This window comes from Hypomesus transpacificus, chromosome 9 (assembly GCF_021917145.1).
Source record: "Hypomesus transpacificus isolate Combined female chromosome 9, fHypTra1, whole genome shotgun sequence".
NCBI classification, from domain to species: domain Eukaryota; kingdom Metazoa; phylum Chordata; class Actinopteri; order Osmeriformes; family Osmeridae; genus Hypomesus; species Hypomesus transpacificus.
In genome coordinates this window covers 14,114,164-14,165,228 of record NC_061068.1, presented here as the reverse complement: position 1 = coordinate 14,165,228, position 51,065 = coordinate 14,114,164, and the positions used below count along the sequence as shown (strand labels likewise).

General features: G+C 44.6%; 4 protein-coding genes across 7 annotated transcripts; 2 read left to right on the top strand and 2 right to left on the bottom strand.

The window, feature by feature from the left end:
• The first annotated feature begins 4,915 nt into the window (after window positions 1-4,915).
• Window positions 4,916-14,055, top strand: cept1b (choline/ethanolamine phosphotransferase 1b). 2 transcript variants are annotated; one of them, XM_047025835.1, is made up of 10 exons: window positions 4,916-5,127; window positions 5,923-6,294; window positions 6,572-6,746; window positions 8,335-8,482; window positions 9,727-9,868; window positions 10,405-10,489; window positions 10,731-10,862; window positions 11,061-11,219; window positions 11,355-11,480; window positions 11,707-14,055. In XM_047025835.1, the coding sequence occupies exons 2-10, from the start codon at window positions 6,101-6,103 to the stop codon at window positions 11,821-11,823; spliced, it is 1,278 nt and encodes a 425-aa protein (XP_046881791.1). In that variant the 5' UTR covers window positions 4,916-5,127; window positions 5,923-6,100; the 3' UTR covers window positions 11,824-14,055. The 2 variants fall into 2 exon arrangements, with proteins under 2 accessions (XP_046881791.1, XP_046881792.1); XM_047025836.1 differs by lacking the exon at window positions 10,405-10,489 and adding an exon at window positions 10,170-10,254.
• A 72-nt stretch (window positions 14,056-14,127) lies between these two features.
• Window positions 14,128-18,245, bottom strand: sycp3 (synaptonemal complex protein 3). Of its 2 annotated transcripts, none has more exons than XM_047025866.1 (10): window positions 18,174-18,245; window positions 17,446-17,591; window positions 17,076-17,192; window positions 16,890-16,947; window positions 16,693-16,727; window positions 16,444-16,561; window positions 16,255-16,354; window positions 15,305-15,403; window positions 14,769-14,873; window positions 14,128-14,556 (listed from the first exon to the last, which is right to left on the bottom strand). In XM_047025866.1, the coding sequence occupies exons 3-10, from the start codon at window positions 17,176-17,178 to the stop codon at window positions 14,503-14,505; spliced, it is 672 nt and encodes a 223-aa protein (XP_046881822.1). In that variant the 5' UTR covers window positions 17,179-17,192; window positions 17,446-17,591; window positions 18,174-18,245; the 3' UTR covers window positions 14,128-14,502. The 2 variants fall into 2 exon arrangements, with proteins under 2 accessions (XP_046881822.1, XP_046881821.1); XM_047025865.1 differs by lacking the exon at window positions 18,174-18,245 and having other exon boundaries at window positions 17,446-17,478; window positions 17,550-17,728.
• A 12,478-nt stretch (window positions 18,246-30,723) lies between these two features.
• Window positions 30,724-39,587, top strand: LOC124471376 (sialoadhesin-like). Of its 2 annotated transcripts, XM_047025867.1 has the most exons (8): window positions 30,724-30,819; window positions 31,059-31,343; window positions 31,426-31,671; window positions 32,041-32,054; window positions 32,554-32,607; window positions 32,705-32,807; window positions 39,100-39,342; window positions 39,548-39,587. In XM_047025867.1, the coding sequence occupies exons 1-5, from the start codon at window positions 30,753-30,755 to the stop codon at window positions 32,593-32,595; spliced, it is 654 nt and encodes a 217-aa protein (XP_046881823.1). In that variant the 5' UTR covers window positions 30,724-30,752; the 3' UTR covers window positions 32,596-32,607; window positions 32,705-32,807; window positions 39,100-39,342; window positions 39,548-39,587. The 2 variants fall into 2 exon arrangements, with proteins under 2 accessions (XP_046881823.1, XP_046881824.1); XM_047025868.1 differs by lacking the exons at window positions 39,100-39,342; window positions 39,548-39,587 and adding an exon at window positions 35,811-35,945.
• A 3,608-nt stretch (window positions 39,588-43,195) lies between these two features.
• On the bottom strand, window positions 43,196-45,882 carry LOC124471369. The gene is made up of 3 exons (XM_047025858.1): window positions 45,797-45,882; window positions 44,471-44,586; window positions 43,196-44,153 (listed from the first exon to the last, which is right to left on the bottom strand). Exons 1-3 carry the CDS (start codon window positions 45,797-45,799, stop codon window positions 43,490-43,492), a joined length of 783 nt encoding a protein of 260 aa, XP_046881814.1. The 5' UTR covers window positions 45,800-45,882; the 3' UTR covers window positions 43,196-43,489.
• Window positions 45,883-51,065: the final 5,183 nt, after the last annotated feature.

The window sequence follows — 51,065 nt, the reverse complement described above, 5'->3', positions numbered from 1 at the left end:
GGCTGTTTTATCAATCCTAAAAACGCTGAGAACGCAAGTACAATCTTTTGAAGAACGTTCTTGCAAGTGTCCTTGCGAGAATGGTCTTGCAAGTCCGCAAGGACTTCTGGGAAATCAGAAGCGTTCTCGCTGGCCAAGTCACCATCTGATGCATCCTCGATAAAAGGGGCGGATCAGGAACATTTCCGGGTATTTTTGGCGTTCTTGGTGACTTGTGTTCTTTGGAATGGAACAGTACTTCGGCAACGAAAGATGACGTCCAACGAGTTTGCAAGAACACAAGAACGGAAAAAAACGTGGATTGATAAACGGCCTCAGTCTGGAGATGGAAAAGAACAACAACACAATTTACTGTAGGACTAGAATGAGAGATGCACTTTGAATAGAAGTGCTGACTTCAGGAAAAGGAAGAGATAACCAGAGCAGGAAATGCCAACTGTTCATAGGTGCGTTCGACATGACCCGACTTCATGCAGCGCTGCAGCCGGCTGCAGGCGGCTGACTTGAAACAGTGAATTCTGGTTAGACTTTGGCTGTTTATCAATCCGAAGAACGCTGAGAACGCAAGTACATTCTTTTGAAGAACCTTTGGCAAGCCTCCTTGCGAGAATGGTCTTGCAAGGACGGAGAATGAATTGAGATGGTTAGAGTTTTCGTGGACTCGCAGCATTATGATAACACTGACTAACTACAAAAACTAGATAACAAAGCTAAAAAATGAAGTAATTTTACGTTTTATGTAGCCCTTGCTAACTTACAGTACATGTTAACTAGTGTCTGCACTGCACTGAGATGCTACTAGCTAGGTTATCGACAAGTTGGAGCAAATGTACAAATTAGCCGTTTCATCAATAAAATAAGAACATTTTCAGCGACTGAACTGCCTATTTCTCGTCACATTTGAATTCCGATGCTGATTTACACGTACCGTTTAGCTGAAATATAAAAAATGTAAAAAATTACAGTTGTGAGGTTTGTCCGCCTTGCTTGACATCTTGCAATGACTTCTGGAAATCAGAAGCGTTCTCGCTGGTCAAGTCACCATCCGATGCATCCTCGATAAAAGGGGCGGATCAGGAACATTTCCGGGTATTTTTGGCATTCTTGAGCTGTGTCTACTATCGCGCACTTGTGCACTTCGAGCACTAACTTTCAGTGCTTAGGGCGCTTCACTCATACCCCCTTTCCACCAAAGTGAACCGGGAGCTAGTTCGGAGCTGGTGCCAGAGCCAGTTCGGAGCTGGTTCAAGAACGGAGCTTACTAAGAACCGGTTTGCTTTTCCACGGGCGAGAGCCACCACAGAGCCACGTCATTAAGTCTCTGTATACGTCTCATATTTCCCAGCAACGCTAGCGCGGTAGCGCCAAACACAACATCAACAATGGCAGACGTTTCGTTGCTGTTGTTGCTCATGGTTTTGCGAACCTACATCGGCATCCAAACACAGATGACCGATTATATAGACCAATTATCACCCTACGTCACACAACTGTCAAGCAGTCTCAACTGCGCATTTCGGTTGTAAAAGACGAACTTCTCCCCGGTCTATTACACTTGGAGTGTCGATCAGGTCATCATATATCTCTGGCCACTGGATTGCATGGCTTGATATTAACTTTGAGGCTCTTGGCCTTTGGACAAATACATTTACGTTTCACTTGTCTATGCACAAAATCCACTTGACCCCGATACCCTTAAATAGCCTGACCATGTGATCAGCCAAAACTAGCCTGGCTAACGGAGGTCGCTTTCTCAGGCAAATGATGAATTAAACAGGCTTGGTTAAAGAAATCCGAGATTCTGGCTATCTTCATCAGGCTCGTATCTACATTAGGCAGTCCTCCCTGACATTTCTGGTGTAAAATTGAGTGAATCACAACATTGTGCACACTGCCAGTGAGCGAGTCTAACTGAGGCTAACGTCAAAACAGTGTAACGGGGACGCAGTCTCACTCATGGCCAGTTTCAACAAATCAGAAAAACAATCGGAGCAGCTGGCTAAAAGCAGAATTCACATATATCTCTTGAAAGCTGTCCTTCTCGACTTTTAAAATGTAAAATTGACTGTTAAACTGTAAAATATGAACTGTTAAATTATGAACTTAGTGACATGACGAAGACATGGTTGCCACTCGACTATGCGGTCTGTACCGGGCAACATTCTCACTCAAATTTCAAGACTTTCGTGACCCAAATCAAAATTCTGATGCGACAGATCAATGGGTAATCACTTTCTCTTTTAAAGGCTGTCCTCCTCGACCTTTTTGGTATTTTAAAATTTAACTATTTGTATTATCCGTGTGGTCCTTTTGCCATTAAAAATTCTATCCTTTCCCGGTTTCCTGCTGCCACATTGCGCGCGCATCCCGAATGTTTACATTACAATCGAGAATAATAAAAGTCGGAGCAAATTTACAAATTAGCAGTTTCATCAATAAAATAAGCACATTTTCAGCAACTACACTACCCACTTCTCTATACATTTTCATTCAGATTCTGATTTACAAGTACCGTTTAGCTGAAATATGAATTGTAAAAATTTTGCAAATGCGGCCAAAGCGTTTTGTTGGTCACGGTAACCCCGCCCCAAGCGGTTCTTTGTTGGTTCGTAAAGTAGACCAGCTCCGAAGTGGTGCTCATTGCGAACCACGTACGAACCACGTACGAACCACTTTTCCGGTTCCCAGTCTGTCGAAAGAGGAAGAACTGGTTCGCGATTAGGCACCGGTTCCGAACCGGCTCCCAAAATGCGTTGGTGGAAAAGGGGTATCACAAAACCTGCAGAATTCAGTGCACTGAAAGTACCCAGATGGCGCACTGCAAACGGTCCAAAAAAACAGTGTACAACGATGGACACTACTCGCCCTAAACGGGCGCCATCTTGGCTACGTAACGGAAAAGGAGGAGCCCTTTCGGCAGCTTTTTCCACTTGAGTGGAGAAGCGCGTTCATTTTGGCAGGTTTTGCGAGTGTCGCGAGCAGATATGCGTCCGTCACTTCCACCAAGTGTTTAACGTAAGTGTTCCATTTGAGACAGCACTTATCAGCGACGGAGTGCACTGACTATGTAGTGCACTGTTTTGCAGTGCACTGTATTGCAGTGCAGGGCTGCCAACTTTTCCAAAAACCTTGGCGTGAGATTTGGTAGCCCCCCCCGGGCGAGCTTTTGCGAGCTTCACTCCCCCCAAAGGCAAGTTTACACGGCTGCATAGCCGCGGGAACATATTTAATCAGGGGGGTGCTGGCGGGGGCTTAATGTTGCGGGGCGGCATGGAGGAACTGGGAGTAAAAATTGGCCCTGGACTTTGATCCAGACTGGCCCACCAGAACTGGCCCTATACGCCACCACAGCTGCCCTGCTAATGCAAGCATAGTCTGTGTTCAATGTGAGTTAGGGAGTTCAATCCTTAAAGCGAGCGCGCAGCAAACCACAAGAAGCTGGAATGTCCGACTTCACAGAGCCGTTTTCAACTCCTCCCCGACTGCAAGCGGCTACTCTCGCCGGTCGTTTCATGCAACCGCAGTCCATGTCGAACGCACCTACTAGGTGCCGTTGAAAACGGCTCTGTGAAGTCGGACATTCCAGCTTCTCGTGGTTTGCTGCGTTGATGTCAGTCATGGCCGATCAAGCGCTGTTTGCTTACTTTACTTTACTTATAATTTAACTCAGTCTTTCCGGTAGTGAAGAGGTTGACTGAAACCCTTTCTTCAACACATTTTTAATTCAATTAAACTTTTTTGAGCGTTGGCGAAACTGAAAGTGTCCGAATATTCCAAAACACGCGTCAAAGTTGTAGTGTGTGAGTCTGGCCAATCATGAAATTGCTGTGTCGTCACTTGAACCCGTGCAGTTGCTCTTGAGAAAAGCGCTCGGCTACACAGCCGGCAGTTCTCGAATCGATCTCACGGTACTTTGATGGCGACGTCACAGTGACGTGTCCTCGGCGCCGTCTCAAGTTGGACAAAAAGTCTAACCAGAATGCACTTTTTCAAGTCAGCCACCTGCAGCTGGCTGCGGCGCCGCATGAAGTCGGGTCATGTCGAACGCACCTAATGTTATCCAAGTCACTGAAGGAGGAAGTGATGTCCAAACCGAAGACCCGCCTTGACGAGTCACTGACAGATCGCATTTCCATTTAACACCAGAAAGAGCGTGGTGACAAGTACATGTTAATGCAATTGATTGGGGGCACTGTTTCGCTGCTCCACATTGAATTGTATTTTAAAAATGTTTTTTGCCATTTAAATAAGGAAACCTTGTCAATATGAAAGGCAATTCAATGAGCGTTCATTCAAAATTGTATTCAAAAATATACAAACTGAATTGTGGATTGTATTGTCATTTGCATATTAAATTGCCCTTTGACAACTGCTTGGCCATTTGAATTGAGGATTGCATTGCCACTTTGCACATTGGAAAATGCATTTATATTTGAATAAAGAGTCTAATACACTTCCATTGGAAAAAGGTGTCAATGGACTTTGAGGTTAATGTCCATTTTACCCACCGAACTGCTGTTGAACTGATATTCAACCATGACAAGGTAAACTTGGTTTTTCAGTCAATGACTCCTTTAAAAAAAGACACTAGAGGTCTATCCTTTTCAGTGTGGTCCAGTGGCAAAATTGTAATTTTTAAAAGTTGGTTATAGTTAGTAACTCATGAAATAATCCTATTCTTTACACATAATTTACATCCGGAGATGGTCGTGCAAGACTTTATACTGAATTTAACATATTCTGGCCAAAATAGTCCAAAATGTTACTTTTTTCAATTGATTTTAGACTTTTCCCAAAACGTTACTCGTTACGATCAAAGCAGTGGTTTCTTTGAGACGCTGGCCAAGAAGTTCTTGAACACAGCTCTATTAAACAACAGGAAACACCAACGGAAGTGACAGGTGTGTTTCATTCTGACAGCAGCTGTATTAGCTTGTTAGCAAGCTAGTGTAGCAGCAGCGGTGGGACTTTTTGTTGATCTCTTCTACTAACCTAGATTCTTCGCAGAGGTATTGTCCAATGAGCTCGAAAGTGGACATTCAAGTGAAGATTCACAACTGAGACATAAAGAGGAGTCATTTCTTTGTGATTGTGCTTCGTCTTCCTTCGTTCTGGTTTATTCCTCAGGTCAGTACAGTAGTAGCCTTGCTCCTTGGCGCGACAGCAGGCGTACCGTTGCGAGCCTACCGATCTGTTTGTCTGCGTACTGTAGTGTACAGTGTCGGAGAGGTTTGAACCTGATTGTGTGAACTTGATGGGGAAATGGACCTCTAATTATTAAAATGAAAAAGTGGATGCAAGGTAAATACTTAGACGGGCATTCATTTGATGCGTATACTCTGACTTATCACTAACCTGTCTGAGATGTTAGGGACAATACCGTCACTGAGATGTTACCGTTTGTTTTGATTATCTTTTAGCCAACTATTAGTTCCATCGGTAACTCCGATGATCACAAATGGATTGGCTGATGTCCCAGCATCTTTACTAGCTACTTGTATTATTCATTATACAAATGAACATAGTACTGCCTAGGGACTGGGCCATATAGACTACTTGTGTAGCAGGTTCGTCGAGATTTCCTCTTAAACGCCATCTCCATCTTGTTGTCCATCTTTCCCTAGTAAGAACAATACTTACAGTAAGTACAGGGACATTCCCCCCGAGGCAAGTAGGGTGAAGTGCCTTGCCCAAGGACACAACGTCATTTGGCACAGCCAGGAATCGAACCAGCGACCTTCTGATTACTAGCCAGATTCCCTAACCACTCACCCATCTGACTCCCACACTTTTGAGTCCTTTAACAAACTTACATTGCCTGCATTCCCTGAAGGGGTTTGGTTGGGATCTATTGCAGCATAGACATGGAACTGGAACTATGGTTAGGGGTTGGTAACCGTAACCCTCTCCTCCCAACTCCAGTGCGCGGCCCCATTGTGGATCCCCAGCTTCCGAGGGCGGCGGGGGAGGGAGAGGCAGCCTGAGGCAGAGGCAGCCTGAGGCAGAGGCAGCCTGAGGCAGAGGCAGCCTGAGGCAGAGGCAGCCTGAGGCAGAGGCAGCCTGAGGCAGAGGCAGCCTGAGGCAGAGCCCAGGGGGCTCCATGAGTAGGACAGGGTACCAGCAGCAGGGGGGGGTGCTGCGGTGGCGGCGAGCCCCAGCCCAGGACAGGGCCACTGGGCAAGGCAGAGGCGTGGAGGCGGCTTGCTGGCTACCACCCGGAGCTCTGCGCCGGCTCATCGAGCTCCCCGCTCCACCGCTGTCCAAACACCAGCTGAAGAGGCTGGAGGAGCACAGGTGAGACACATGGAGCCATAAGAACGACCAGTGTTGTAAAGTACACAAGAATATGCAACCAGATATAGGTATGAAAATGAATTAAGTTGTTGAATTGCGCCATAAGTGGGGCTACAAAGTCAGTGATACTTACATGGTTCAAAGATGAAAATAACCTTAAATTATAGCTGTATGCACTGTCAACGTATTATTTCATAACATAAAAAGAAGGAAACCTTACTGCTTGTGAAGTGTTAGCGTGTGGAGTTACAGTAATAACCAGCGCATGTGTGTGCAGGTACAGCAGTTCTGGCTGCTCTCTCCTGGAGCCCCTGATGCAGCGCTACTGGGAGTGGCTGGTGGGCCGCGTCCCTGCCTGGATCGCCCCCAACCTCATCACCATCGTGGGCCTGGCCACCAACGTCTTCACCACCCTGGTGCTGGTCTACTACTGCCCCACCGCTACTGAGCAGGTTTGTGTGTCCTGTTGGCAACACTGTTGGCAAACACTGAACGTAGGAGGCTGTAGTCGTTAAGTATCTAAACTAAACTGTCAGTTGACAGGCTTGGATGGCATTGTCAGTATGCAGGTCTGCTGTTAACAGTTTTAGCAACTGGTACGTGCCAGCAAAGGTTTTAACGGTACTTTAAACATTTCATTGACCTTATCAGTCAAGTAAATGAATGGTACCTGTCAGTGTCTTGGCTGCTGTGTTTTAGCAGCAAGAGTCGAGTTTTATCGCCACATGTTTGTTTACGCTCTCTCAGCTACACGAGCGCTTGGCATAGTTCAATTCTTCTGTTCTAGAAGGCCACCCCGTGCCCAGGGGGGCTCAGGTTACCGCCAGGCCACATCTGATACCCCCCCACCCAACCCCACCCCCAAGAGCCCTGGGTTGACACTTGTTTTAAAAACATGCCCAGACAGGGTTAACTTGGCTACTGCTGTACACCTTTTACAGAATGTAACCCTGTGAGGTTTAGTCTCTAAGGTCAACATGGGCCTTGGAATAGTTGAGAGGATTAAAGCAGTTAGGAAGTGAAGAAACTCTTGTTTACCGTTCAAACACCAGTCAGTATGACCGAGGCCAGGTTCTGTTAGCCCGTATCAGGCTACACATACCCAGATGCTACTTTATTTCAACTAGTCTACCTCACTTGCTCTTGATGGCACCCCTTTCGTAACATAGCTAAATAAATCACATTAACATCATTCAGTTACTATAAAAATATGTAAATATACTGGTGAGCTAACATTCGATTGGAGGTATGAGGAGAAGGAGAGGTCCTCCTCAGGAGAATCTGTTTTCAGGCGTCAGATGTGCTGCATGGTAGGATAGTAGACTGGCAGCTGAATACTCTGCTGGAGTCAAAGATGGGGGAGACACTGAGAAATGTGGTCAAACTTGTTTTACTCTCTAAAAATGGAACAGCTTCCATCTCTCTCTCTCTGGTCCAGACCTTCCCTCACCCTTAGTTCCCTTTTGTAAGACAAAGGTTGAGAACTACAAAGGCATAATTGCTTACGAGGTGTTTATCTATTTGTTTGCAACCTACTCTGCTCTGGTCACATGGGGTGACTAGTACAACCTGGACTAGAGAAAGGAGTCATCCTTTTAAGACATGTTGCTCTTCCTACGCGTCATACGTCACATGTTTGACCTTCACGTTGTCAGGCTCAGGTCAACATTAAGTTGATAAATGTCACTAAGTGAAGCTGCCCATGTCCCAGAATGCCCTGACCTCTTAAAAGGGGCGTACAGCCCATGTGTCCTGTTACTGACAGCGAGTTGGACCTGAGTGATGGATAACACCAGCAGAGCCAGAGAGAGGCCAGGGTACAGCAGTGCAGTGTTTGGTATGAACAGCATGCTAATTACCTGTAGGGTATGAATTGAATCTGACTAAATCAACCCAGTTTTACTCATGATCTTTATTTGCATTATTTTATCAGTTGTTGGTATGTTTTAGAGAGATTTATGAGGAAGCTTTTACATTTGGATGAACAATGTTGTTGTCTGTCCAGTCTGCTGTGGTAGGTAATGTGTTGTGTTCCTCCAGGCACCTCTGTGGGCATACCTGCTGTGTGCGGTGGGCCTGTTTGTGTACCAATCACTGGACGCCATCGACGGAAAGCAGGCCAGACGAACCAATAGCAGCTCCCCGCTGGGCGAGCTATTCGATCACGGCTGTGACTCTCTTTCCACGGGTAACTACGTCCCTACATGCAGGGGTGCTGTTTCTCCGTATGTGTGTGCTAAGACGTGTCCTCGCCCAACAGTGTGTGTGCTAACGTAACGGGTGTGAACCTGTGAAACTCACTCCTCAGGTATGTAACAGGCCACCCGCGTCGACGAAGAGCTAGCTTTTCTTTGGCGTAGTTGGTAGTGGTCGCGCTTGGCAAGTCAGAGGTTGTGTGTTCGAGCCCAGCGAGTGGCGAACGACACCTTGTTGAGACGGAGCGTGGCTACGTCCGTTACATACCTTCACACTAAGACGTGTCCTCTCTCAACAGTGTGTGTGTGATAAGACGTGTCCTCTCAACAGTGTGTGTGTGCTAAGACGTGTCCCCTGTCAATAGTGTGTGCTTGCTAATGCTGGGGACACACTGAACTATTTTTAACTTGGAACCGGAATCCTATAGGATACGGTGCGCCGCCACACAATGCAGCGTTTCCCTCAGCACTTTACAGTTAAGGCGTCCGCCTAATGCTGGGGACACGCTAAACAATCTTTTTAATCTTATAAGATTTTCAAACTGTGAGAGAACACAAACATGAAGACCAAAAATCCTCGATTTCGCCGTTTTGCTACTACAGTGTGTGGTGTGCCATGATTTGACAAAGATAGCACACCACACACAAACAGATTTCCAACCAGTCTCCCGACTGTTAACACAAGAAATCTTGCGAAATCTCTTGAGATTTAAGAATAAGCATGGCGGACGATATGCAGGAAGAAATTGCGTTGAGTCTTTGCAATGATTTTCACAGAAAATTCACAGAAAAAAAGAAAAGGGTTTGCTGTTGCCACAAATCAATTCCATGTAACTTTGTGTTGCTCCGTGACTCCGTTTGTTATGCTTCTGTCTTCTCTCAGCTTGCTTTCTGATTGGATATTGTTTTGTGTCAATTGATAAACTTGGGGTTTGTCCTCGGGGTTCCCCCCACACATCAGGATTTCTGATCGCAAATATTCAACATGTTGAATATTTAGGATTCGCGATCGGGGCGCCTCCGACATCCTTCCGAGCAGATTCGGTCACTCTTGACACACCTCACACCAAGGGAACATCTGATAAAATAATCAGTAGAACCATCAAGATAATGACGTTACCTAGGTTTGTCGGAAGGGGTGAAATCGGCCCGATTATCCGGTAGTGTGTCCCCAGCATTAGACGTGTCCTCTCTACAGTGTGTGTGTGATAAAACAACAAATGTCCTCTCTCAACAGTGTTTGTGGTTCTGGGTACGAGCATCGCCGTGCAGCTGGGAACCAACCCCGACTGGATGTTCTTCTGCTGCTTCGCTGGCATGTTCATGTTCTACTGCGCCCACTGGCAGACGTACGTCTCTGGAACCCTGCGCTTTGGCATGTAAGTGTGTGTGTGTCTCCTTAGGAGGAGTTAGAGAACATGGAGAGGGAGGGTTGAAGGAGGCTGTACAGAAAGGGGGGGGGGGGATTGCTCACAGTGAAGATTATCTTCCCCTTCCATAACTCTCCTGGCCCTTAATACAGAGCTCATTCACAAAAGGCTTTGGAGAAGTTGATCCAGGGTTGTGGCAACCCATTTGAATTAGTTGTGTTTTACATGTACATATAATGGTGTGAAATATGAAATGATTTGACAAATGATAACTTCAGTGCAGTTCAGAGGTGTGTGTTTGTGTGTGTAGATTTGACGTTACAGAGTTACAGATCTGTCTAGCGGTGTTACAGATGTGTACAGCTCTGGTGGGACCACGGCTGTGGAACTTACCGGTAATCCTCTCAACCAATCAGTAGCCTGCTTTCCCGCATCCTCTGAGTGGTGGGGGGTTGCTGAGCGCCTGCTGAATGAGACTCTGTGGTACTCTCCACTAACCCTGCTCTAAGGCTCGCTTGTCTCTGCTTGTCTCTCCTGTGGTGTAGCATTGATGTGACCGAGGTGCAGATCTTCATCATAATCATGTATTTGCTGGCTGCCGTGGGTGGATCCACGTTTTGGCAGCTTCTGGTAATCGTCTCAATCACCCACCGTTGGGACTAGATCAGATACATGGAAGGCATTGAATGAAGATAACACTACTAACTAATGCCAATCAGAACAAATTTATCAGCAAAACATTTGAATATGAATTCACAAAAATGTTCTGTTGTGTTAGGCAGTGTTAACAAAATGTACGTATAATCATGACAAGTAGTAAACACTGTTTTCAATGTAGCCACGTCATGTGACGCTTTGTTGAACTCGACAGATTCCTGTCATCAACATCCAGATGAAGATCGTTCCTGCCATCTGCACCTTCATAGGAGCCATGTTTTCCTGTACAAACTACTTCCGTGTTATCTTCACTGGAGGTGTGGGGAAAAATGGATCGACGATAGCAGTGAGTTCTAACCCTATTGGAACGGTATCTGTTCCCGCTCGCAGCACGTGTTCTGTACAGCGGTGGTACCTTAGAGAGGTGGAACCCTTCCTGACAAGTCTACCTCACCGATTTGTAATTTCACAGTTTACATTTGCGAATGAAGGGTTCCTTGGCATACCTATCATGTCCTCTAAAATGTGTGTGTGTGTGTGTCAGGGAACCAGTGTTCTGTCTCCCGTGTTCCACATCGGCTCAGTAATAGTGCTGGCGATGATGATTTACAAGAAGTCTGCCGTTCAGCTCTTCCAGAAGCACCCCTGTCTTTATATTCTTGCCTTTGGCTTTGTGTCAGCCAAGATCACCAATAAATTAGTTGTAAGTATAGCTTAATGTATACTTCTACCACGTTGTATCACGAGGGATCATAACGGGGAGTGTTAATAATACATTTGATTTGTAATGTGTCTTTACAAATAAGATTGTGTTGACTCCTGCCTGTTTTCTCCTTAGGTAGCACATATGACAAAAAGTGAGATGCATCTCCATGATATAGCATTCCTGGGGCCTGGCCTGCTGTTCCTGGATCAGTATTTCAACAGTTTTATTGATGAATACACGGTGCTGTGGATTGCACTGGTGGGTACACAGTCAGTCTACAACGCAACTGAATTCATATGACCAATCTAGTCTCATGTGGAATTTGCTGACATGCAACTTGATGGACACTTGATTTAGAATCAAAGCAGGCATGAGGCAAATATGGGGCAGAATGATAAATAGTTGACTTAAATGTTGTCTCTTATGTTATATTTCAAAGCCGAGTGAGATTATTTTTCTGTGTTCTTTCCCCTCTTTCCTGCAGATCCTGTCTTTCTTTGACTTGGTGCGTTACTGTGTCAGTGTTTGCAACCAGATTGCCTCCCACCTTCACATTTTTGTTTTCAAACTCAAGCCTCTGACTCCACCTCCCTGCCAGTGACGATCAAGCCTCTGACTCCACCTCCCTGCCAGTGACGATCAAGCCTCTGACTCCACCTCCCTGCCAGTGACGATCAAGCCTCTGACTCCACCTCCCTGCCAGTGACGATCAAGCCTCTGACTCCACCTCCCTGCCAGTGACGATCAAGCCTCTGACTCCACCTCCCTGCCAGTGACGATCAAGCCTCTGACTCCACCTCCCTGCCAGTGACAATCAAGCCTCTGACTCCACCTCCCTGCCAGTGACGATCAAGCCTCTGACTCCACCTCCCTGCCAGTGACGATCAAGCCTCTGACTCCACCTCCCTGCCAGTGACAATCAAGCCTCTGACTCCACCTCCCTGCCAGTGACGATCAAGCCTCTGACTCCACCTCCCTGCCAGTGACGATCAAGCCTCTGACTCCACCTCCCTGCCAGTGACGATCAAGCCTCTGACTCCACCTCCCTGCCAGTGACGATCCAAACACCCCGACTCCCTTCTACTGGCCTCCTGCAGATGCTTCACATGTCTTCACCCTCTGGTGGTATTTACCGAGCAATACAAGTGACGTACCGTCTCCGGCACAGGCTCATGTGGACGAACAGACGATGGATCTTGTCCCCTTTATCAATTGAGTTCAATTAAGTTCTTTTATTAATCATTGCAGAATCGTGTGTAGCCCAATCTGTGTTGCCGTCGTCTTGATTGCCGGGCAACAGGAAAGCGTTTCTTCCTGAAATCTATGGCTACTTTTCATATATGCTGTTCTCTTGATGAGAAATGAAAATAGATTTCAGGATTGCAGTGGGATTGAGAATAGGTGGTACTGTACCTTGTTAATTTAATAGTTATTTAACTGGACAAAAACAAAAATATGTAATTTATCTTAAAGGAAATGTACATGAATAGTTTGAAAGGCTTTGCTTTCAATTGATGTTTTTTCTTCTTTTTTTGGGGGGGGGGGGGGGTAAATATATATACTATATAATTTAGCAATATTTGCATAACCTTACTTGTTGCCATCGTAAATTAACAAACTGTTAAAAGTGTTGATTGGGCAGTTTCTGTTGATTCATATTTGCTGCTTTGGCATCATCAGTCCCACGTACATTACTGTATGTGTATACTTGAAAAAGTCTGTCATTTTAATTTCAGACCGTCTTTCATCTATAATATTGCACATTTAAAAATGTTGGAGCACTGACCTCCCTGATATATAATGCGCACACTGATTGTTGGGCCACTAACTTTATTATTATTCTACTAAACTTGATGTTATACAGCACTATATGCAGGGTTGCTTAGCTGCTTTTCTGTATGTTAAACATTGCTGCTTAGATTTGTTTTATGTAGTAATGCTATTTATAGCTGCACTATAAGCAAAATCATTTATGTTAGTAAACATTTGTTTTCTGACTTTTGTATCTTTGAGCCTGTTTTAATTTTTCCTGTTAAGCTAATTTCCTCCATGAGAACAAAATTACGTTAATGACTTATTAAAAATTATGAATTATTAGCTTTAAAAAAAGGTCACATATTGTAATTAAGATGTTTGTCTGCACTGCGTGATGCTGTAAAGCAGATTATTTGCTAGTGTTTATTGGTGTGCCTGATAAGAACCTAACAAATGGCTATACATTTTACAAACGTAAGTCTCCAGACCCATTCATTGATATTTTCTGTCAAAGTTCTAGTTTTTAAGAAGAACATAGATATAGACAATCACATGTATTCAAGAGTAGTTTGGGTTCTTGTATAATTTTTCTGATGGTTGTATCATGTCTACAGAAAATGTGCATTTTGCCCTCTGCCAGGACAGTGGAGCTACTGAACTGGACAAATGTATGAGGGTACAACATATGAACAATGACGTGCGCTTCGCTTAAACCCTCACTTCATCTGTTTTACAGTAAAGTCCTTTACATTGACAATGTTGCAATGTTGCTTATGTTTTGAGTTCACATAGCCCCCAATATAATATATGTACTGGTTCTGTTGTCAGATCAGTTGTCTTGTCATTCTATAACTGGTCAAAGTTGCCTTAAAGTTTTTTGTTTTTACTGTATAATGGTCATACCTTTTCATAGCTATTTGGTATCTGTCCTGTACAGGCTTGTATTTTATTCCGTCCTTGTTACTTTTGGCCTCAGTCAAGCTCAGGTATAAAACGTGTTTTCCGAAGGCATAAACAGATCACTTGACAATCTTTCCTTCAACTACCAATGCAAATAAATATTGTTCTAACGAGGAAACTGCAACCAATTTGTGTCTGTTTGTCCCAGTATTTCACTCTTAATTTCTTGAGGTAGGGTGTGTCAGTTGTCAAATTTTATTAATTTCTTAATGTAAACACTAGTGCTGTGCACACATGCAATTACATGTATTATCTTTATTATATAACTCTTACTGGTAACAATATATACATGTTTTTTTGAAATCCCATCCACATCCCAAAATGGCTTCAATGAAGTAAACTAACAGGCTTAAATGACAAAGTAAACACAGCCATCTAAAAGGTGTACACTCAGTAAAACACTAACCGGTCAACAAACCAACAGAACAAGCTGTATCTTCACTGCATAAAGGAACCTGCTGCCGTTCCTCATGAGCTGTTAGCTGTAGCGACACTGGTGAACCATCACCGCCCAAAAGGCTCTCAGGTAGGACAACTTCTCCTCAGCTTCCTGCACCCTGACATTCTACATCAGCAGAGACTGGAGAGACTTACGAACTGTGGCCATCTCTTGCTGTTGCTGTGAATTCAAACAGATCCATTGTTGGTGGAGAATATGTTGTTTTTATGAATATACATTGGTGCCCCTTTGGTACTGGAGGGCATTATAACATGAATGGGGTTAGACCTAGAGTCTTAGGGGTCTTTCCACCACCAGAGTGCAACCACAGACACAATCAGACTCCCCCTGAGTCAACTTCAACCAGGCTTCTGTCATTCCCAACCACTCACAGTATCCATGAGAATCTTCTTCTGGAACAAGGCCATCTCTTGGCGTAGATCTCCCTGAACGGCAGTCAGCTGGCTGGTGTGGTTCTTCTCCATCGCTTCCAGGCTCTACCGGGGAAGAGTCAGGACACGCACTGTTCCTGTTTCACTTCACTCACATCCTTACCTCCAGCTAGCATGCCAACCACTCATCTATGATTGCTTTGCTACAGAGGTGAGTTTACCTGGAGGTACTGCTCTATAGAGGTGATGTGTTTACCTGGATGTACTGCTCTATAAAGGTGATGTGTTTACCTGGATGTACTGCTCTATAGAGGTGATGTGTTTACCTGGATGTACTGCTCTATAGAGGTGATGTGTTTACCTGGATGTACTGCTCTATAGAGGTGATGTGTTTACCTGGATGTACTGCTCTATAGAGGTGATGTCTTTACCTGGATGTACTGCTCTATAGAGGTGATGTGTTTACCTGGATGTACTGCTCTATAGAGGTGATGTCTTTACCTGGATGTACTGCTCTATAGAGGTGATGTCTTTACCTGGATGTACTGCTCTAGGAGCTGTTTGAGGGTCTTCAGCCTCTGACTCTGTGAAGCCTTCATGTGTTGAAACATCTTCTGCTGGTGCTGGAACATGCTCTGTGCTCAGGGACAAAGTGCGTTTGTAAAAGTCAAACTGAGGAGTTGTATAAGAGACCGAATTAATTACCAAAGTTCTGGGGCCTCATGTATAAACGTTGCGTACGCACAAAAAGCTTGCATACGCTGGTTTTCACGCACACTTTGTGATGCATAAAGATTTACGTGAGAATGTGCGGACCGTCCGCAAAGTCTTGTCTGGCTCTGTAACATGGCGAATTCTAACTGAAATGTGCCGAAACTCACCAAACATTACAAAATAAAGTTTCCACTACTTTGTTTATGACGTTGACTATAAAAGAAGTAAATAAAAAAAAGTTTTATCATTAATATGGATGATCACATCAAAATGCCAAAACCCAAAACAGGAAATTCTATATAGCCTTCCGTTTAATCCGCCACCACTTAATAACTTCAGTTAAACTTGAGGGTGTCAAACAAATGACAAAATCAGTCAGGAAATGCATGTCATGCTAACCTTATAGCTGCCATGCTGTTAAGATGCGCCAACACTCGTTTCTTCAATTAAAGTTTTACATCGGACCATTTCTTCTTAATTTCTGCCATGGTCCGGTTCTCTGAACCCACAGCATTTATGGCCCTATAATAATAATTTTATCTGTAATGCACTTTACATTTAGCTAAATCTCAAAGTGCTACAGGTTAAAAACAAGAAAGGGCGCAAATAGTGACAGTTTTCACCTTGGTTTCCCCTATTCAGCCTCTCGGCGGCAGAGTTTGAGGATCACAAATTGGCCGCCTACACATATTGTTTATGGTTTCAAGAAGAAACAGTTCAGATTTCCTGATGAATGATTGGTGTGTGTGTGTGGTGCCTGGCAAAACCTTACCAGAAGTTTCTCCTCCTGCTCCTTAGACTTCTGTACATCGGTGTCCCACTGGGTGAAGACTGCATTGAATTGGGTGGAGTACGCCTCTGTCACCTCACTCCTGCAGGGCAGATATCAAGTCCAAATGATTCATATGCATTTCTCTGTGTTCCGTTAATGCTCACGTTTAGCAGTTTATCAGCCTCTGACCTGTCTTTCTGTTGAGTCTTCCAGAGCTGCTCTATCTTATGATTGCTGGTTTTCACGGAAGCCTTAGTGAAGGTCTCCAAGCGTTTCCGCTTGGCCTGGAACGCCTTGGTTATGTCGGCTGGAAGCAAAAGGGACCATGACTCAGTACCGGTCCAAGCACATTTGGAGCCCTAGGCAAGATTTATCACCAGCACCCCAGAGCAAAACAAATAATTGTTGGAAGAGAATTAGTTCAAGTGCCACCCCTACCTCCAAATCTGTCCAGCATCTTCGTCACATTCCCTCTGAACATTCAGACAAAATTGTGAAAACCACAGACATTTCAATTGATCAGATTTTTCCGTGTTTCTAATCCAATAGACATGTATTTTACATCGCTATGGAGTTAAAATGTGTGAGCAGAATAGGCCTACACACAAAAACATTATGTGTCGACGGTACTGTACCCTTCGGTGATATTATCTTCTTCTTCAGAGGCGATTCTTTTCCTTCCCACCATTGCATCTGCCACAGAAAGTACAGAAAGCATTACATTGTCGAATTTAGGTTAAAATAACAATCCTGAAAAGAACTGGCTAGCTTCAGAATTTAGCTCATTAATAATAGCGGTAAACTGTTGATTACAGTAGCACCTTCAGTCACGGATTCGTTCATGTCGTTTCCGTGAGGGTGGCTCGAGGCGGTAATATGGCCTTTCGTTTTGGCTTTCTGAGCACATCCTTTGTTAGTTGCCATCTTGATGGGTTTAGCTATTATTTTTGTATGAAAACATAAAGATAAGTGAAGAAAATGAACAGATAATTTAACAGGTAAATCCAGAAAGCTAGCTAACGTAGCGACATTTACGACGGCTACAATAACCGCTAGGCTACTGTACAGTAGCTACTGGATTAGCATTCGATAGCTAGGTTATCTCTCTTCATCTCTTCATCTCTGGTGGGTTTGAGCTAGGCTAACCTCATAAAAAAAAATGTTTGACGTTGTACTTGTAGTTTTACTTACTGGTGATTTTCCACAGTTTGGGTTCTCTTTGGTCTGAGGAGAGAAGCTGTCAGGTAAAACTTTGAGGTAGACAAGTACAAGACCTGAGGCTGAGTGTCACTCACCCAGGGCGCCAAGCAACACTACGACAGTGCACGAGGATGGACCTGGATAGAAATGTTATTTAATTCTGTTGTAATTCGGTCTGTTGCGGCGCAGTAGAGGAAACAGAAAGTATTAGTTAATCTCCCTAGTCTTCGGATACCAGTCTTTGAATCATTTTTCACGTGGCTTATCTTCGGGTACGAGTCTTTGGATCCTTTTTCCTTCTAGAAGAAATCTTAGAACATCTAAACCAGTCAAGATAAATTTGAGATAGTTTGTTTAAAATTGTCCTTTATTATCACATTAGCATTAAATTATCACGGCAAACAATTAAACTGCTCTGAACTGTACGTAAGGTTTAAAAAGTAAAAATAACAAAACCTGTAGGCCTAATTATTACTTTTGAATAGCTACATCCCATCTTACTTCACTACGCGAAAGTGAATGAGGTAGGTTAAGCAAATCCTTTCTGTTTACTATACTTAAGTTAGGATACATAAACTAGCAATACTAAGTGGAATACAACTCGTCTGAGATACAGATCATGTGAAAAATGATCCAAAGATTCGTACCCAAAAACGCAGTCGGGATATTAACGGATCCTTTACCCGAAGACATGGTTAGCAGATGAACTAATCTTTTACCCAAAGACACGGTAGGGGGATAAACGAATCCTTTTCCAGAATACGGTAGCAGGTGACTTCTTTCTGGTACGAGTCATCGACCATTTTTCCAGTGTGTCTAACAGTCAATATAAAACAGGAACAATATATAGAGGGTTTTCACCGACGCGTCATCAGACCGGAAGTCGCCATCTTGGAGGCACTCCGCATCACAACGAAGTATTGGCACTGAAGTGTATCCCGAACGTCGTCAAGGAAAATGGTGAATTATTGCCGTGTTTCAGGTTGTACAAATAGGACAGATCGTGAAAAACATTTGGTATATTATCGACTTCCAAAAGTTTTTAAAAACCAGAGAAAGGAATGCCAGAGATTGTCATAGGAAAGGAGGCGCTTGTGGTTGGCAAAGCTCAACCAAGATCTACAAGGGAAAAATCTGGACAACATACGGATTTGTTCGGCACATTTCTTGTCAGGTATTGTGAAATGTTTATTTCAGTGGCTCAAAACAAATTTTCTATTGTAATGATAATATTTTAAATAGTCCAGATAGATCTGCACCGCCAATAAATCCTAATTTCTCAAAATATCGCGCCTTTTCTTGTGGTCCAAGTCCTTCCCTATATGCCTTTGGATCTTGGACGCGTTTTGATGACCATTTTGGTCCTTTAAACATGGCTACAGTTGTACCAAAGAGTATAGAATATACGTTATTTGGTTGTACTCCGTTCAGTTGTTTACACCGAGTGCCTCCAATATGGCCGCGCATCCGGGTTACCACCCAGAACATGAAGTAGGTGAAAACCCTCTATACAAAATTGTTACAATAGGTGCGTTAGACATAACCCGACTTCATGCGGCGCCGCAGCCGGCTGCAGGCAGCTGACTTGAAAAAGTGCATTCTGGTTAGACTTTTTGTCCGACTGGAGACGGCGCCGAGGACACGTCACTGTGACGTCGCCATCAAAGTACCGTGAGATCGATTCGAGAACTGCCGGCTGTGTAGCCGAGCGCATTTTCTCAAGAGCAACTGCACGGGTTCAAGTGACGACACAGCTATTTCATGATTGGCCAGACTCACACACGACAACTTTGACACGTGTTTTGGAATACTCGGACACCTTCAGTTTCGCCAACGCTTAAAAAAGTTGTAATTGAATTAAAAATGTGTTGAAGAAAAGGGTTTAGTCAGCCTCTTCACAAACGGAAAGACCAAGTAAAATTATAAATAAAGTAAAGTAAGCAAACAGCGCTTGATCGGCCATGACTGACATCAACGCAGCAAACCACGAGAAGCTGGAATGTCCGACTTCAAAGAGCCGTTTTCAACTCCTCCCCGACTGCAAGCGGCTACTCTCGCCGGGTGTTCATGCAGCCGCAGTCCATGTCGAACGCACCTAATATGTATCGTAGAGTTATGGCAATATTTTTTTACAATACGACGTCTGTTTAATCCTATTGGCTGAGCTACCATCACGCAACCTACTCTGCACCTGCGTCATACGATACGATACGATGAACTTTATTGTCCCGCTCAGGGAAATTTGTCTTGGTCTCTGTGGTGCGTCATCATAAATGCCTTGACAGTCATAGACAACAAACAATACATCCTCAGCCAAACATTATCAACAGTTACATAACATTATTGCACATATCCAATAACATAACACATACATACACCTCATAATAATACATGCTAAAAGATCACCGTAATAAAAGCACTATAAAAATTATTACATGGATTACAGCCTCAAGCAGCATTAAGAAGTTTTATGGAAGTTGGAACAAATGAGTTCTTAAAACGGTTGAGTTTGCAGCAAGGGACTCTATATCGCCTCCCTGAGGGTAGGAGGTCATACTCTGGATGGAGAATGTGAGAAGGGTCCCTTGCTATTCTCTGGGCTTGACTAAGAACAGATTGTTCGTAAATAGACTGCAAGGTCTGGTAGCTGCTTTTTCCAATGACCTTCATGGCCGTGTGCACCAGACGAGCGAGTTTAGTTTTCAGTTTTGCAGTGAGGTTGCCATACCAGGATGACATCCCATATCTGATTAAACTCTCCAGCACTGCCTGGTAAAATAAAACCATAATTCTTTTGTTCACCCCATATACCCTCAGTCTGCGTAGGAAATACAGTCTCTGCTGTAGACGGGAACACAAGATGTCAACATGCACATGCCAACTAAAAGTGTCATCTAAGTGAACCCCTAGATATTTATAAGAGCTGACCTGCTCAATGGGTGAGTCATGTATAATGACAGGGCTATGATCCCCTACTGATCTTGGGTCTAAGACCAACTCTTTAGTTTTGAGAACATTCAGAGTGAGGTAGTGAGCATCACACCATTGCACAAAGTTTTCTATTTCAGAAAAATAGGCTGAGTTACTGAAATCTTTGTGCAGTAGACTGACGATGGCGGTATCATCAGAAAATTTAAAAACGAGGTTCCCTGGGTGGCTGCCTGTACAGTCATTAGTATAAAGTGTGAAAAGAACCGGGGAGCAGACACAACCCTGTGGGGCTCCTGTGCTGATTGATTTGCATTCTGAGAGGGTGTTATTGACTCTGCGTCATGCGTGCATTCATTGCATTCACAGAAATTGCATGAACGGAGTTAACTAAATTGTATGGAAAAAAAGAACATTATTGATAATGTTTTGGAAATAAATCTTTAGTAAATTTCAGTTTAATTTAAAATGTTGTTCAAAATATTGTGATAAGTATTGTATTGTACACAGTATCGTGATACGCTTTGAATCGTGAGCTGAGTGTATCGTTACAACCCTAGTACAGTCATGTATAGGCTACTTGTGTGTTTTTAACAGTCAGTATAAAGCAGTATAATTGTCTGTGTCTGACAGTCAATATAAACAGTATTGTGTGTGTATAACAGTCAATATGAAGCAGTATAATTGATCCTAACTGATCCTATCAAAGCATGCTTAATTGATCTTTATCGCCCACCAGGACCGCTAGCCGACTTTGTGGAGGAGCTGGACATGCTCCTCAGCGTCCTCCCAGATGATGGAACCCCCCTGATAGTCCTTCGGGACTTCAACATCCACCTCCAAGGAACGCAGGCTGTCGACTTCTTGTCCCTCCTGACCTCCTTTGACCTGACGCTGCTGAGCACACCGGCGACCCACAAGGCAGGCAAACAGCTAGACCTCGTCCTGACACGTAACTGTATCACTGACTTAACCTCTGTAACCCCACTGCACACTTCTGATCACTACTTTATCCAATTCTCTGTCTCTCTCCCTCCAACCCCTCCTACGTCCCCTCCCCTTGTAACTTTCCGGCGCAACCTCCGCTCCCTATCCCCCTCCCATTTCTCCTCTATTGTAACATCCTCTCTCCCTCCCATTGACGAGTTCTCGTCCCACCCCACTTACACTGCCACCAACACCCTGTTAACCACTTTAACTGCATCACTTGACTCTCTCTGTCCCCTGTCAACCAGGCCTGGACGATCTTCTCCCTCCTGCCCATGGCTTACGGATGTTATTCTTGAAGAACGGTCCACCCTTAGGGCTGCTGAGAGGAGATGGCGCAAGTCCAAAGACGGTCTGGACCTTGATAAGTATCACTCCCTCCTTAAATCCTTCTCTTCTCACATAACTGGTGCTAAAACCCTCTACTTTCTGAACAAAATTAACTCTGCTTCAAACCCCCACAAACCTTTTTCTACCTTCTCCACCCTTCTTAACCCACCTCCCCCACTCAGCTAGGATTGAGGCCTGCCTCACAGACATCTCTGCCATCATCCCGGCCAAACCCTCCATCTCCCACGATCTCTCAATCACCCTGGGATCTGTGACAGTGACCCCTTCATCCTCTGCCAGGAACCTTGGGGTTACCATGGATGACGAGCTCTCCCTCACAGCCCACATTGCGGCAGTCTCCCGGTCGTGTAGATTCACCCTCTACAACATCCAGAAGATCAGGAGATAATTGTCCGAGCACTCCACCCAGCTGCTCGTCCAAGCACTCTCAAAGTTGGACTACTGCAACTTGCTGCTCGCCGTCTCCCAGCATGCGCAACCCGCCCTCTTCAGAGGATTCAGAACACAGCGGCCCGCCTGGTCTACAATCTACCCAGACGCTCCCATGTTACCCCGCTCCTCATCTCCCTCCACTGGCTACCCATCACGGCCTGCATCAGATTCAAGACCCTGGTACTGACTTTCCGAGCAGTGAACGGGACTGCACCCGACTACATCAAGTCTCTCCTGCAGCCTTACACCCCAACCCGCCACCTACGGTCTTCTTCTACAACCACCTGGTGGTCCCACCGCTCAAGACCGCCCGGTCCCAACACAAGCTTTTCCCTGTCTGGCCCCCCAGTGATGGAATCAACTCCCCACCTCCATCAGAGACACAGACTGTCTCCCCACCTTCAGTAAAAGGCTCAAGACGCACTTGTTCCGGGAGTACAATGGTATTTGAATGGTTTGCTGGACCCGATGTTAGTTTCCTCTAGGATCACAATGACTCTTGCTTAGAGACTTGTTGCTATTTTTGGTTAGTGGTAACTGATTTGAATTGTTGTTCTCGCTGTGAAATATTTTATTTTACTGTTACTTGCTTTTCCAGAGGTACACTTGCACTTATAGCGATTCATGTTGTTTAATTGTAACTTGTTTAACTACATGCTCTTCTGGTTCTTCCCTTTGGCACTTATTTTGGTCCAACGATCAAAAGACTCATACCCGGCAGATGAACGAGTCATTGATCTGAAGACCCGGTTGTCAGAAGAACGAAACATTGACACGGTTGGGAGGTGAACGATTCGATACGTGTTTGCAGTGGACGTATTCAGGCCAGGAAATTGGCTATAAAAAGTTGAGCAATTATGTGGAAGTACACAGAGCAGGGCGTTTTTTTTCTCCAAAACCGACTGTTTTACAGCTACATTTAATTTTGTGATTTTGTGACATAGGAAAGAGGTGTCAATGGACTTTGAGGTTCACTGTATGTCCATTTTACCCACCAAACTGTCCATTTTACCCACCAAACTGTGAAAAGGTCAATTTGGTTCTGCAATCAATGACCCCTTTAAAATTAAATTCCAAAACACAACATGCACAGCCGTTTTTGGTTTTCGTCTGGCTCCACCTAATAGCAATTTAAAGCATGTTAACTTTTAACTCAATGGTGACACACATGCAATATATTGTTGACTGACCAGTGTTGACTGATTACAATAGAATAAAATGTTCATGACTAAAATGGATTTGTTGTGTTTTTCTGTACAGAAACAGAACATTGTGACATGTACAGTGTACAGAGTGTAGTTGGGGGTCCCAGCGTGACATGTACAGAGTGTAGGAGGGGTCCCAGTGTGACATGTACAGAGTGTAGGAGGGGGTCCCAGTGTGACATGTATAGAGTGTAGGAGGGGGTCCCAGTGTGACATGTACAGAGTGTAGGAGGGGGTCCCAGTGTGACATGTACAGAGTGTAGGAGGGGGTCCCAGTGTGACATGTATAGAGTGTAGGAGGGGGTCCCAGTGTGACATGTACAGAGTGTAGAAGGGGGTCCCAGTGTGACATGTATAGAGTGTAGGAGGGGTCCCAGTGTGACATGTACAGAGTGTAGGAGGGGGTCCCAGTGTGACATGTATAGAGTGTAGGAGGGGGTCCCAGTGTGACATGTACAGAGTGTAGGAGGGGGTCCCAGTGTGACATGTATAGAGTGTAGGAGGGGTCCCAGTGTGACATGTACAGAGTGTAGGAGGGGGTCCCAGTGTGACATGTATAGAGTGTAGGAGGGGGTCCCAGTGTGACATGTATAGAGTGTAGGAGGGGGTCCCAGTGTGACATGTACAGAGTGTAGGAGGGGTCCCAGTGTGACATGTAAAGAGTGTAGGAGGGGGTCCCAGTGTGACATGTATAGAGTGTAGGAGGGGGTCCCAGTGTGACATGTACAGAGTGTAGGAGGGGGTCCCAGTGTGACATGTATAGAGTGTAGGAGGGGGTCCCAGTGTGACATGTACAGAGTGTAGGAGGGGGTCCCAGTGTGACATGTACAGAGTGTAGGAGGGGGTCCCAGTGTGACATGTATAGAGTGTAGGAGGGGGTCCCAGTGTGACATGTACAGAGTGTAGGAGGGGGTCCCAGTGTGACATGTACAGAGTGTAGGAGGGGTCCCAGTGTGACATGTACAGAGTGTAGGTGGGGTCCCAGTGTGACATGTAAAGAGTGTAAGAGGGGGTCCCAGCGTGACATGTACAGAGTGTAGGAGGGGTCCCAGTGTGACATGTATAGAGTGTAGGAGGGGTCCCAGTGTGACATGTACAGAGTGTAGGAGGGGGTCCCAGTGTGACATGTATAGAGTGTAGGAGGGGTCCCAGCGTGACATGTACAGAGTGTAGGAGGGGGTCCCAGTGTGACATGTACAGAGTGTAGGAGGGGTCCCAGTGTGACATGTACAGAGTGTAGGAGGGGGTCCCAGTGCATAGAGAGACAGGCAAGGCAGGGTTTCCAGGGTAAAAAACGTTTTTCCCCATCGATGTTCAAACCAAACCCACGCCACTTACACCATCGCCCCTAGTCCAGCCCTACCCCCCTCCAGGTTACACCATCACCCAGTCCACAGGAACCTGGGATGCCATGTATAGTCATGTCCAGCAGGGGGTGCTGGTGAGCCTCAGGCTAATGGCTCAGTGTATGGAAAGCATGACTTACATTTACATTTATGCATTTAGCAGACGCTTTTATCCAAAGCGACTTCCAAGAGAGAGCTTTACAAAAGAGCATAGGTCACTGATCATAACAACGAGGTAGTCCCAAACATTGCAAGCAGCCAGACTCGTGTCATTTTTACTGTCAAAAGCAACTTTTTTATTTATGAACTAATGTTTGTTTTATCATCTCATTTTAGTTTTATCATCTGCTTGGTCACTGATGCCTTGAAAGAAGATTGTGAGATTATGTAGTCTGTGCCTCGAAAAACAGTCTGATTCTCTGTGTTTTCCGCCAAACTTTAAAAGACATGTGCACCTGCAGGCCTGTTTTTTGGTGAAGCTGTACGCTAGAGGATGCTGCTGACGGTGACATATTATTTATTCTTTGTAACAGCAATAGAGCCATCTAGAAAACAGTTTACTTAATGTTAAAACTCCTCAAGGGGCTATGGAAGCCATTAACAGTTCTTAATGAAACCCGTTAGCCTCAAAGCTTCAGTGTTTCCTTGGATACAGTGTTCTATATTCTATTGGACCCTGTTTTCTTCCATGGCACTAGCTCACCTGGATGAGAGTGTTTACCATTAAGGCCCTGTCCACACTAGCCCGGGTAAATACAAATCCGTCCACACTAGCGTTTTTATATCGTTTTCCAAATGTTTGCCGTCCACACTTAGCCTGGCTGCCAGCCCAACTTCTCCCCATCCCCCCCAAAAAATTGGTCGGGAAGTTGGGTCTGGAGTGTCTCGTATTGGGGACCAACTACAGAAAACCAGAATCTGGGCGAACCAATGAAATTGCCAGGGCGGGCTTTATACGATGATGGACAGATGATCAACAGTAACGTAATCACCCACGTCACAAAAGAGCGCTTAAGTTGAATTTGTTTTGAACAAACATGGCTACCTGGAGATCTGGGATGTTATGATTCTGCCATCGAGTCTGTTTTAGAAGACATCGACAGCGCATTAATTTTGAAAGAGGAACAGAGAGACGCAATCAAGGCATTTGTCGATGGAAAATATGTTTTTGCCTCATTCCTACGGGATTCGGTAAACGTTTAATTTATCAGCTGGCCCCGATGGTCGCGAAGAAGATGGGACACAATGAAAACCCGGTGGCCATTGTGGTTTCTCCTTTTCTTTTGTGGAGTTGTAATCCTAAACGGAGAACTTGTTCGTATGTGCATTGCCCATTATTGTTTCGCTCAAAAAGGTTGACCGTGTGAACAAGTACTCCCCCTACCCTTAAATTAATTTTACAACACCGGCAAAAATCGTTTGTAGGCCTATTCAATCTTCAAGCATACTTCAAGTCTGCTTGTTGTTTAGTTCTGTTGACAACAACTATGCGGTGCTTAACATACGTCACATACTCGGTTGCTCTGATTGGTTGTAGATCTATCCAATTGAGCGAAGAGGCATTTGTTTTCCAGGCTCGTTTGAAACAGGCCCTGTAGTCAAAGCCAGAGCCTTTTTCTATGGCTCTGGTCAAAGCCCAACGGAGGGTTCTCAGACTCATATTCTGACTAGAATTATGAGTATGACAACGCCAGGCTAGTCCACACTAACACGGATACATGACAATCGTTGTCATGGTTTCGCCACTTCCCTCCCGCCACACTGCTCTGTTTACATGCACGCAATCAGCTGAGACTGACACTTGTTTTGAGGTAAAAAAAAAAAAACGGTCATACAAAAAACAGTTACACTAACTTATAAATAAGTTATAGAGACGGAGCAGCATATTTCTCTCACTTTCCATCTTGACGTTATAACCTCTAGAGCGCAAGCTACCCCAATGTCATGGCAACTGCGTCATCGTATCTGAAAACCTCCTTGGACCCCGTCCACACTAGTGATGGGAAGTTCGGTTCATTTTACTGATTCGGTTCTTTAAATCTCGTTCAGTAAAATGAACAACTCTTTTTTCGAGTCATTCGTTCATTTCAACGGAGGGGGGGGGGGGGGGGGGGCTATACGTCCACTGCAAACACGTATGATATTCTCATGTAGGTTAGTGCATAACGTGTGCACCAGCAGATACTATTTCAAAATAAATTCCTGCATTAAAATAATGTATCATGAGTTAGTTTGTATGATTTGGTCATGTATTATCACACTAGCATTTAATTATCACGTTTAACAATTACACTGCACTAAACTGTAAGTGTAAATGTAAAGTGAAAATAACAAAACCAGTCAGTATGATGACTTGAGCGAATATCATTCATTCACGTCTTACTAAAACAGCGGCCACGCGAAAGGGAATAAGGAAACAGTTTCCTCTACAAAAAAATACAATGCGGGTCACGTAAGAAATGATCCAAAGACTCGTAGAAAGACCGAGTCGGAAAAGGAACTAATCATTCGTTTCCTCTACAGAGCCTTTGCAGGTCACGTGAAAAATGATCCAAAGACTCGTAGAAAGACCGAGTCGGGAAAGGAACGAATCGTTCGTTTCCTCTAGCTACAGAGCCTATGCAGGTCACATGAAAAATGATCCAAAGACTCGTAGAAAGACCGAGTCGGGAAATGAACGAATCACTCGTTAAGAAGACTCGTTACTCCCGAGTCCTTATAAGGATTCGTTCAAAATGAACGGAACGATTCGTTCAAAATGAACGAATCGTTCACGAACGACACATCACTAGTCCACACTACTACGCGTACCCGGCGTTTTCAAATGTCTCCGCCTGGGGGAGCGTATTCGAAAAGCTCCGTTTTCAGTATCCGAATACGCCGTATTAGTGTGGACGGGAGATGCAAACGCAGACACATGTATGCGTTTCTAAATTTACCCGTGCTAGTGTGGACGGGGCCTAAGACTATTGCCTAGCAAAGGTTCGAATCTGGTTAAGGCCATTTCTTGAACGTCTTTCATCAATCTCACTACTTAGTTTCTTGTCTCTGTCCACCTGTTTTATGGATACGATAAACATTAAAAGAAAAGGTCACACAATGAAAGGAAACGATCTCTGTTGTCTCCCTCCCCGGTCGAACCACAGCTCCCTCCTCTGTGGTTTTGCAGCAGTTCTCAGTAGGCCTACCTGTAGCCAGCTTCCTTTCTCAGAAACATACCCTGTCGTTTCCACTGTAACACGTAATGTGGCTTGAAGAATTATTTGTAGGCCTGTTAAAGGTTTTTAATGTACCACTTAATTCATCTTTATTGATTTATTGACAATACCGGATTGTGAGTGACACTAGGCCTGCTGATTCTAGGCGGCCCAAACTAGTCTTTCAGGGGTAGATCTACGGGGTGGCATAAAAATAGCCTTGCCACCGCAGTTGGCAGTTTTGAAATGAAAGAAAAATGACTCCAACCACCCTCCCCACTCTGCCGACCGAAGTTGCTTTCATTTGAACTTAAGGAAGGCGCGAACTGACCATAAAAGGCTCCAACTCAAGGAAATCGTCGGCAGACCACATCGGAGGAATGAGGTGTTAAGCAATTATCTATAAATGACTAAGAATAAATAGAAAAGTGCAGGGCTAACGGAATTAGGGTTAGTTTTCCTGTTGAATTGATGTTAATAACGTTAACTCGTGAATGCTTTGGAAAAGCAACAACAAAGATTACCGTAGTAAAGTTTGTTCGAAGTTTGATATTCAACAGATATTCGGACGCCCAGTATTGTGTTATTTTAACCCGTGTTTAGCACCGCTATTACCGGCCGCTTATGTTTAGGGACCGTCAACAAATTACAAATGCCAAAAGTCAATCGTTTTTTAACAACATGAACTAGGAGCGTCAAAATAATGTTAAACTGTTAAAGATGTATCCATTCATGCTGCACAGCCTTTATTTTTTTCATTTTCACCTCAGGTTATTAAAAAAATATTTTTTATTAAAAATAAATCTTCCTCTAACTTCAATAGCATTTTGGTCATGTGACCTATAATCTTCAAATTCATTTCAGTGTTCACTGACAATGCATACATGTTGCACAGCCTTTAGTTTTTTCATTTTGATCTCACACACTTCTGCCACGGGGTGCCACCCCTCAAAATCTCCTGCCACCCTCTTGCCACCCCATTAATATTTTTCTAGATCCGCCCCTGTTCAAGGTGGATCTTACAATGTAATACATTGATCAGTATGAACATACAAATCAAACGTTTAACCAATGTTCCATCCTACAACATTATAAAGTCAGCTGTGTTAACAGTGTGTTATGTACGCGCTTTGACTAAAAATTGGGCTTTGATGTAATCACTAACAAACCAGGATGGTAACTGAAGGTATAATAGAACAGGTAATTGTGAGCAGAGGAGACACAAATATCCTTCTTGCAGTATATTATTTTACAAAAAAAAACATAGAGACAATTTCACAAATTCCATTTCAAATGCAAAGAAAATACAAATATTTACCCGAGGTGACCTCATGCAAAACTTGTCAGACAATTGCAGAATGTGGCTCTTGTAGCAGAATGTGAGTAAGTAGCCTAAATTCGTGAGCACGTTTGTTGCAATAAATTGAAAAATTGAAATGGATTTTTTTTTAATCCATATAGTTTGTTGATTTCTGGATGTTATTGTTCTGTCTCTGATGTTAACGTATATTTGATTAAACCTGCGATGACCTTCATTTAAAACTGCATCAGCGTTTTATGTTGACATTTGTTAGCGAATATCAGCTAATGTTACCTAGAGCAATTTATGGTTGCAGACTTTGATGGTTTCTTTTTGTAATTTTCCTTAAGGTAAACATCAGTGTTTAAAAAAAAAAGAACACACCGCAGGTTACAAAATGCACGTTGTGCTGTACCGACCATCATTGTCCCCCAACCCTTCGTGGTTGTGCCTAACCTTAACCTCGACCTCTGCTACGACTCCTGGCCTTAAACTAATCCTAACCTCAACCGTCGTTGTGACGCCTAAACTCAACCGGGCCTCCCAGGCTGCAGCCTTAGCATGGATTTTTAGTTTGTAATCTAGCAACAAAAAAAACACGTACACCAAAGTAGGAAGGAGAAATAGCGGACCAGACAAGCTTTTATTTTGAAAAGTAGAAGCATGAGGCGGGAGGGCATGAGGCGGGAGGCTGCAGGCTGCAGCCATACACTCTTGGAGATTTGCGGTAGTACCCCTGTAGTGCCCTGTTTCATCCACTAGATGGCATTGCTCAAACTTGAACCCCACCAGCATACACAAAGCAGCACGGTACCTATAACATGAATAGGTTTTCCTACAGAGTAGTTTCTCCTACAATATTGTGTGTGTTCAAATCACAGAGAGAGAAATACTCACAGTTAGTGGTCGACAACATTTTTTGTAGTATCTTGTACTGTTACCCTTTACAACTCAACACCACCCCTTAGTGGACAAACTTCATGCGACACATGTTCACAGCTACACCACCAATAGATACACACACAGACTTTTCATACCCTCCTACTCTCTCTCTCTCACTCTCTCTCTCTCTCTCTCTCTCTCTCTCTCTCTCTCTCTCTCTCTCTCTCTCTCTCTCTCTCTCGCAGGAAGCAGGAAGTGAGGTGAATGTGCATCTCATGGTACCAGGCCCCTGCTGCTTATACAGTGCAAGGCCGTAATCATAATACATATTGAGGGGGACACATCCCATATATTCTAATATGGTCAAAATGTCCTCCCCAATATATTGATATAAAAATATAAATGTGCTACGCTACAACAGGCAACCACGCACGCTGTCCGAGATTATCATAAAAAATGTAATTCGTCCCCCCAAATGTTGACTCAATGGCTACGGCCTTGATACAGTGTGTGTGTGTGTATCATGGTATCAGCCCCCTGCTGGTTAGACAGTGTGTGTGTGTGTGTGTGTATCATGGTATCCGCTCCCCTGATGGTTACACAATGTGTGTGTGTGTATGATGGTATCAGCCCCCCTGCTGGTTAGTCAGTCAGTCAGCAGCCAGACAGGATGGAGTTCACACCACTCTGCTTTATGCTCTGTGTCTGCTGTTCCATCCTCTCACGTCTCTGCTGCTGTGAGTACTGTTCTACTGTTCTATCCTGGTTCTACTGTTCTATCCTGGTTTTACTGTTCTATTCTGGTTCTGCTGTTGCGTCCTTTACTGTTCTATCCTTGTTTCACGGTTCTATCCTCTCAGCACTCTGACTAGCTTACAGAGCATGTTTCTCAATTCAGGTTGAAAGTTGTTTATGATGTCACGTACAGCTGACAGCTGTGATCTCCTCTCTCTGTGTTGCCCATGCTCTCCTACAGTCTCTCTATCTCCTGCAGTCTCTCTGAGCGTCAGTCCCAGCAGATCTCAGTTCTTCAATTATAACAGTTTCTCCCTGAGCTGTGAGGAGCAGGGGAGCTCTGCTGGAGGGAGGGTGAGGAGGACCACCACAAAAGGAATGTCTTCAGAGTGTGGAGGAGCAGGCTGGGGGACTTTAGTGGGTTTCTCCTGCTACGTGAAAGACCTGTCCCCAGGGGACACTGGAGTGTACTGGTGTGAGTCTGGCTCAGGAGAACACAGCCATGCTGTCAACATCACAGTGCATGGTACGTTCACATTATTTGAAAAAATCACAGTGGTTTCATTGGATTCCGGAAAGATCATTTGAATCCATCTCCTCTGTTGTAGCTGGAGCTGTGATCCTGGACAGTCCTGTCCTCCCTGTGAACGAGGGACAAGCTGTGACTCTACACTGTAGATACCAGACACCTCCCTCTGACCGCACAGCTGCCTTCTACAAGGATGGATCTCTGGTCAGGACTGAGGCTGTGGGAGAGATGACCATCCCTGCTGTGACTACGTCTGATGCAGGGTTGTACAAGTGCAGCAATTCTGAGCGGGGAGGATCTCCAGAGAGCTGGCTGGCTGTGAGAGGTGATACTTTCTGTTAAAATATGATTTCACAGGAGGAATGTTTGAAACTGTTAGTTGAATAATAATGATATTATCATTTAGATCATTACATTTTTTAGTTTAGCTTGTCTTGGGAGTAATCAGTTCCAAAGACCACAATGTAACAAGTACATTTGATGGTTGATATTTCCTTCTTCAAGCCCTCCCTCCCTCCCCCGTTTCCCGTCCCTCCCCTTCTCCACCACCCTCCCCTTCTCCCCCACCCTCCCCCTCTCCCCCTCCCTCCCCCTCTTCCCCTCCCCCATCCCCCTCCCTTCCTGTGCTGGTCTCTGTGGGGGTGGCTGGTCTCTTGGTCTCTCTGGTCTCTCTGCTGGTGGTGGTGCTCCTCAGGAAGAGACGTAAAGGTGAGACTCACTGTTATGTCACACTGTGTTTAAATATGTACTCATTGAATAACAGTTGTTCAGAGTATTTCCTGCTGTTTGTTTGTGTGTGTGTATGTGTGTGGTGTGTGTGTGTGTGTACGGGTTTGTGTGTGTGTGTGTGTGTGTGTGGGTGTATGTGTGTGGTATGTGTGTGTGTGTGTTCCTCCACGTTGTGGTGAGGTAGCTGGTCCCAGAGATGTGACCTACGCTGACTTCAGACTCAGACATGATACAGAACCCAGCAGGAGGAGAGAGAGATGTAGCGAGAGGTAGACACACAGGAGGAGAGAGAGGTAGAGAGAGGTAGACACACCCAGGAAGAGACAGAATTGGAGAGAGGTAGACACACACAAGAGGAGAGAGAGGTAGAGAGAGATAGACACACACAGGAGGAGAGAGAGAGGTTAAGATAATTTAGAGAAGAGTTGATGTTCCTCAGAGACAGAGAGATGTATCTGACCGTGTTGATGTTCCTCAGAGAGACCCCCTCGAGCAGCAAAGCCTGTCTACTCAGCAGTGAAGACAGAAACAGGTGAGACATACACACACATGCATGCATACACACATACACAAATACATCATACACACACACACATATATCCTCACATTCAAGTTTATCTCTGTGTCAGGTTCAGCAGGAGCCAGTGTGACCTACTGTGTGTGTTCCAGAGAAGCCCCTCCCCCCAGAACCTGATGTCATCTACTCCTCAGTGAGACCAGGCTGAGCTGCAGGTACCAAACCACACCCCACACTCTGGACCATTATGACCAGTGTTTGAGGTCATGCGTTATGTCCCGAAGTTCTTCGATTAAATGCCGCCCTCAAATTAACGCAGCCCTCAAATAAACGCTGCACCAAAAATGAACTTTGTGTAATACACGCTGCCCTCGATTAAACGCTGCACCCAAAAAATCAGAAAACGGTTATTTAATTGGTTAAATTAAAACAAAGTATTTATTAAACAAGTAAATCACAAGTGTAGTATAATTCTCTTGAAGCACTGGCAGACAAGTTGCTTTCTTGCTACAGGTTTATTTGAAACTTCTTTTCCAAATCCACTGTGAAAACTACACCCACACAGTATAACGAGAAATATAAAGGCCACATTAGCTTAATATGAACATACAATGACATGCGCAACATGTAAATAACGTGAAAATGTAACCAAAGGAAAATACAGACACAAAACGACATACCTCGTTGGCTGCATGCTGTACACAAGGGAAGAGAGGCCCTCTGTGACATGCTTGCGTGTAAAAAGGGCTATACAAATACATTTGATTTGATTTTGATTTGAGAGGTTTCCTTAGATCGCTAACATCAGCTATAACAAACTTAAAGATCCCATGACATGCTGTTTTTTGATGCTTTTATATAGGCCTTAGTGGTCCCCTAATATTGTATCTGAAGGTCTTTTCCTGAAATTCAGTCTTGGTGCAGTATTACAGCCACTACAAGCAGTCCCACAGTCCCACGTGCTGTTTCTGTGTCTGTAGCTTTAAATGCTATGAGGAAGAAAGAGGCGGGGCTAACTGCCATGCTTAGGTCGTTTGCAAGCCATGATGACTAAAGGAAAACCAATATCGCGCGCTCGCATGGTCATAGCTCATTTTCTCATTGGTGGGCCAAATTCTCTGTGCGGGCAAAGCAGAGAAAGGGGAGGTAACCTTCGCTCTTATGACGTCATAAAACCAACATTTTAAAAACCGGGCGTTTTAGTTTTCATTTTCTCAAAGGCGGAGAAGAAAACCCAGGGCTTGGATTACACCTATCGAAAATTCTAGCCACTGGGGGACCAAAGGCAGGCTAGGGCAACTTATATTAATGTTGAATAACCTCCTAAAGTGAATATTTCATGTCATAGGACCTTTAAACTTTTATCGAGCATTAAATTGTCCGTGCTTTGCTTGCTGTTAGCTTGTCTACTCTCTCACTCACGAGCGTCCCAAAAGGTCTTCAAAACAAAGGCACTTTACTCTTACCAAATAAAGTCACTTAATAATACTGAATACAATTATATAATTCTAAATTATGACATTATGACAAAAAATTATACATTATTATAATGTAATTGCGACAATTAGCCTACATGTACAACATAGAAAGGTACATGACTTTGCCACTTGCAAATTCACCTTTCATCAACCCCAAGTTCACGTGCTACAGATCTGTTGCTGCTGGTGAGTGCTTTCTGCACAGATTTCAGTTTGAAAGCCAAAGTGTAAGAACATTTCGGCATGCTGCTTCAGATTTCTACACAATGTAGACACACGCGCGGCTTCAATTTTACACTAGGCTTTGTGTTTGACCTCATTGTCTATTCTTTGTTTGTCTATGGCAGCACTGCAGCTACAATTCACTAACTCACTCTTACAAATTAAACACCGCTCTCGAATAAACGCTGCACCAACAATGATCATTGTGTAATAAACGCTGCGGCGTTTAATCGAGAAATAAGTAAATATAATGCGTTACATAATATTATTACTTAAGTGAGTAACAAAGTAATATAACGCGTGACTTTTTGACATTGAATAATATTATTACAGTTACTTATTTAAGTAACTTGCGTTACTTGTCCAAGTTACTGCATGAATTCAACAAAAGACTTAAATAGCCTGATAAATACAGATAGTTGCCTAAACGACTCTTCCTGGGCGCAGTAGCTTACTGTTTGCCTTTGATTCACGCTGCTGACAAACACAACAGCAAACATGGCCGCAGAACGTGTTATGGTTTCGGCGTGGAAATATTCACACTATTTTGCTTTCTTTGACGATATTGGAATAAATATTTCAGTGAAATGCAAACTGTGCCCCAACAAATTAATATCCACTGCCAGAAACAGCACTTCAAACTTCTCGAAAGACAGAGAAACAAAGCTGTAAGCTAGAGAAAAATCCACTTGAAACAATAATAGAGATGGCTACACGTTTCCACAACTTGCTACTAAAAGTAAGAGTGAAATAAATATAATAGTCTACTACTATTAGTAATAATATTACTTTGTACAGAAAGTAATAATGTAACTTAATCACACTATGCTTACTGAACAAAAGTAAGTAATAAGTAATAACTAATATATTACTAGTAACTCCCCCCAACACAACCAATCAGAACCCTTAGCTAAGAAGTTACGCTTGCTAGGCTAAGGTTCCGGGATCGAGGGGAAAGATTGAGACGTTGCACATGCACATAACAACACAATATACACACACACACACACACACACACACACACACATGAATGCACATAGCAACAGATACACACACACACACACACACACACACACACACACACACACACACACACACACACACATGAACAGCAACACACCCCAGATACACACACCTCTCAGGACATGTTTTCAACGGGAGTTTTTCACACGTGGTTTACCTCCCTCTGTCCTTTCTGCGTATGTCTACATGCCCCCCAGGACATGACCCCCCTGTGCACCTCACCTTTCACACCTCTAAGGCCATCTTCTTCAGAACAGAGGGTGTACTGATCAGAAGCAGGGTTATTTGTAGATGTGGAACAATGTGCTGTTTTAGCTGCGGTAGACCGCTCTCTCTGTCCTAGCACTCTGCTGGCATGCAACCTGCTCTTTACCGCAAGACAGAGGTTGGAGTAGATTTACAAAGTTGTTGATTGAAGCTCTGTTCTTTGACCGCCTGCTGGAACAAACAACATCTGGGTCAATCCTGTTAACCGGTGCCTTTTAATGTCCGCAGGAAATCCTACTTCATATTTGATGTAAATTAGGACCTAATCCTACTTCATATTTGATGTAAACTCTGGACCACCTCCACACCCCCCACTCTGGACCACCACCACACCGTCCACTCTGGACCACCACCACACCGTCCACTCTGGACCACCTCCACACCGCCCACTCTGGACCACCACCACACCCCCCACTCTGGACCACCTCCACACCCCCCACTCTGGACCACCTCCACACCCCCCACTCTGGACCACCTCCACACCGCCCACTCTGGACCACCACCACACCCCCCACTCTGGACCACCACCACACCCCCCACTCTGGACCACCTCCACACCCCCCACTCTGGACCACCTCCACACCCCCCACTCTGAACCACCTCCACACCCCCCACTCTGGACCACCTCCACACCCCCCACTCTGGACCATTATGACCAATCAGAATAAGGAGTTGCGCTTGCTAGGCTGATGTTCCGGACACAATACACACACAGATACACACACACATAAATGCATATAGCAACAGATACACACACACACACACACACACATGAATGCACATAGCAACAGATGCACACGAACAGCAACACACCCCAGACACACACCTCTCAGTACATGTTTTCAAAGGGAGTTTTTAAGACACGGTTTACCACCCTTTCTACTTCTCAGCCTCTGTCTACAGGCCCCCCAATCTGTGCCCCTCACCTTTCACACCTCTAAGGCATCCATCCTCTGTTCTCAGGAAATAGAGGATGTACTGATCAGAAGCAGGGTTATTTGTAGATGTGGAACAATGTGCTGTTTTAGCTGTGGTAGACCGCTCTCTCTGTCCTAGCACTCTGCTGGCATGCAACCTGCTCTTTAACGCAAGACAGAGGTTGGAGTAGACGTACAAAGTTGTTGATTGAAACTCTGCTCTTTGACCGCCTGCTGAAACAAACAACACGTGTCAGTTTGAGGTGTGAAGCGCTGTGTTCCTACTGATCAGAACTGTTTGGAAAGAGCCTCTCTACTTGTCAACTCACAGACACGCCAGCCAGTAAGATGACATCTAACAGCCAAGACAAGGATGGACTTTCTAACTGGAACTGTGACCCCAACAGCTTCCAGCTGTATGGACCCAGACGTGTGTTGTCATTGTGGCTGTTGTTGTTTACAGACTAGTAAACATGTCACTGATGAAGAGACCTGTTGTTGTTTACAGACTAATAAACATGTCACTGATGAAGAGACCTGTTGTTGTTTACAGACTAGTAAACATGTCACTGATGAAGAGGCTCATAAAGGACCATCAAATAAGTTGGACTTAAAGACTTGAATTAGCTTAACAAGTCAAGCGGGGCTAAAGCGGTTCCATAAAGGCCAATTTCAGCTCACGCAGTCCTACTAATTCAAGTCAGATTTAAGTAGTCACGCTAATTGCGCGTGCACCCTATTCTTAAGCAGCCCGAGAGGTAAAACATGGATCATTCAATCCACCACGGCAAAAGCAATGCACACGGCCACGTGACTTCTTCCAGAAAGAACGTTCCCTTTAAGCCTCGTACTATGACAGCTCCCACATCCTCCGCTTCATCAAAATGTAACGACATGCCATGATTGACTTGAACGATAGGCTACGTAGGTCGAAGTCCTTTTTTAGACCTTTAGTTACTTTGTTGATTAAAAACAAACACCCTCTAAACACATGTAAATTGACTTTTTTGACATTGTTTTAAATAAATAACCTACTATTTATCAATACATTACCCAGTAGCCTAACTTTTTAACATGGTTGTTGTGTCTGGAAAATGGAGGATATTGATGTAGCACATGGATTTAGGTTAGTTTTGCAATTGTAGACTACTGTTAACAACTAGGCCTCTATGGCCATGATAATTATACTCTGATAATTTAGATTGAGATAGGCCTATGCCTGATGCAATCACAAACTAGGCTATATAGCCATAAGTTTAACGTGGCGTGTATCAAATCATTGTTCATCATCGTTTAATGCATTAGGCTAAATGTTGTAGCCTATGTAGGCTATTTAAGTTGATTTTCTATCAATATTAAACATATTGAACTGATGAGAATAAGAAAATTAGAATATCCGTGGTAAATCATCGTTTTCCCGTTGGGTCAGTGTTACAGGAAGGTCTGGTTAAGCACCAAGTCAAGCTAAACCTGCCTGACCCTGACCAGACTAGTTTCGCAGCCTATGTTGCCATAGTAACCGAGTTCAAACTACGTTGAGCTAGCTTTATGGAACCGAAAGAACTAGAAATGAGTCTGACTAATTTACATTAGTAAAGTAAGTCTGGCTTATTCGGTAAACTCGCTTTATGGAACAGGGTGTTCCTTTAAACAATAATCATAAACTAAGAAATAACGAAATGTCTTCAATTATTGCTTTGCCATTTCTTTGTAGACGTACAAATATGCTTCGTCCTGTTGACTCTCCATGCCAGAGAGTCTGGTGAGTCGAGGGCTGAAAACTAACGCGTGTGAGGTCGGCAAACTACAATTTCAAATGACTTTGGGGCCTTTTCTACAGTAACTATTGCTGTCCAATGTAATTTTCCACTCTTCTTCTGTACCGGTGTGCACCATTGTCTTTGGGTGTCTAAGATCTTAATATAGTAGAACAACTTGTAAATGCAGTGTGTGTGTGTGTGTGTGTGTGTATGTGTATATATGTATTGACATATTGTAATATGTGAGTAAAAAAAAGAATACATGTTATGAAAAGTGTGAGAGTATGTTTGTGACTGTATGACGGCGTGTGTGTGATAGAGAGACAGGGGTGTGATTTATGTAACATGTGTAAGAAAGTTAGAGAGGTGTGGGAGAAAGAGTGGTATGAATTATATAACATAAGAGAGAGGCAGAGTGGTGTGAATGATCTGTCAGTGACTGACCCTTGACCCCTCCTGGCCGTGTCAGTGACTGACACTTGACCCCTTCTGGCCGTGTGAGTGACTGAAACTTGACCCCTTTTGGCCGTGTGAGTGACTGACCCTTGACCCTTTCTGGCCGTGTGAGTGACTGACCCTTGACCCCTCCTGGCCATGTGAGTGACTGACCCTTGACCCCTCCTGGCCATGTGAGTGACTGACCCTTGACCCCTCCTGGCCGTGTCAGTGACTGACCCTTGACACCTTCTGGCTGTGTGAGTGACTGACCCTTGACCCCTCCTGGCCGTGTCAGTGACTGACCCTTGACCCCTCCTGGCTGTGTGAGTGACTGACCCTTGACCCCTTCTGGCCGTGTGAATGACTGACCCTTGACCCCTTCTGGCTGTGTTTGACGCGCAGCCCCGGAGGTGCTGAACCGAGTGGTGTCGGAAGCCTTCCTCTCCTTCTTTGTGAAGACCGTGGGCCACTTCTCATCCCACATGAAGCGCAGCGCCAACGGCCAGTCCAGAGTGTTCCAGAAGAAGTCTTTCTACAACGCCACCGAGTCAAAGACCTACCGTCAGTTTGTCAAGGACTTCTGCAGAACCCAGATGTTTGACATTTTCATCCAGGAGGAAGAGGGGCAGCCCTCGACACATGAAGGTAGATTCTTGATGTTTGGGTTCATGTTGGAACGTTAGGAAGCTTGAAACGGATGGGATGGTCGACATGTTACACTCATGTTACACTCATGTTTCACTCATGTTACACTCACAGGAAAATATTTAGAAAATGTATGACCAAATCTCAGGTGAGATATTCTCTAAGCATTGCCTCTGTACCAGCAATTTGTTCTTCAGTTTTACAGGTTTCTTCCAGCAGAAAGTAGCAAAGTATCAAGAGAGGAAGAAAAAAGAGAAAGCCAAGAGTGGCTGGTTGAGAGGGTTTATGGTGTGAGGCAGCACCTTCTTGGGGGGTGTTCCATCAACGTCGATTAAGGGAAAGCGAGACTTATTTAGCCAAGTCTCACTTGCTTTAGCGAGAGTTCCGTTCCATGAAGGTGGATTATTCTAGTTCTAGCTACGTAAGCAAGGTTCGGAACTAGCCTGATCCGTAAAAATAAATACATAAAAATATATATATTTAAAATAACACTTTAGCAACTCTTAAGGATGGCAATGAACACATAAGAGCAGCCTACCATCCTTTGTAGAAAGTAATAGAAAGGAGAGTAGACTATAATAGTAGAAAGGAGGGTAGTAGACTGCAGTCTGTGTAGGTAGGCCTAGACTATGTAGTCTGCTGGAATCACACACAAGGAAGCAAACCCACTGTAGCCAAGCCTTGACCACTGTTCAGTCTGTCTGCATCTGTCTGTCTTTGCATGTGGGACATTCTTGAACGGCCAACTATGCCAGGAAATATGAAGGGTATACCTTGCTCCAAAGCAGTACCTGAATATTATCATCAGTTTTTCAGGTCATCTTGAAACACAAAGAATCAAGGAGACTTTTCATTCAATTGTATAAAGTATTTTCATTGTTTAAAGTAGCCTATATGTTGACAAGCCTCTATATTACCTCTCCTCTGGCTTCCCCAATATTATAGGTGCAATATACTGTCCCCATGGGTGTATCCAGGCCCACTGGAAGACTCAGGGGGTGACTGCCTGGTGCCCCCATGGTTGAAAGTGTTTCTAAAATGCCCTTGAGTGGCAAAAATTACACCAAGTGCCCTACTGTATGCCATTCACATTGTGAAATATGCTTGAGTGCACAGGATGCCCCATGCAATAAATGACACTGTGCCCTCTATAAATGTAAAAACATGTCTTAATGAGTTCCTTTATAGTATAGAACATGTGATGCAGTACCCTATATGGTGCCACAATGGCCTAAATTGGACTGTTTGCATGCCCTTACTTCCATTGGAAAGGCTGCTGTTATGAAGTGCCGTTTATGCTGCCCCTACATGACAGTGTCCCAAATGTTGCCCTTTCCAAAGAAGACAATTAGATGCTTTGCCCTACAGTCTCCCCTAATGGTCCCAGTAGGGCATGCTTTCCCAAAGTGAGGCTGTGACAACACTTGGCACAGCCACAGTCAAATTACGTTAATTATTAGTAGGCTTAAATGCATATAGATTTGGTAGGTCTTCAATTTACGCATTTTAACGGTTGTAATGGTTTCAAAACCAAGGTTTCAAAAAAAATCTATTTACGCTGCTGAAACAACACCCCTCTGCTGCTTTACGCTTTGCTTTTTGCGACATAACTCCTCTTTTCGACGATCGCCTGATCTGTATGGAGGACCAAACCTGCCAAAATTCAAAATAAATAAATTTATAAATTAATGTATTTAACAAAATGTAAATATATAAAAATAAATGTATGAAAACATATTTATTAAGTATTTATTTATTTACATGGCCATTTATTTCTGTATTTATTTATTTTTGTATTTATTTTTTTTCTGTGTTATTTCTGTATTTCCTTGTCCTTAAACTAATGAGGCAATCAATGTATGTCATGGTGTCACCTTAACCCCAAAAGACAAAAAGGTTGATCAGTATGCTAAGATGGAGTTTCCATGCCTGGGGTTGCTATGACTAGACTGCACACACGCAACAGATAGCCAGATATTTGAGAGTTTTGGCTAGCTAACCTCCTGACACTCAAATTAGAGCTAATCCAGAGCCTGTTTAAGGAGAGCCTGCCCACTCCCTATTAAGCCCCATTGTACCGAATTTGTTGCAGTTCCACCAGAGTTCCACTGGGAGTGATCGCGGTCGAGTGCAAAATGAATGAGACGGGTATGGCTGCAGCCTGCAGCCTCCCGTCTCATGCCCTCTCGTCTCATGCCCTCCCGTCTCATGCCCAAGCCGTCCAATGGTAAGTTCAGAGGGTCAAAAATACAAAATCGCAAATTATTTTACGGATGGAGTTGAAGGTAAGTTATTGAGCACGTTTGTTGCAATAAATTGAAAAACTTGAAATTGATTTTTTTTTATCCATATGGTTTGCTGATTTCTGGATGTTATTGTTCTGTCCCTGATGTTAACGTATATTTGATGAAACCTGCGATGACCTTCATTTAAAACTGCATCAGCGTTTTATGTTGACAAATAAAAATTGTTAGCAAATATTAGCTAACGTTACCTAGAGCAATTTATGGTTGCAGACTTTGATGGTTTCTTTTTGTGATTTTCCTTAAGGTACACATCAGTGTCTTTAAAAAGAAGAACACACCGCAGGTGACAAAATGCACGGTGTGCTCTACCGACCATCATTGTCCCCCAACCGTCGTGGTTGTGCCTAACCTTAACCTCGACCTCTGCTACGACTCCTGGCCTTAAACTAATCCTAACCTCAACCGTCGTTGTGACGCCTAAACTCAACCGGGCCTCCCAGGCTGGAGCCATAGAATGGATTTTAGTTTGTAATCTAGCAACAAAAAAAACACATACCTGTACACCAAAGTAGGAAGGAGAAATAGCGGACCAGACAAGCTTTTATTTTGAAAAGTAGAAGCATGAGGGAGGGCATGAGACGGGAGGGCATGAGACGGGAGGCTGCAGGCTGCAGCCATACACTCTTGGAGACTGTGTCGTGCAGTATTTTCGTTTGCCGCCGGCAGGTAGTAGCGGTGCTCGTTCCGTGGGCTGTCGGGGCGCGGCCGACTGGGGGGTAGGGGGCGGCACAAGATTTCTTCTTTCCGGGGGGGGGGGGGGGGGGGGGGGGGGGGAGGGGGTAATAAACTCGCCCTGGGCACACAATGTGCTAGGACCGCCACTGGGTGGCAGTGATTGATAGCTTTGCAGACGAGTTACACGTCACACGAGTCAACACGTCATGACTTAACTTGTCGGAACTACACAAAACAAAGCATTTATGACATTGGAAACATTTGTGTTTATTGGGTATGAAAATATTTGTTTTGTTTGCATCAATGACAAGTCTTAATCCTAGTATTATAATAGGCCTACTCGGAGATGGTTATTCTATAAGTTAGATATGCAGATGTGGTTTTTATGCCTTAAAGTCAATTAACATGTATGTCCTATAAAGTTGAAAAGGCACCAAATTAGGGGACATTTCAGCAACGTTTAGGTGGACAGCATTAAGTACTACTTAAGAGCAGGGTACGCGCTATGTGCTTGTTCAGGAAACAGGGGGCGGGTGTCTGCAAGCAAAAGAGGCATGCTGTGAGTGATCCTGTGTAAAACATGTTAAAATAAATTGAAGAGCAAACTGTCTCAGAGTGTGTTGTGTTTCCACTGGGAGTATGAAAGATGAATCTCAGTGTGTTGTGTCACCACTGGGAGTATGTAGGCACACACCTCTCCTCACAGATAGACTTTTTGTCTGATTCAGTTTTCACTCACTCATCATTTTCTAAACTCAGTCTTCTGCATTCATTAATTTCCTCAATGAGCATCTGATTGTTATGTCCACACACAAACACACATATCCAATATGTTATTTTCTCTCATCACATAGACAGACATCTGTAATTGTTGCTGGGATGTTTATTAAGTAAATGATTACAAATCACAACTGGATTATGAACAGAAATCAAAGGGTATTAATATACAGTAGATTAGTAAATTAATTTTTAAAGACTGAAATCATTACCCCTCTGAAGTCTGAGACCTGTTAGGCAGCCTTGATAGTCTGACATGCACTTGTTGCTGGGATACTTAAGTAAACAATGACGATTGTCAATATTGTTTTGTAAATCAAGTTTCAAAGACTGAAGTCATTAATAATCAAAGAAAGAAAAAACGATGAGAATCCATCCGGACATGAGTGTCATGTTTCTGTCTCAGACAAACATTTTTCGATAATCTGACCGTTGTCCAGGCACTTGACACAGGAGTTGGCATCACACTTGTAGAGGGGGACTTTATCAGCAACCTCCTTCAGGGCAGCTTTCAGTGCTTCGGACTCTAAGTCTTCAATGTATACCCTACTGAACACAAAGGCCTTGGGACCAACGTGATCGGTCAGCACACTGAGAGACCCCAATATGCACTTCTGCACAAGGGATGGGATTTTTCTTCTTTTCAATTGTATCTTTTTTTCCATCGCCTCCTTTGCCTCTTTATCTTTTGCTTCGTTCAGGCACAGCTTCAGACACGGAGAGTTGTAGGTGTAGAACACCACACAGCCATCTTTGTTCTCATTCTGCAGGTATTGCATAGGAGTAACACCATCATTGCTGTACTCGCACATGAGTAAGGCACGCTCTGAGTGGACTGCGTTCGTTTGTCCGGGTTCTTTTGGTGTGGCAGCGACCAGCTGTGATCCCATGTAGAGATGTTTATGTTCAAGGTCCTCCTTGACTGTTTTTGCGCTATCTTCACTAAGGAAGTTGTCCTGACTGAATCCAGGCCCACACTGGTCTGCCGGGACGTTGATAGCTGCAGCATACTGGAGATGAACACCTTTGTCATTCTTTCCAGGTGGTTGATAACTTGGAGAAACAAAGAGTAGAAAAGAGTTAAATGAAAACCTGATGCTGCCCGTTCCCAGCTTGACACAGTGCACAATGACCACACGCTCTTTTAGCAGTCAGGGTTTTCTTGCGTCTGCTGAATTCACATATAAGACACGATTATAGGTTTCACGTGATCATGAGATAGTAATGACAATTACATCCTGATCATACTTTTGGCCAATCTAAACTACCACTATAAATAAATACATAAATGAATGAGTATTTGCATTCAATATTTATAGTTTTTTACTGTGACACATAACTTAGACTATGATGGGAGTCCTCTTGCTTACTTGGTGTCAATGAATTGAATGATTTTATGAAGAGTGTTCTGATCCACTTCCTGTGTTGATACCCCAGAGGAGATCAGAGAGAACAGGAAGAGTCCTTTAAGCACACCTGGACACACCTGCACAGGTAACAAACACATGAATGAACAACACACACGCACACACCCATGACACCTGTGATCCAAGACGTACGTCGCTTTGAAAACGGAGGCTGGTTGACACAAAACACATTGCCAGAGTGTTTGATTATTATACATCTACAAAACTAATGACAAGGCTCAGCCATAGACCAGAGAAAGGCAAAAAGAAAACATTACTTTACATTACTTACAGAAACTATTCCAGGTGCTGATATATCAGGTGCAGACAAAGGTAAAGGTAAACTAAAAAAGGAAGAATTTCCACACACTCTAATTTACATTTACATTTAGCAGACGCTTTTATCCAGAGCGACTTACAGTAAGTACAGGGACATTCCCCCCGAGGCAAGTAGGGTGAAGTGCCTTGTCCAAGGACACAACGTCATTTTTTGTGCAGCCGGGAATCGAACTAGCCCAATTCCCTAACCGCTCAGCCACCTGACTCCCTAATTCAAGCACAAAGGCTTCCTAAACATTACACATTATTAAACATTCTTCCTTTTTTGGTTACATTACAATACATTACATTATATGACAATACAATATGATACATTACATTATATGACAATACAATATACTACAGTACATTATATGGCAATACAATATAATACATTACATTATATGACAATACAATATAATACATTACATTATATGACAATACAATATAATACATTACATTATATGACACTACAATATTTAAGCAATAAGCCCCAAGAGGTCGTGTTTTGCGCTGATTTTAGAACAGGTAAGGGGAGTTATTAGGCACGACGCGATGCGGAAACCCCCTTACCTGTTCTAAAATCAGCGCAAATCACTACCTCTCGGGGCTTATTGCTTTTCTAAAACTGTTACTACAAATATTTGATATGGTTTCATAAATAAAAACAATTAGAAACAAAATAATTTAATAATAAACCGTCATTCTTCCGCCACTACAAAGTATAGTTCCTTCATAAATCGTTGCCACGCAACAGCCAGATGGACACCTTTGCCGTCTTTTTGTATTTGAAATATTCGATGCGCAGTAATATGGAAATTTAAAGAATGTTATGAGGACAACCTGTAAGGTTATGCTGGATTGTACAACGGCATGTAACGCGATATAGCCAATCACAATCAAGGTTGGGAACAACCAGTTTTAGAAAATACATGACATTATATGACAACACAATATAATACATTACATTACCATGATGGAGGTGGGTGAGTTGAGGGTACGTCAGGTCTGCCAAGCTGAGTGTCTCTTCTCTAACTGGACTGAACAAGGATGGCTCTAGCAGCAGGAGAAGAGGCCTGGTATATATACAGGAGGACTGAACAAGGCTGGCTACTAGATATCTAATTACACTAAACAAATATTTAAACGCAACGTAGATTTTACATTTACATTTAAAATTTACATTTATGCATTTAGCAGACGCTTTTATCCAAAGCGACTTCCAAGAGAGAGCTTTACAAAAGAGCATAGGTCACTGATCATAACAACGAGGTAGTCCCAAACAATGCAAGCAGCCAAAACATGAAGCATACATTGTGAAAAACTAAACAAGTGCCAAAGGGAAGACCCATAAGAGCATTCAGTTATACAAGTAACAAATGAAAACAACATGAACCACAAAAAGTGCAGGACTGTACCTATAGAAGAACAATCAACAGTAAAATATTTCACATCGAGTACAAGACTTAACTTCGTTATAACTAACCTACAAGAGCAACAAGTCACTCAATAATACCCCCTTCCCACCAAAGTGAACCGGGAGCTAGTTCGGAGCTGGTGCTAGAGCCAGTTTGGAGCTGGTTCAAGAGCGGAGGTTACTAAGAACCGGTTTGCTTTTCCACGGGCAAGAGCCACCACAGAGCCACGTCATTACGTCACTGTATACGTCTCATATTTCCCAGCAACGCTAGCGCGGTAGCGCCAAACACAACATCAACAATGGCGGACGTTTCGTTGCTGTTGTTGCTCATGGTTTTGCGAACCTACATCGGCATCCAAACATGGCGCATCCGACATGTTTGTTCAACTCGCCATTTGTATAGAAAGAGATTACAATCAAATTAGCAGTTTCATCAATAAAATAAGCACATTTTCAGCAACTACACTGCCCACTTCTCGATACATTTTCATTCAAATTCTGATTTACAAGTACCGTTTAGCTGAAATATAAATTGTAAAAACTTAGAGCAATGGCGGCCAAAGCGTTTTGTTGGACACGGTAACCCCGCCCCAAGCGGTTCTTTATTGGTTCGTAAACTAGACCAGCTCCGAAGTGGTGCTCGTTGCGAACCACGTACAAACCACGTACAAACCACTTTTCCGGTTCCCAGTCTGTCGAAAGAGAAAGAACTGGTTCGCGATGAGGCACTGGCTCCGAACCGGCACCCAAAATGCGTTGGTGGAAAAGGGTTATAAGAGTAATTGTGATCCTGGAGGAAACTAACATCAGGTCCAACCAAGCATTCCTAAGTGCCGTTGTACTCCAGGAACAAGTGTGTCTTGAGCCTTTTCTTGAAGGTGGGGAGACAGTCAGTGTCCCTGATGGAGGTGGGGAGCTGGTTCCACCATTGGGGGGCCAGGCAGGAGAAGAGCTTGTGTTGGGACCGGGCGGTCTTGAGCGGTGGGACCACCAGGCAGTTGTCTGAAGAAGACCGTAGGTGACCGGTGAAGGTGTAAGGTTGCAGGAGAGACTTGATGTAGTCGGGTGCAGTCCCGTTCACTGCTCGGAAGGTCAGTACCAGGGTCTTGAATCTGATATGGGCGTTGATGGGTAGCCAGTGGAGAGAGATGAGGAGCGGGGTAACATGGGAGCGTCTGGGTAGATTGTAGACCAGGTGGGCCGCTGCGTTCTGAATCCTCTGAAGAGGGCGGGTTGCACATGCTGGGAGACCAGCGAGCAGCGAGTTGCAGTAGTCCAACTTGGAGAGGAACAGTGCTTGGACTAGCAGCTGGGTGGAGTGCTCAGACAGGTATCTCCTGATCTTCCGGATGTTATAGAGGGTGAATCTACAAGACTGGGAGACTGCAGCAATGTGGGCCGTGAGGGAGAGCTCGTCATCCATGGTAACACCAAGGTTCCTGGCAGAGGATGAAGGGGTCACCGTCGCAGATCCCAGGGTGATTGACAGATCATGGGAGATGGAGGGTTGAGCCAGGATGATGAGAAGTTCTGTTTTGGCGAGGTTCAGCTGGAGGTGGTGCTCGGTCATCCAGGCGGAGATGTCTGTGAGGCAGGCCTTAATCCTAGCTGAGATTCCCGGATCAGTCGGGGGGAACGACAGGTACAGCTGCGTGTTGTCAGCGTAGCAGTGGTAGGAGAAGCCATGGCAGGTGATGATTGGTCCAAGTGAGGTGGTGTACAGAGAGAAGAGGAGGGGTCCAAGGACGGAGCCCTGTGGGACACCCGTGGAGAGCTGGCGAGGGCCTGACAGTTTGCCTCCCCGGGAGACCTGGTAGGATCTTCCCAACAGGTAGGATGAGATCCACTGGAGTGCAGCGCCAGAGATGCCTATCTCAGGAAGTCTGAAGAGCAGGATCCGGTGGTTAACCGTATCAAACGCTGCAGAAAGGTCCAGCAGAATGATGACGGATGACCTGGAAGCCGCTCTGGCAGACTGGAGGGCAGTGGTGACTGAAAGAAGGGCAGTCTCTGTGGAGTGGCCAGTCTTGAAGCCCGATTGGTTGGGGTCAAGCAGGTTGTTCTGAGAGAGAAAGTTAGACAGTTGGTTAGATACAGCACATTCAATTGTTTTTTAAAAGAAGGGTAGCAGTGTTACGGTCTGTAGTTCTGGAGGACGGCAGGGTTAAGGGAGGGTTTTTTGAGTAGAGGGGTAACTCTGGCCTGTTTGAAGGCAGAGGGAAAGGTGCCGGAGGTAAGAGAGGAGTTTAGGACATGGAGATCGAGGGAGGGGAGGTGGGGTGGGGGAGGTGGGTTAAGAAGGATGGAGAAGGTAGAAAAAAGCTTGTGGTTTGAAGCAACGTTAATTTTGTTCAGAAAGATTTAAGGAGGGAGTGATACTTATCAAGGTCCAGACCGTCTTTGGACTTGCGCCATCTCCTCTCAGCTGCCCGAAGGGTGGACCGTTCTTCACGAATAACATCCGTAAGCCACGGGCAGTGGCAGTGTTAGTGGGGTGGGACGAGAACTCGTCAATGGGAGGATGTTACAATAGAGGAGAAATGGGAGGGAGCGGAGGTTGCGCCGGAAAGTTACAAGGGGAGGGGAGGTAGGAGGGGTTGGAGGGAGAGAGACAGAGAATTGGATAAAGTAGTGATCAGAAGTGTACAGTGGGGTTACAGAGGTTAAGTCAGTGATACAGTTACGTGTCAGGACGAGGTTTAGCTGTTTGCCTGCCTTGTGGGTTGCCGGTGTGCTCAGCAGCGTCAGGTCAAAGGAGGTCAGGAGAGACAAGAAGTCTGCGTTCCTTGGAGGTGAATGTTGAAGTCCCCAAGGACTATCAGGGGGATCCCATCATCCGGGAGGACGCAGAGGAGCATGTCCAGCTCCTCCACAAAGTCGGCTAGCGGGCCTGGTGGGCGCCAGGCGAGGCTGCCAGGCGAGGCTGCCAGGCGAGGCTGCCAGGCAAGTATCCTGAAACTCAATCTCTAGCTAGCTACTTAACGGCCTGGATAGCTGCTGTCTCTCAGCTCTACTCAGACACAAGATTTAGCAAAAACACAACACAATACTACAAGTTAAAGTCACTTACTTAGTCAGGAGACATTCACGATGCACATTCAGTAAAACACTCTTCGCTTAAATTTTGAAACCCATGTTTAATTGACTCAAACAAAACATCCTGTAATTTCTCCTTGATCACTAAAAACATACCTCTTTCCGATTCTGTGCCCACATTAATATCTGTAGCCATAGTCATGTGGAGTCCATACTACTGCCTGATGCACTTACATGAACTAAAACTGTTCCATATCGTGTTTTTATCTTTGCTCGGTAGATTTAGCAAATGTGACACTCGAGGATTCATTCTTTGGGGGTTTTACGGAGTTCAGCATCTTTTTAAATCACACTCGGGCTAGACAAGATTTATTCTGTGTGTTACTCCCAATGTTTTGCCAGATTATGTTGATTTACTGTAACAGCTATAGTACTTTGATGCTCTGATGGATACAAACAGCCCATACACAAATGTACTCCACTTGTGTGTGTGTGCTTGTGCTCATGCTCTCAGGGGGATGACTCGGAAACAGAGACGTCTCTGAGGTGCTCGTGGGAACTCTGCTCGAACACTTCCTGTTTAAGTGCCTTATCCTCTTGTGACCCCGGCCCATCATCTTGGGCTCTGGAAAGAGCCTTGCGGTCGATCCGTCGCCCACAATGCCCACCGCAACGCCCACCGCGATCCCGGCGTCAGACCCGGTAGTGCCAAAACCAACGTCCCGTCCACCCGAGACCCCAGCCGTCAAGCCCGCACAGCTTGGCTTTGACTTCTGAGGCTCTCATGGGACCGGACTATGAGGACCACCAGCTGGACTGAAAAGGGTAAGGCATCACCGTTCGGTGGTGCCCGCAGTGGCTGGGCAGCGACAACGCCCACCTGGAAATCGTGACCGCCAACCGCGCATCCGATATCCGCAATCGTGTATCGCTCGCACTTCTGCCCCCGCAAGGTGGTGGAAAGGGCCGGTGGCCCGGTCGCCTTTGTCACCGCATGGCTGGAGACGAAAGACGACGGCAACCCTGTTCAACTTTCGCTCTTTTGAAAACTGAGAGCCCCCATGTGGGGCTTTTTTCTTGTGGCTGATCTGGCGCTTGTTTTCTATTGTGAGGGGAGAACTTGCGACAAGAACGAAAGAGATTGCGGGTGTCGGGGAAATCTTTGCTGCGGCGCGAAGAGATTGATGGTTTTATCGAAGGGCTGTTTGCTGGGCATGAAGAAATAGACCTGCCCGAAAAGGCCCATTGCACGACCAATACCTTGGGCGAAATCCGCGCTCTGCGGGCGGGCTTGCACGAGTTGGCAACCACGAAAGCTAAGCCCACGGACATCAAAGAACTGGACGGGATGATCAAACAGGTGCGTGATCTGAGTATCATCGCAGAAAAGGAAATGAATGTGGCGATCCAGTCGTGCAAACGTGTGCGGGCTCAGATGCTGGAAACCTTGGAAAAATCGGACATGCTGCACTGAGGAACTTTGATGCGGACCAACTCAAGGTGTTTCCGGATCGTCAGCATTTACGCCGTGATGTGCCCGCCAAAAATATGTGGCGGTTCTATTTTATGACGGTGCAGCACGATCTGTTTGGTGGCGCGTCGCTGATCCGCGAATGGGTCCGGGTTGGCAGCCCGGAAAAGGTGCGGATTGACCATCACTCAGATGAGGGCCATGCGCTGAACGCCTTGGCTGATTTGATGGCCGCCAAGTGCAAACGTGGGTATCAGTTTAGAAGATGACCGCGCGCGCCAGCTGATCGAGAGCTGATCGCGAATACCATGTAT

Excerpts from the sequence above, each read along its gene's own strand:
- LOC124471369 (XM_047025858.1), bottom strand. Across the intron at positions 44,154-44,470 it reads ATTCAATTCATTGACACCAA|TTATCAACCACCTGGAAAGA; the intron begins GTAAGCAAGAGG and ends TGTTTCTCCAAG.
- cept1b (XM_047025835.1), top strand. The coding sequence starts at position 6,101 with ATGAGTAGGACAGGGTACCAGCAGCAGGGGGGGGTGCTGCGGTGGCGG. Across the intron at positions 6,295-6,571 it reads AAGAGGCTGGAGGAGCACAG|GTACAGCAGTTCTGGCTGCT; the intron begins GTGAGACACATG and ends ATGTGTGTGCAG. Across the intron at positions 10,490-10,730 it reads CCACGTTTTGGCAGCTTCTG|ATTCCTGTCATCAACATCCA; the intron begins GTAATCGTCTCA and ends TGAACTCGACAG.
- sycp3 (XM_047025866.1), bottom strand. The coding sequence starts at position 17,178 with ATGGCAACTAACAAAGGATGTGCTCAGAAAGCCAAAACGAAAGGCCAT. Across the intron at positions 14,874-15,304 it reads TCCTAGAGCAGTACATCCAG|AGCCTGGAAGCGATGGAGAA; the intron begins GTAAAGACATCA and ends CTTCCCCGGTAG. Across the intron at positions 14,557-14,768 it reads AGAAGATTCTCATGGATACT|CAACAGCAAGAGATGGCCAC; the intron begins GTGAGTGGTTGG and ends TTGAATTCACAG.
- LOC124471376 (XM_047025867.1), top strand. The coding sequence starts at position 30,753 with ATGGAGTTCACACCACTCTGCTTTATGCTCTGTGTCTGCTGTTCCATC. Across the intron at positions 30,820-31,058 it reads CCTCTCACGTCTCTGCTGCT|TCTCTCTATCTCCTGCAGTC; the intron begins GTGAGTACTGTT and ends GCTCTCCTACAG. Across the intron at positions 31,344-31,425 it reads TGTCAACATCACAGTGCATG|CTGGAGCTGTGATCCTGGAC; the intron begins GTACGTTCACAT and ends CCTCTGTTGTAG.